Raw genomic sequence first — 72,089 nt, forward strand, 5'->3', positions numbered from 1 at the left:
CCAGTAGGCCATGCTGCTTCTCAAGATGAAATGGGGCATGGTGATGAAATGGATTCTGGTGAGGTTTCCAAACTTTAACTCAGTTCTTACCATTTTTCCTTATTGAAATCATTTTTGGGGGAGAATATTATCTACTGTGTTGGTGGGATATGGGGGAAGGTGGAGAGGGATGTTTTCTCCAGAAAAATAATCCAGAATTAAGATTAAAATTTGAAACATTGACCTGTTACTACCCAGTTCTAGTTTTGGACTGGAGACAACAATCTTTAGCAAACAATTTGTGCTTCATCTCTTCTGCAAGTGATGTTATTTGTCATTATATTCCCTTGCTTCTACATTTCCATATTTCTGCAGTGCAGTAGGCTTTAATTTACTTGTATAAAGTTTCAACACATTTTTATAAATGTTGACAGGCAATTCACTGTGACAATTAATGTAAATTCAACTTGATATGGCTGTTTGGGAAATTTTTTCGTAATTTCTAATTAATAGGCAACAGAGCCAAACAGAAGATGAAAAGATCCAGAGAATGTTCTAGTTTAATGCAGGTCTAGGTTTAGCTGGTAATGACAATTCAATACGAATAGCCTAGAGATTTTCTTGCTAATTAAATGTGTTTTTCTCTTCTAAAAGAAAGCAAAGTTTACTGACATGGTATATTGATAGAGTGGTTATTGAAACTTTTTCTGTGGCTTCTTTAGGACCCCAAAGCCACCCATGCTCAGATACCTGGCATCAGCTTGGAGAGAAATGCTACAAGATTTTTCCTAATTTGAAAACTTGGCCCGGATGCAAAGACCACTGTGCTGCTCAGGGCTCAAACCTTTTAAGATTGGAGACCACGGAGGAGATGGTAAGGACAATTTAGTTATATCAGGGGAAATGCAATGACCTTTGTGTCTGGGTGGCATATATATTATTAGCAGTGTCCATTATTTTGCACTGAGACATTTAAGTCTTCCTGTAACTATGTGTCTGGCTCAGAGGAAACTTCCATGGAATCACTGGAGGAAGTCCTAGACTAGGTTGGGTATGACCGGATCCCCTAGATCTGTTCCAGAATCGAAAGCCTTTCCAGGGATGATCAACATGGGAAATTTTGCATCAGGACAGTGTCTAGCTAGAAGAGATTTCCCATAAATTCTACTGCTCCCAGGGAGGTAGAGTATAGAGAAGACGGGGACAATGGCTTGCTCCATGCCAGACACATATAATTCTCCTCTTTTCCAGGAGGGCTCAGCACATGGCCATGGATCCAAGTACTAAGCGTAGGCTGATTACAAGCATAGGGTTCTAGCACATTTGTTTATTTCATAAGCCAACCCCTATTTAATAATGTTGGTATTTGTTAAGCGCTTACTATGTGCAGAGCATGGTTCTAAGCGCTGGGGTAGACACAGGGGAATCAGGTTGTCCCACGTGGGGCTCACAGTCTTAATCCCCATTTTACAGATGAGGTAACTGAGGCACAGAGAAGCTAAGTGACTTGCCCACAGTCACACAGCTGACAAGTGGCAGAGCTGGGATTCGAACCCATGACCTCTGACTCCAAAGCCCGTGCTCTTTCCACTGAGCCATGCTGCTTCTCCAGAGTCAGCTCCCCTCGGTCTTCCCGAAGATGATCCCACCAGTGCAAACCGTCATTTATCGCCATATTGTCAGTGAGATTCTGTGGCTTTTCATTGGCGGTTGAGCAGGAAATCCCTTGGTCTCCACTCGTTACCATTCACCACTCTTAGCTTCTCCTCCAATATTCCCATTTATCTCTACCTTGTAGCCCCATCTGCCATCTTGGAGTCATGTGTCCCAGAGGTAGGAGGGTGGGGAGGGACACTCAAAATACCAGGTATATTTGGGACTCTGCAACGGAGCAAAGGTTGGACGTGTCCTAAATTGGCAGCAGCTCCAGGAAAGGCCATAGGCTGTTCTCCAGAATGCACCATGGTACTCTGGCATTGCGGTATATGTGGGAAGAGGGCAGTGGTTGTGGGCTGCTGGGGCTGGCCTGTCAGTGGAGCTGAGCCCCAGGCCTAGTAGGGAGGTGGGGAAGAATTATGAGGGCCCAGAGATACTGGCGCATCATGAATGTGCTCCATAGCATCAGTGGTTCAGCCTGTAGGGGTGTGCCCTGAGTGAGAAGGGGCACGGGCATGGGAGGGGAGGTGTGGTGTTGGCTCCCCAGTGGAAGCAGCTTGGAGCTCCCTCTCTGCACTGGGGGCTCACCTCAGATGACAGAGGTGACAGAGAGGCCCAGATCTCCCTCTTGACTCCTCAGAGCTGATGAGCCGGCTCCGAGCTCCTGTGTGTTTTGGGGCAGAACTCAGACCTGGGTTAGAGCTGGGGAGAGAGAAGGAGTGAGACCGGTCACCATGGCTGCCCAGGGACAGATGTCCCACAGCATCAGAAGCTCCATCTGGGGCTCTGGGGTATCCAGGGAAGGGTGACTGACATCAGATGGGAAGCTGGGGGGGTAAGGATCAATGTCGGCTCCGATCCGTTGTGCAAGGAGCTCAGGGCCCACTTCTCTGCCACAGAGCCTGAGGAAGGAAAAGTAACAGAGTTTACTGTTACTAAAATTCGCTTCTTTGGCAATACTGATGAGGTGTCTGTGTGTGTGTGTTTGTGTTTGTGTATTTGTGTGTGAGTGACAACTTGTTCAGTCTCAGCGAAACGTTCTTGGTGTATCTGCCACAGAGACTGCAGAAGGACAGGAGCTTGGCTGTCGACATCCTGTTGGGTCGCTGATATCGGGGTACACAAGAGAGCAGACCCAGGGCAATTCGGTCACTCCCCCCCAACCCTGGTTGAACTTCAGTTTCTAACTGTCGTGCCTTCCTCTGGGCAGGAGTCTGTGAATCGAATGGCAGTGAGTCTGTGCAATCAGGATGAGAGGAAAAGTTGGATCGGCTTGTACTACGACATCTCTCTCGAGACATGGGTTTGGCTTCATGGCTCGGAGTTCTCCATTCACCAGTATGTCTCTTACCTCTTAAATATCCTCATGAGAAAAGCATTTTCTCCCAAACCAGGGTTTAGAACTCCCATTCCAGATTATCACACTGCATGTAATGACTGAACAGATTTTCAAGTGCATCATTATCATCAGTATTTTATCAATGAAGTGTATTTATTGAGCACTTAGTATGTACAGAGCACTGTACTAAGGCACTTGGGAGAGTACAGAGCGGGCAGACATGTTCCCAGCCTACAGTGAGCTTCAGTCTAGAGGGGAAGGAAGACATTAACAAGAATAAATAAATTACTGATATGTACATAAAAGCTGAGGGTTGAGAGAGAGGTGAAAAACAGAGCAAATCCAAGGGAAAGGGTGATGCAGAAGGAAGGGGAAGAGCAGATGAAGGCTTAGTTAGGGAAGGCCTTTTGGAGGAGATGTACCTTCAATAAGACTACGAAAGTGGGAGAGTAATTGTTGCATATTGGGGGGGGGCATTCCAGGCCAGTGACGGGACATGGGTGAGAGATTGGAGGGGCGATCCATGAGATCCAGGTACTTTAAGTAGGTTAAGCATCAGAGGGATGAAGTGAGTGGGTTGCGTTTTGGTGAACGTGAGGTAAGGTAGGAGCGGGCAAGATGACTCAGTGCTTTAAGGCTGATGGCTGGAGCTTCTGTTTGATGCAAAGGTGAATGGAAAGACACTGGAGGTTTTTGAGGAGTGGGGAATAAAATGGACTTGAATAGTTTTGTAGATGAATGACCTGGGCAGCAAAGTGAAGTATGAACTAGTGTGGGGAGGGACGGGATGCAGGGAGGTCAGCAAAGAGGCCGATACAGTAATCAGAGTATACAGGATAAATGCTTGGATTAACGTGGTAATAATCTGGATGGAAAGAAAGCTCGGATTTTAGCGATGTTGTGAAGGTTGAACCAACAGAATTTAGTGACAGATTGCATACGTGGGTTGAAAGAGAAAGATGAGTCGAGGTAACATCACAGTTATGGGCTTGTGGGACAGGAAGGATGGTAGTGCTTTCTGCAGAGCCAGGAAAATCAGAGGAAGAACAGCAAACATTATATGTCAAGCACTAAGACGAGGCATTTGGGAACATGTAATTCAAGGGAGAGACACAACCCTTGTCCCTCAAGTTTCCAATCAAAGTTCCCTTGAAATTGGGCAAACAGATGGAATATTCTGGTGTCTGGATACATCCCTCTTCCCTCAAGTCTCACTTGGTATTTTTCTTTCTCCATGAAATGTACAGACTGTTAAAATTATTAAAACAAATCCCATAGCCTTAACTAGGAAATAAAGTTCTTTTCTCTGTTGGGATCTGAACAGGTTCAAGTTTTCTTTGCTTACACCATGTCTAGATGTGAATCAAACAAATTCACTGGCATGTTGAGACAAACATCTACTCATTTTTTTCTGCAGGATGAAAAAGATTGCACATCCTGCACAAATTAGCCAGATCATTAATTTCCTGGAAATAGACTTAGTTTAAACACCATAGAAGGTTTGTAGGAAGGTTTGTAGTTGAACACACATCATTCTGCACTATTTAATTTCTCACAAGTCAACGATATATTTTGTTTAATTGAAGTATCATTCACAATCCGCATCCTTCACATCTTAATGGAATCTCCCAATATTTGTTCTGCACTCTGAAGCTTTCCTGTTGCATTTTTGGTTGTCTGACAAGTTGGTTCCTCCACCTTGAGCCTGGGATTCAGCAGGACCTTGGTTCTAATCTCAGCTCCACCACTTACCTGCTGTCGTTACCTTGAGCAAGTCATTTTTCTGTGCCTCAGTCACTTCATCTGTAAAATGGGGATTAAGACTGTGACCCATCTCCCTCGAGACTGTAAGCTTGTTGTGGGCAGGGACTGTGTCCGCCTGCTCATTGTTATATTGTGGTCTCCCAAGCGTTCAGTATACAGCACATGGTAAAAGCTCAATAAATATGAGTGAACGAATAAATGAATGATATGGACAGTTTCCCACTTGATTAACTGATATCTATCTTAGCTCTTAGTACAGTGACAGGCATATTAGTAAGTGCCTAAAAAGTACCCTAAAAAAGGATGATAAACCCATTACTGTTGAAATGGATGTCACAGAGAACACGTCTCTGCAAGCATCCTGTTGTCATGGTCAGAGACTGCATCTTGGAATATCCAGACCGTTGGTCAAATCCAGAGACAAAATTAGTTATATTTTTGTTGAATCTCTATTGTAATTTTCCTCATTTAAGTATCTGCTATCCATTTTTTTTCAGGTTCCCTGGATTCCAACTTCCATCCCAGAAAAATAATGAATGTGTGCCTCTCCAGAGAGAGAAATCTTTCTATGGAAAATGTGATGGCCGTGGATATTGTATATGTCAAAAATCGGTATAAATTGTCCAACATAACCTGTTTGCAAGGAAAGAGGAAGCAGTTGCAGAGGATTGTGAAGGAGCTATTCACTGATATATATTTTACAAAGCTGGGTTCATTTTCTATTTCTATGAATGGGAGACTGAAGATAGTTCACCATCCTGTTCAAAATGATCTACCTGCAAACAAGTGTTTAATTGTTAATGTTCTGACTATACAAGGTGGACAGAAGATGCACTTTACTGTCATAATGAAGCAATCTTTCCATTAATGTGGCATAAGAGTGAACAGTTGGAAGACAGAAGCTGAAGACCAAGCAGGCTGACGAGGACCAGTCAGAAATGAAGCTTTAATAAAATGATTACAAGATGGAGGAAAAAAAAAAAACACGGTTCCGGGCAATTTGGAAACACATGAGACAGGGCAGGAAAATTCACTCTTGCCTAATCGTGCAATCTCTGTTGGACAACTAGACCTCTGCATGACATACAGTTTTCTCAGCGACGTCTTCACCATCCATTTTCAAATTAAGTTGTCTTCCATTTCATTAACTCTGCCCATATCTGCTCAGAAGTCCCTTCTTAACAGTGAAAATCTGACAGACTGGAGGAGAAGCTCCCTCCAAGATCCATCCCTCCTTCCTTCCTTAATTTCAGCCTAAGTGGGGAGAGATTTAATAATAATAATAATAATGTTGGTATTTGTTAAGCGCTTACTATGTGCCGAGCACTGTTCTAAGTGCTGGGGTAGACATAGGGGAATCAGGTTGTCCCACGTGGGGCTCACAGTCTTAATCCCCATTTTACAGATGAGGGAACTGAGGCAAAGAGAAGTTAAGTGACTTGCCCACAGTCACACAGCCGACAAGTGGCAGAGCTGGGATTCGAACTCATGAGCCCTGACTCCAAAGCCCATGCTCTTTCCACTGAGCCACGCTGATTTACTTGTCTGTACAGCTGAGCAAAGTGTTAGCGTGGCTGTGAGTTTTACATAGAATATAGTATCAAGGAACTAGGCATTGCATCTCTGAGGTGCTTGTGTCGTGGGATGATTGGAACCTAGGATAAGATAGCAAATAGAACTAGAATGTATTTTCAGGTTTTATATATCGGCTTGGTGTCTTCATCAGAATCCCAACTCCTCAAACTCTCCAATATCTGCCCATCAACATCTGCATCTCTAGACTTTAAGTTCATCGCTAGACTGTAAACTCATTAAGGGAAAGGAATTAATTCATTCAATCGTATTTATTGAGCACTTACCGTGTGCAGAGCACTAGACTAAGCACTTGGAAAGGACAATTGGACAACAGATAGGGAAAATCCCTACTCAACAACGGTCTCGCAGTCTAGAAATGTGTCTGCTATTTCTGTTGCACTCCCAGGTGTTTAGTAGAGTGCTGGCTTAGGAAAAAGAGCAGGGGCTTGGGAGTTAGAGGACGTGGGTTCTAATCCTGCCTTCTCCTCTTGTCTGCTTTGTGACCTTGGGCAAGCCGCTTAACTTCTCTGTGTCTCAATTACCTCATCTGTAAAATGGAGATTCAGACTGTGAGCCCCAAGTGGGACAAGCCAATTACCTTCTATCTAGCCCAGTGCTTAGAACAGTGCTTGGCACATAGTAAGCACTTAATGAATACCATTATTATTAGTATTATTACGGTAAGTGAGCAAGCAGCATGGAATAATTAGCTAGATTGGAAGAATCTTTAAGGGCAGGGACTGTGCCTATCAACTCCACTGTACACTCTCAAGGGCTTAGGACAGTAAATAGCACTTATTGAGTAAATATCTTTGTTCCTTCTCCTTTGAAATTCTCAGCTTTCAAATAATACCCGAGGAGTGGACAGCATTATGCAAGTGATTACTCATGTTCACTTTTCCAATTTATTTGCCATCTCATTCTCCCTTCCCTGACCCCTAGTGATTTTTGTATTGGGTGGGAGGAAATTCAGATGGGAATTCAAATTTTCTCCATCTCTGCACCCCTCTCCTTTCCCAGTAATCCCTAGCCAAGATCCGCTGGGCCCTAATAATCAATCAATCAATCAGTTGCATTTACTGAGCACTTACTGTGTGCAGAGCACTGTACTATTTGCTTGGAAGAGTACAACACAACAATATAATGGACACATTCACCACCCACAATGAGGGGGGACACAGACATCAATATAAATAACTACATTTTGGATATGTATATTAGTACTGTGTGGATGGGGGTGGGTGAATATCAAGTGCTTAAAAAGTATAGATACAAGTACATAATAAGCATTTAAATCAATAAAAATAAATTTTATCATTATGAACTGAAATATCATTCTACTGAGCATCAAGGAAGGCTAGAAACTGAAGAGAAGCAGCCTGGCCTAGCAGATAAAATACAGGCCTGGGCGTCAGAAGGACCTGAGTTCTAATGTTGGCTCCACCTCTTGCCCAGTGTGTGACCTTGAGCAAGTCACTTCACTTCTCTGTGCCTTAGTTCCCTCATCTGAAAAATGAGGATTAAGACTCTGAGCCCTATGTGGGACAGGGACTATGTCTGACATGATTATCTTTTATCTACCACATCGCTTAGAACAGTGCCTGGCAAATAATAATAATAATAATAATAATGTTGGTATTTGTTAAGCGCTTACTATGTGCTGAGCACTGTTCTAAGCGCTGGGGTAGACACACAGGAATCAGGTTGTCCCACGTGGGGCTCACAGTCTTAATCCCCATTTTACAGACGAGGTAACTGAGGCACCGAGAAGTCAAGTGACTTGCCTAAAGTCACACACATAGTAAGTGCTTAACAAATGCCATTATCATTACCGTTTTACACCTAACATTTTGCCAACTTTTGTGGTGCTTAATTTCCACTTCGATGTCACCTCATGTTTTTGGCCTTTCTGAGGCATTGCGTTGGGAAAAATGAAAAAGCCCTTTCATGAGGCAGGGATGAGAATGTCACACTGATGGTTATTGCTATTCAGGTCTGAGAATTATTCCATTGTGTGTCCAAAGACCTCACCCATCTTCTCTAGTCTTCTCACAATGAAACTTGACGCAGGGAGAGCAGGGAGACACCTCAGTATTACTTTTATGGTATTGTGGGATTTGTTAAAAGCCTATTAAGTGTCAAGTGTTGTTGTAAGGATTTGGGTAGATTAAAATTTGTCAGATAGGACACAATCTCCATCCCACGTGTACCTCACAGTCAATTTCAGATACAATCCATACCTCTGTCCTGCTGACTGACCTCGGCCCTTTTAACCTTTGGTTTTTGAGCGTGGCTCATTCAAATACATGCTGTGCTAAAGTATACCACATATTATCTCCCAGTAACTACCACACTCATAGAAGTAGTGTCTTAACGGATATAGTCTTTGACTAAATTCTTCTCTCCCAGGGTTAAATGCTTCCAATTGCAACCTCAGCACCTCTACTCACTGAGCACTAGTGAACTCACAAGCATCCTGAGTACTTCTCTACCTATCTTACGATCCTCAGTATTAACCTCTAACTCAAGTGTATATCCCCTTTTTCCTCTTTCCTCTTTCCTCTTATCTTCCAATTATTTTGGCCTCTGTCTCCCTAACTAGACTGTAAGATCCTTGAGGTCAGGGATCATGTCTACTAACTCTATTGTACTCTCCCAAAGGAGAGTACAGGAAACTACACAAAGTTCACTTAAACACTAATAATTGGTGGAGACTCTGTGAAAAAGTGACTTAGACTGGAATCATCGGGAAGGGAACAATATCTGAAAAATAAAGGAGAATTACTGTTTCAAGAAGACGGCAAAAAGGAAATCTCAGGAATGTACAGGACAGAATCGAGAATTCCCGAGACCAGGTCCAGAATAGAGACAGGAGTCTTCTAGATTCCTGTCCTGGAAAGGGATTCTTTATGAGTTCCCAATTTATCCAAAAGGTAGTTAACTCTAATATGAGTATTAAAATGATCAATAAAAGTGTATATATAAATATTTATGCATATAATATGATTATGTTGTTTTTTATGGTATGTTAGTCCTCCACCTCACCTCATCCACTCACCATCTTGAACATCCACTTTATCTATCATCTCTAGTCACTGCACTATCCCCGAAATCCCTTTATCTGACCACTTGTCACGAGTCTATCACTGGTGAATTGCCACCCCCTTTAAATTCAGGCCCTCAACTTATGCGCCCTTCCCTGAGGATTGTCTCCCCCCTTTAAATTCAGGTGCCTAGTTCCAACAGTGAAACCCAACCACCACCGTATACAGCCGAAAACTTTATTCCATGCTTAGTATAATGCAAAAAGTGGGCTAAACACATACATGTGCTTACACACATGCACAGACACAGAACAGCAATCTATCCAAACAGTTTTCCCAAAGTTTTTCGTGAAAATGACCCCACGTTGGAGAAGTTCAAGGAGCCCGGCCACCAGCAGCTGGTCATCCTTAGGTCCTTTGTCCGTGATAGCAGTAGGTGTCTCAGTTGATGGCCTAGATGGTTTTGCCTCAGCCTACAGGACCACTTCCTTCCCCTTTTATTGGTTGTTTGGGGGTGGGGGGGGCGGAAGGGGGGCTGCTTAGGATTGCCTGCTGTCTTCATGGTTAAAAGTTGTCAAAATATAATTCCTGGTCAAATTACCATCCCAGAATGCAATGGTCCATAAATGAAACAAACACTGAGCATGTTACAGCCTGGAAAAAAGTCCTCACATTTCAAGTGGCTTCAGTGAAAGGAAGGTGAGATGAGCCCACAGCAAGCTGCCTTTTTAGAGATTGTTTGTGATCCCGTGAGCAACAACAAGGAAGAGATCTTATGAAGGCACTGATGGGCTCCACTTGAGGCAGGTGACTGTGGGTTTGGGGGGGGTGGATCATGGAGGGAGGCGGGGTTTTCTCTCCCTGTTCTACCCGGAAGTGGGCCTGGACCAATCAATAGCTGTCATGTAGGGCCACAGCTGCCATGTCTAAGGCAGATAAAAGGCGGTCACTTTGTATTGATGTGGGGCATCTGGAAGTGGTAGGTTGGGAAGCAGGAAGGAAGCATGCTGAGAGCAGAAGACAGCAGTACTTGGAGGCAAAAAGAAGAAACATGGCAGAACTGGCTCCTTTGACAGCAGACTGGTATTGGACCTTTGGTGGAGTGGAATGAGTGAGAGTGTGTGAATGTGTCACTCCTTTGCATGTTGGTAAAACTAAGTAAAGAACTTATCACATTAACCTTGATGATTGGAGGTTGGTTTGACTTCTACTATGTGTAACCAAGGCTCCCCTTATCCAGGAAGGTCCTGGTTGGTATGAACTGGATGGGGGCTCCAGATAGAAAGTTGTTCAGTTTATTTAGAACAGTCCAGGTTATGGATTGTAAGCCCTATGTAAGACAGGAATGGGGCCAATCTGATAACCTTGAATCTGCCCCAGTACTTAGTATAAAATAAGGGCAAAAAAATACTATGGAAACCATAACAAGGGGTTGGGAAATTTAGCCATCATTACCTAGGCTATATCAGCAATATAGCAATTATAGGATAACTTTCAAAGCAATATTCAATTTCCTTTGGTACTATCACTGGAATCAGGTTAGAGGAAGCTAAATATGCATGTATGGTGCAAATCAGATTCCACAGAAAGCTACTTATTTACATATGATATAAATCCTTCCCCTTCATTTATTTAGTGTCATTTATTGAGTGCTTATTGTTTGCAGACTACAGTGTGTCAGTAAATAGACACACTCCCTGCCCATGAAGAGCTTGCAGTCTACAGTGGGGGAATTAGACATTAATATGAATAAAGCAATTACAGATGTGGACATGAGTGCTATGGGTCTTGGAGTGGGGAAAAGCAAACAGAGCAAGTCAGGGTGATGGAGAAGGGAGTGGAAGAAGAGGAAAGGGAGGAGATGTGCCTTCAATAAAGCTTTGAAGAAGGGGAGAGAAATTGTCTGTTGGATTTGGGGAGGGAGAACATTTCACGACAGAGGCAGGATATGGATGGAGGTCAGAGGCGTGCTAGGCAAGATTGAGGCATAGTGAGATAGTATTAGAGGAGTAAAACGTGTGGGCTGGTTTGTAGTAGGAGAGTAGCAAGATGAAGTAGGAGGGGACAAGCTGATTGAGTGATTTAAAGCCAATGGTGAGGAGTTTTTGTTTGAAATGGAGGTGGATGGGCAACCACTGGAGTTTTCTGAGGAGTGGGGAAAAATGCCCTGAACAGTTTTAAAGAAAAAATGTTTTGGGCAGCAGAGTGAAGTATGGGCTAGAGCGGGGAGAGACAGGAGAGATCAGCATGGAGGCTGATGCAGTAATCTAAGTGGGATAGGATGAATGATTGTATTAACACGGTAACAGTTTCAATTGAGAGGAAAAGGCAGATTTTAGTGATGTGAAGGTAGAACTGTCCATCTTGTCATCTTTCATAGTGTTGTGGGGTGTGATGATTCTCAAAACTAACTCATAGAACTTGGTCTGAAGGAACTGCCCTGACTCTGTGCACCAAAAGGAAGATTAATTCTATTACCAAGAGGGAGGATGAAAAGGGCATTTTAATTGCAAACGCTGACCAGGGACTGTTAATGAAGCAAAGGCTTACAGGGTGGACTGACTGAGACAATATGCCCTTAAAGAGAGACTGTGAAAGATACAGAGTAACTCCTCAAACTGGGGTCATTATGGATGGGGCAGGGAAATGGGAGAGGTGACCTGGGTTTCAACAGGAGATGAGCAGAGGTGGGTACAGGGTTGATGTAAACATATCTAAGAGAAGGTATCAACCTGAGTTGCTTTTCTGTCAACTTAGAAGAGTGTTGTAGAAGGGAAAATGAAATCTGCTTCATTTTCATCCAAGAAAAACTGGATTGAAGGTTGTTCCTGGACATGGGGAGTTCATATTCTAGGGTGAAGTGATATCTATAGTCACAAATAACATTCAATAATAAAATGATCAATCTATAATTGCCATTCAGGTATCAAGGATTTGATTGTTAAGAGTATGTTTGTGAGAACATACCTGATCAAACAGAAACAGATCTAACAACTACTTCCACGGTGGGCCCATTTTAAGGTTTTTGTACGTGTATATGTTACCCACAGTGAATGACACTGTTTTTTTTTTCTTTTTTGATCTTGACACCATCTTCTTGAAATCTCTGCTTTGGTACAGACAGCACATTTCTGTTGTACTGTGCACCAGGCTAACCCAGATCCATCCTGTGACTCCCCAGTGTGCACAGTTATGCCGCATTAAGGGAAATCTCGCATCACTGTAACTTTCAGGAGTTTCTTCTTTCCTGCATCATCGTATCTTTGAAATGTTGCTTCTTTCCACTTGACATACCATTAACCAATCATAATTTAAGCTTGTGTTACTAAGAGCATGTAGACCAATAGTCATCTGCAGTCTTTTCTTCCCTCTGCTGCCAGTCCTCAGTCACAGAGAATCCCCCCTGACATTAGATAACCTGTGTAGTACATCTCTCCTCTTTCACCCACCTGATGCTTCTAGGTCATCTTCTCTCGTGAGCAAATTGTTAATTTCATTACACTGATTTTTGACAGATACAATATCCCAGGATATTGCATTTTTCAGCAAAAGCTTTCTTTCCTTGGAGAACCACACATACCTTATCTTTATTCAGAGATGAAGGCTGTAAATCAGAGGACCTGCAGAGATGATAGACAATAAAACCTCAAGCACTTCAAAAAAGATTTAGTATAGCAATATACAGATGAGAAAAAATGATCTCTCCAGTCCAGGATCCTGCAGCATGAGGGTAACATGTTGCATTGAGGAACACTGGAAAGCTTGTCTCTTGTGTTAATCGTATTAATGCTAAACTCAGGAAGACTTTAATTACTGGCTATGCAACGGGCCAATCTGATAGCTAATCAAATTATTATAATTGGAATTTATTTACATGAAATATCTTACACCTCCAATTTTATATGTATTATGGGACAGGAAAGATTCAAGTTCTTTAGGTGTGTCACAGTGTACCATGTCTACTTTTCTTCTGTATTTGCCATGGAGAAACCATGACCAGACACACGTAGCAATATAGGCAGTTAGAGTTTTTTATACATATACGAATGGAGTATGTTCAGACTAATTTGGCCACTTCGCATCAAGGCAGGGATTATAAACCGATTTCCTGGTGAGATTATGGACCTTTTTTCCCCCTAATGTAAACAAAATACCCATTTTCTGGATCATATGTGGAAGAGGTTTGATCAGAATCAATTTATCGATCAGTCAATGGTGTTTATTGAATGTTTAGGCTGTGCAGAGAACTGAATAAAAACTTGGGAGAATAAAATATAAAAGAGTTGATAGACATATTTCCTGTCCACAAGAAGCATACAGTCTAGGGGGGAAGAAAGATATTAATATAAATAAATTGCACATATATGTACACAAGTGCTGTGGGGCTGAGGGTGGGGTGAATATCAAGTGTACAGATCCAAGTGGGAAGCACCATGGTCTAGTGGAAAAATCATGAGCCTGGAAGTCAGAGGACCTGGGTTTCAATCCCACCTCTGCCAGTTGTTTATGTAACTTTGGGCAAATTATTGAACATCTCCATACCTCAATTTCCTCAATTGTAAAATGGGGAGTAAATGCATCAATCCTATTTAATCTGTGAGACTTTTGTGGGATATGAGACTCATGCGAGCCTCCTGTGTCTGTCCTAATTAACCTGCACTTACCTGCCCTGGGGCTTAGAACAGCATTTGATACATAGTAAGTGCTTAACAAGTACCTTAAAATAACGGGGGCATAGGTAATACCAGAAGGGAGAGGGAGTAGGAAAAAAAGGGCTTAATCAGGAAAGGCTACTTGGAGGAAAATGATTTTAATAATTGAAAGTGGAGTGAGTGGTGGTCCATAATATAGGAAGGCCAAGGCAGTTTCAGGCCAGAGGGAGGGCTTGGACAAGAGGTCTGCAGCAAGATATATGAGATCATGGTACAATGAGTAGGTTACTTTTGGAGGAGTGAATGAAGTGAATGGGCTGGGGAGGAGTAGGAAACAGTGAGGTAAGAGGTGGAGAGCTGTTTGATTCAGAGATGGATGGGCAATCACTGGGAAGTGGAGAGAGATTGAATTTTTTTTTTTTTAGAAAAATGACCTGGTAGCAGAGTAAGGACTGAAGAGAGAAGAGACTAGAAGCAAGGAAGTCAGTACAGAGGCTGATGCAGTAGTTAAGGTGGGATATGATAAATGCTTGGATCAGGAAAAGGAGGGTTTTTGCAATGTTGTTTAAGGTAGAAATGACAAAATTTGGTGAGATTGACTATATTGGTTGAGAGATGAATTTAGAATAATACCAAGGTTATGAGCTTGTACGGGAGAAGAGTAGTGTTTTCTATAGTGAGGGGAAAGACAAGGGGAGGACAGAATTTGGCTGGGAAGAAGAGGAGTTCTGTTGTGGACACCTTAGGTTTCAGATGTCTGCAGGAAATGCAAATACAGATGTCCTGAAGACAGGAGGAAATGTGAGATTTCCCTGAAGGAGAGAGGTCAGGGTGGGAGGGATAGATCTGGGAGTCATCCATGTAGAAGATTAGAATTGAAACCATGGGAGTGAATGAGTTCTCCAAGGGAGGGGGTATAGATGGAGAACAGAAGGGAACCTGGAACAGGGCCTTGAGGGACTCCTATAGTTAGAGGGTGGGAGGCAGTAGAGGAGTCTACAAAATAAACTGAGAGCGAGCAGTCAGAGAGATCAGAGGAAAACCAGGAGAGGACAGTGTCAGGGAAGCCAAGCTGGGAGAATATTTCCAACACTGGTCCACAGTGTTGAAGGCAGCGGAGAGGTCAAGGAGAGTTAAAATGGAATAGAGGCCGCTGGAATTAGCAAGAGGTAGGCCATTTGTGAACTGAGAGGACAGCTTCTGTGGAGCAAAGGGGGCAGAAGCCATATTGGCAGGGGAAGGTCACAAAGAAAACTGTAGGTGAGGAAGTGGAGGCCATGGGTGTAGACTACTCACTCAAGGAGTTTGGGGAGGAATGGGATGAGGGAGATACATGGAGGAGCTGAGGGATAGAAGAAGGTTTTTTTAGGCTAAGGGAGACCTGAGGATGTTTGCAAGTAGTAGGGAAGAAGTCACTGGAAGCTGAGTGATTGCAAATGGTGGTCAGGAAGGAGGCAAGTGTTTCGATAAGCTGAGAAGGGATGGGAAGAGGGGGTCAATTCTGAGAGGAGAAGGGAGATCTCTTGACACTGCTGGGAAAGTCAAAGAAGGGGCAGGAGGAGGGAGGGCCTCCAGAGGAGCAGGGGAGATTTTAAGTAGTTGATGCCTGATATTTTCAATTTTATCAATAAATGACCAGTTCATTAGGGACAAGAGATTAGGTGGGGAGCAGGGGGGTGGTCTGAGGAAAGTAGGCAAATCTATGAAACAGCTGACACTTTTATTAGGCTAAAGATTCCAACTGTTTGCCTAATTCTCAGGAAATTTGGACCGAAAACTCTTTGGAAGAGCTCGTTTCTTGTACCTATACAGTACGGGTCCAAGTATCTAGATCAGAGGTCTGCATACAGGAATTGCCTATGAATGATGATCGTGAAATGTGAAATCCTAGGTTAATCCTTTTGACTGCTCATACAGTGATAATCTGAGGGAGAAATCTGAAATCTTATTTTTGGGGAGAATGCTTCTAGAATTTAGGATGGACAAATTCAATAGTCTTACTTGTGAGACAACTCTGAACCATCTATCCAAGTCCACTTCCGACGATTGGTGTCAAAGGATAAGCCGATCCAACATATCCGTTTTTTTCCACATTTATTCATTATCACTTGATTCACAAAATCCTCCCCAGATAGAATCCAAACTGTCAGAAACTGAGTCTTAACCCTGGCTTGGGGAAAGGGGGAGGGGGAAAGGAAGGAGGAAAAGAGACAACTGCGTTTCCCAGTGTCTACTCTCCTTCGTTTCCAAATACCACTGGTCCAACATGTCAGCTGTCTAGCTACTTTCCTGCCAGCAGCCTCAGCAACCCAAATTTCATGAGCAATTCACTGGAGCCGAGTCAAGGTGTAACCTATTGGGATTGTGAAAAGATGCAGGATGGATTTAAAATCCAGATAGGTGAGGATTTTGCCCCAAGAGGAACTTCTTTCTCACACACACACATAAACACACACAGACACCCAATTGGGGTGCCTCGGAAGGAGCCATATATAATGTTCCTTCCTTGGAAGCCCCTAAGCCCAGTGGGAGACCTCTTTAGAGACACTTCATATTTTCCGCCTTGATGACCCCTGCGGGGCCTTTAGAATCTGAACACACCATTTCTAGCATGTGCTAGGTCCTCTAGCCATCACAGAGATATCCGTTCTTAGCCAGACCAATAAGTAGAGGGACAGTGAGCTGTTAAAAACAACAAAGAGAAGCAGCATGGTCTACTGGAAAGAACATGGGCCTGGGAATCAGAGGACCTGGGTTCTAATTCTGGCTTCCCAACTTGTCTGCTGTGTGACCCAGGGCAAATCACCTAACTTCATTGTGCCTTGGTTTCCTCATCCTTAAAATGGGGATGTGAAACTGTGAGTCCCATAGGGGACAAGGACTGTGTCTAAACTGTTTAGCTTATATCTTCCCAGACTCTAAGTACAGAGCATGACACATAGTATTTAACAAATACCATTAAAAAATTGTATTTTGTGAAAAATAGTTAAATATACAGCTGCCATCTGACACTAGGGACATTGTATTTCCGTGAAATGTAAAGAGACTCTTCCTTACCAGCTCCTTGTTCTCCAATACTGAAAAGTTAGAGCTTTGAGAGCCACAGTGGTTTTTGAGTCTGTCCAAGCTTTCATGTTAGGCATAAACCTGTAACATTTCTCTCCACGCTGATGCCAGGAATCTGGACATGGTTGACATTTGTGTTCTAAGGAAAGAACAGAAAGTGGTCCAATAATCTCCCTCATCCTCATAAAATATGAGTAATATTAGCTTTCTCTTAGAGTAGAAAACCATCAGTAAAATCAGCAGTAGTCAGTGTCACAGTATTCGGTTAATTTTTGCAAGTTCATTCTGGGTTTGCATTAGATTAAAATAAAATAAAATAAATTGTGGTATTTATCAAGCATTTACTATGTGCAAAGCACTGTTCTAAGCGCTGGGGGATACAAGATGATCAGGTTGTCCCACGTGGGCCTCACAGTTTTAATCCCCATTTGACAGATGAGGCAACTGAGGCACAGAGAAGTTAAGTGACTTGCCCAAGGTCACACAGCTGACTAGTGGCGGAGCGGGGATTAGAACCCGTGACCTCTGACTCCCAAGTCCACACTCTTTCCACTGAGCCACGCCTTCTCTTTCCTTTATGTCTTCTGTTTCACTCTGATGTCTAGATAGGAGAATTATGAAACATTTTGATGTTGATTTTATGGAAACTGTGAAGCAGCATGGCCAAGTTGAACGGGCAAAGACCTCAGACCCAGAGGACCTGGGTTCTAATTCCAGATCTATCACTTACCTGCTGTGAGACCTTGAGCAAGTCACTTGACTTCTCTGAGTCTCAGCTTCCCCGTATCCAGAATGAGGATTCAATACCTGTTCTCCCTCATGCTTGGGCTGTGAGCCCCTTGTGGGACCTGGCTAACTTGTATGTGCCCCAGTGCTTAGTACAGTGCTTGTCACATGATGTGGCATGATTTGACACATTCTAGACTGTAAACTCATCTTAGAAATGGAGTGTGTCTGTTTATTGTATTCTTTCCCAAGCAGCTAGTACAATACCCTGCACACAATAAATGCTCAAATATGATTGAATGAATGTGTTTAAGAAATATCTCTATTATCATTAGCATTATTATCTTTATATTATGGAAATCATTCACCATTCTTCAAAGAGAGATCTTGGTAATCCTACGAGCCTACAAGAAAATATGCACACCACAGAAATACAGGACAATAGACACTGATTCCAGGGAACTTCAACAGCATTCAACATCCTTGCCCCAGTGCAGACCAAACTTCATTTAGTAACCCAAGACTGATGTTTCCCAGCAAATAGAGTTGAGCTACCTAATGATTTCCAATTTCACATGTGAAATGTTTTTTCTAATTTCTAATATGATTCTAGTTCATTTTTCCTGAGGAAATACCCTTCTTCACTCTCCTCCAGTTCTTACTCAACACTCTGGGGGCTATCCCCCAACTGCTCCAATGGGAGAAATCAGCACAGAATTATATTATATTTGGAAATCAATCTCGGGAAGCCATGTCATTCCCATTTTCCCCAATCCAGTGAATACCACAGCTTAAGGGAATTGCATGCGTGTTAGTCTTTCCTTGTGACTCCAGTGTGATTACAAAGTCTTTGGAGGATGAAATATGTGATGTCTGGTGTTGTCAGTGGTTGTCGATTCAATTACCTTGGTGGGTGACTGATGAGTCCCAGAAGAATTTACTTTCTCTCCTGGTTCCTGGTTTGTGTCACTAGATCCTGGCTGGCTCTCGTCACACTGAACACTTGGTGACTCCTGAAACACTAAAGAGAAATCTAAGAAGTTCAGCTTCTGTCAAAGAATCCATCAGTCAATGGCATTTATGGAGGATCCACTGAGTAGTCTGTGTAAGAGGTTCTGGAAAGAGTACATCCCTAGCAAGTCATATACTCCCTGCCCTTAAGGAGCAGATTCAGAGGAGAATACAATCAATCAGCGGTATTTATTGAACACTTATTAAGGGCTTGGGAGAGTACAAGAGAATAGAGTTGTTAGATGTTTTCCCTACCCAAAAGGAATTCACAACCTAAAGGGACCATGCAGTCTACTGGAGACAAAAATTTTTGAGGAAAGGTAGGAAGAACTAGGATAAAGTAGGAAGACTTACAAGCACACCCAGATGAAAAACTTGAACTAAACCCAATATGATGTATAGATTTCATAGAGAGGAAATATAGAAACGAATAAAGGCATACCTATATGTGTAAGTGTTGAGGAGAGGGATTAAATTAATTTTTGGAGGGTCTTGGGGGATGGATGTTCAGTGGCTGGGATTGTAGTGTTGGAAATTAATTGGGGAAGGTCTCCTGGAGCTGGTGAAATTATCAAAGGGGAGCGCTGTGGTCTGGTGGATTTGAGTGGGGGTGCTGTTCCAACCTGGTGGTACAGTGTGGGTGAGGGCATGTTGGTGGAATAATGGAGAATGAGCAAGAGTCTGAAGGTGAACTTGAGTAATTGAAGAGTGCTCCTTTTCAGACTAAGTTCAAAATACTCACTTCTTCCATCATACAAAATAATAATAATAATAGTAAATTCTAGAGACACTCTTCAAATTAGTTCAGAGATGAAACTGACTCTTTCCACTGCCCAAACACTTACATTTTAAGGCCAACATAGCAATAAATACCAGCAAACCAAGACAGAGAATGCCCAGCACCAGTGCAACACATTGCCATGGAGAGGAAGGAGCAGGAGAATCTGATCTATACACAAAGATATTAATTTCACCCAATCTCCCTTTTCTTCATCATCATCATCAAGAACATTTAATGACTGTAGCAGACACAATCTCTGCCCTTAAAAAGCTTACAGTCAATGGGAAGACACATGCTCAATCAAATTATGCGTAGGGTAGTAGAATAATTAAGATATGAACATAAATGCTGCAGTCTTATGTAACTTAAAGGCTCAAACTGTGGGAATATTTGAGGAAGACAAGATAGGGAGATTAGAGATTAGAGACATCCATCTTTGAAAATAGGGGGATTAGTGGTTTATTTGACATAAAAGGAAGAGGAGGTCCTGGCGGTAGGGAAGGTGTGAAGAGATCATTCTGTGGATCGAGGAACAGTTGGAACGGTCTTAAAAGTTTCGGAAAGAGCCACACTGTTGTGGGTGGATTCTCCTTATTCTTTTTCCAGCCACTCCTCTTTATAATGCCATCCCCACATTCTTATATACATTTCGCTTTAGGTAATTTCTACCTCTCACGATAAAATAACCCTCGATACCCAGAAGGCAGAGGTAACAGACAACTGGGAAAGAATCTACACCAGAGGAGTTGAAAGGAGATCTTGTGCCTAAACTTGGTCTTGGTGTAGTGTCTTGCCTTCCCCGCTGCAGAGGAGGGGGGTATTTCACCTCCACATAGGTCACCTCCTGCTTGCTCCTTTCTGGGGGAGAGAGAAGTGTGGAGAAGAATTGTGGAGTTCAGAGCCCCGGTGTTGAGGTGGTGAAGCTGGGTGAGCTGGAGAAGCTTTTTGACTGGGCATGTTGAGGAAGAGTAGCATGGTCTAGTGGAAAGAACACAGGCCTGGGAGTCAGAGGAACTGGGATCTAATCCTGCCTCTGCCACTTACTTGCTGTGTGACCTTGGACAAGTTGCTTAACTTCTCTGTCCCTCAGTTCCTTCATCTTCAAAAGGGGGATTTTAAACCTGTCTCCCTCCCACTTAGACTTTGAGCCTCACAGATTCCATCTGGAGATCCCCTTGATTCTATTTATCATGATAATGTTGCCTTGTTTTGTTTCATTCTGTTTTGCTCTGCCATCTGTCTCCCCCGATTAGACTGTGAGCCTGTCATTGTGCAGGGATTGTCTCTATCTGTTGCCAAATTGCACATTCCAAGCGCTTAGTACAGTGCTCTGCACATATTAAGCGCTCAATAAATACTATTGAATGAATGAATCTGGGCCGGGTTTTGTGAACCATGTGATAACAAACAAAAATGGAACAGAAGGGAAATGTTGGATCGGCTTATCCTAGAACAGTGTTTGGCACAAAGAATGTGCTTAAATACCATCATTATTATTATTATCATTATTGATATTATTATTATTAAAGCATTCTTATTTTACTCTACAAGATCATTCTAAATCTCCAGGAAAATGAAGATGGAGAGATTGGCAGATCAGGAGGTTTGACATATGTCCTATGAGGAAAGACCAAGGGAATACATGGTATATAGGGTGTACATAAGTATACTCTCTTGATATACTACAATTAGAGATATAGACAGGATGAAAGCCCAGGATACACGTAGGGAAATATTGATGGTGTAATGGTGATCACCTCTTCCTTACTGTCACTGGCAGCACTGAATAAAGATTCAGGGGTTGAAAATAACATTCTAATGAAAAGGATTATGAGATACTGGAATGTATCGCCCGTGACTACTTGACAATCTTTTTTATAGAAGGGAGTGGACTACCAAAATACTTGGTGTTCCTTCCTAGCCTATATGTTTTCTGAAGATCAGAAGAAATTGCAACACATTTGGAAGAGCACTGTTGAGGTACAACAGGAAATTAGGAGAACCTGGTTTCAATTCATAGAATAGTTACCTTTGCTTTGGTATCTGCTCAAACACTTCTGAAGTTTCAGCTCAGTGTAAGTCACCTGCTGCTCACTCATTTCTGGAATGGAGTGATATGAAGATTACATAGGTTAGTCTAGCAGATTGCAGCAGTTAAAGGTTAGTGATTAGAATAATGAGGCTGATGGTGAAAAATTAGGGAAAATCTGATTTTCTAAGATGCAGTTTCCTTTCATCCAATATTAAGTTCGCTAGCAGATAACATGCTGGGAATGCAGAAGAATCAGAAAACAGTCAGGTAAATGGTTTCCATGAGATTGTCTCTTATCCACTCCATGTCTATCATTCTAAAGATGATTCAAGGACAGGGAGTAGGTGCTGTGATATGGTAAAATTAGGAATCACTCTGAGGGTGAGCTTTTCTCCAGCCATTTCCAGAACTCTAGAAAACATACTTCCATTAGAAAGTTGTTTAGAAATCAGGTCAGAAGAATGCTCTAAGATTTCTCCCAGTCAGTAATATTTTGAAGTATTTCATTCAGCAAAATTCCATTTAAGAATAAAGAAGGATGGGCACTGCAATTTCCCATTTCCCTCTTGGCGTATGGAACAATGTCTCCTTTTTAGCATCAGTCATGGAGGGAACAGTGTTATCTACTGAAGAGGGTATTGGATTGGGAGTCAGAAGATCCAGGTTCAAATCCCAGTCCTGTCACAGTAGCCTGCTGTGTGACTTTGGGTAAAGCATTTGAGTCGCTCTGTGCCTCAGTTTCCTCATCTGCAGAATGGGCATAAGATAGATTGTGAGCCCGACATGAGGCAAGGCCAGTGTCTTCTCTCCTCAACTTATACCTATCCCAGCATTAGCCCATAGTAAGCACTTAATGCAATCATAAATGACATCATAGAGAAGCAACATGACCTAATAGAAAGAGGACCTGGTTTCTAATCCCAGCTTCATCACTTGTTCGCTGTGTGAACTTGGGCAGTCAACATGTCAGTGCCTCAGTGACCTCATCACTAAAATGGGAATTAAGACTGAACCTTATGTGGGTCAGGGACTGTGTCCAAACCAATTAACTTGGGTCTATCCCAGCACTTAACACAGTGTCTGGCACATGGTATATGCTTAAAAATACCATTAAAAATGATAATGATGTTTGTCTTGAGTTTTAGTGGATTTTTCTAAGCAACATGCACCGCTATTTGCTCAAGTGGAACTTGAACACCTTTACAATTAGGAAATCTCAATGAAATATCCTTTGTGCAAGTGTTATTGACCAAGATTTGTGGTAGGTGTATCCTTGGAATTTATCCCTATGGCAACCACTCACACATGCGCATTAGTTTGAAACTTTGACAAAAATCAGTAGCGATCTTTCTCATTCTTTTCCCCAGTTACATACTAGTGTACTGCCATTTCTGCCTCAAAAACCTTGCATAAGCCCCACACACAGTAAGTGCTCCAGAAATACTATTGATTGATTGAATATAGGTTTGGTTTTAGGACATGGCATATATAAAAAAAAAATGAGAGAAATAACGCCCAGGGCTAAAGAAATGCTTTGAGATGGGAAATCTCCTATTATGCACAGGAAGATTTCCTGAATCAAATAACATTGAAAGGAGTCTTCTCCCAGGGAATCCTGAGGAAGCCCTGAGACTGCCAGAGCCAAGAGGAAAACAAATACCTGGTCTGAAGAGGATGGATCCTCAGTCTTTGGGAGAAGGGGCTGGGTGTGAGGTCCAGAGTCGGATGGCAAATGCTCAGGATTTGGAAACTGAAAACGAAGTTGAATCCACGGATCCTGGAAATAAACCACAGAGCACGCAGCGAGAGATGCAGCTTGATGACCTCGGCAGAGGGCCGTAAGGTGAATGTGACTAGTGAGTGAGGAAAAGAGCAATCAAATCAACAATGTTCTGAACACAACCACACAGGAAATTCACACACTTGTGCTATTATTGGCTTTAGGCGATCGATTGAACACAAATAAACTAGGGAGGCTTTCATCATCGTAGCTTTAAGTGACATTGAGAGATTCGACTGATGTATGTCAAAGATGAATCTGGTTAATCTGAATGATCAAGTCTACACAGAGTAAATAAATGTGTGCGTGTGTGTGACCTTTATCTCTCAAAAAATGCTAGCGATCAATGCGTAACCAACATCCCCTTCTGGACTGGTGTAGTGGATAGACCACAGGCCTGGGAGTCAGAAGGTTATGGCTTCTAATCCTGGCTCCACCACTTGTCTGTGATTTTAGGCAAGTCACTTCACTTCTCTGTGACTCAGTTTCTTCATCTGTAGAACGGGGCTTGAGATGGTGAGACAGGGACAGGGACTGTGTCCAACTACATTTGCTTATATCTGCCTCAGTGGTAGGTACAGAGCCCGATCCATAGTTAGAGTTTAACAAAGTACCATCATCATCAAATGGCCACAGTGCCTCTTTCTGATTTGATCATGAAAGCAGCATGACAGAGCAGAGGTCTGGCAATCAAAAGGACCTGGGTTTTAATCCAGTCTCGTTATATCCCGGCTAGACTACTGTGTCAGCCTTCTCTCTGACCTCCCTTCCTCCTCTCTCGCCCCGCTCCAGTCTATTCTTCACTCCACTGCCTGGCTCATCTTCCTTCAGAAATGATCTGGGCATGGCACTACCCTTCTTAAACAACTCCAGTGGTTGCCTATCAACCTCCGCTCCAAACAAAAACTCCTCACTCTAGGCTTCAAGGCTCTACATCACCTTGCCCCTTCCTACCTCTCCTTCCTTCTCTCTTTCTACCACCTACCCAGCACGCTCCGCTCCTCTGCTGCCCATCTCCTCACCGTCCTTCGGTCTCGCCTATCCCGCCGTCGACCCCTGGGCCACGTCCTCCTGCGGTCCTGGAACACTCTCCCTCCTCACCTCCGCCAAACTGATTCTCTTCCCCTCTTCAAAACCCTACTTAAAACTCACCTCCTCCAAGAGGCCTTCCCAGACTGAGCTCCTCTTCTCCCTCTTCTCCCTCTACCACCCCCCCTTCACCTCTCCGCAGCTAAACCCTCTTTTCCCCCTTTCCCTCTGCTCCTCCCCCTCTCCCTTCCCATCCCCTCAGCACTGTACTCGTCTGCTCAACTGTATATATTTCCATTACCCTATTTATTTTGTTAATGAATTGTACATCGCCTTGATTCTATTTAGTTGCCATTGTTTTTATGAGATGTTCTTCCCCTTGACTCTATTTATTGCCATTGTTCTTGTCTGTCCGTCTCCCCAGATAAGACTGTAAGCCCGTCAAACGGCAGGGACTGTCTCTATCTGTTGCCGACTTGTTCATTCCAAGCGCTTAGTACAGTGCTCTGCACATAGTAAGCGCTCAATAAATACTATTGAATGAATATTGAATGAATGAATAATCCCAGTTCTTCTATTTGTCTGCTGTGTGATCTTGGTCAAATCACCGAATTTCTCCAAACCTCAGTTCCGTCATCTGTCAAATGGGGATCAAGACTGCGAGCCTCAAGTGTGACAGGCACTTTGTCCAACCTGATTAACCTGTATCTACCCCCTTGCTTAGGCAGTGCTTGACACATAGTAAATGCTTAATAAATACCATCTTCATTATCATTGTTATCGTCTTGACTTGTAGAATCCTAATCTCTGCCATGGTTTTGCTCAAGGTGAGAAAGTCTTTGCCTAACAGCAGATGATTGCAAACCCACCACCTACCAGAATGACGCAGTGGTCTTATAATTGTACACTGCTCTGGCAGTCCCATTGCTCCAGACTGGCCTTCAGGAGGTATTTGCATCATCCTTGCCTACACAAGTCTGACCCTCACATCACGGTAGAAGGGGTGGGGTTGTGGAAGCTAGAATTTAGAAACGGCCCATTGGTGCTGTGTCAAAACACCAAAGATCTCTCACACAACAGACAGGTTGAGCAGGAATCCTGAAAAAACAGGTAGCTAATGAGGAGGATGTCCTCTCAGGGTTGCACCTGGAGAGTTTCCAGTCCTCTACCAGTCTCTGCTATGAGAGGGAGAGTCAGGCAGAGGCCTGCCCATTCCATTCCTAGCTTGGGCAGTGGCTAGTGAGTGAAAGGCCGTCTGCTACAAGTCAAAACTACCTGTGGTGGGCAACAGCAGCACAGGAGAGATTCGAGGGCTGAGACTCAAGTTCATGGCATGGAAGGAGGCAATGGTAAATCTAGTCCATATTTTTACCAAGAAAACTCTCTGGATCCCCTACCCAAACAATTGCAGACGGAGGTGGGGCGTTCTGGAAGAGATGTGTCCGTAGAGTCGCTATGGGTTGGAAACGACTCGTCCGCATAAGACAAGACAGGGGAATACAAATTGAATGAGGGCCTTGTTAGCAGAGGATGGAAGGGTTTATGTGGGAAAAATGTCACCAATGGAGCATGCAGGTAAAAGTAGGGGCTGGGGGCCCCATTCTTGGGGATGGGAGAGTGAGGCTATTGGGGAATGTCCCTGTATAGGGCCAGGACTCAGTTTCTTCCTGGCCCTTGAGAAATCCTGGTGTCAGTGCAACTCCCAAAGCCATGCCTAGTTGGGTGGGGGGAAAATGAATCTGACACTTGTTCTGCTACAGTGCTCAATAAACCATAGAATTTATTGAGTGTTTATGGTTTGTAGAACAATGTATTAAGCCATGGAGAGTAAAATTGAGTAGGGAGAGGTATGTGCCTTCAAAGGAGCTTACAATTTACTTCCTACTGTCTTGTAGTCCCATCCTTCTACATCCCACTAGTCCCGTCTAGGAACTATAATAATAATAATGTTGGTATTTATTAAGCGCTTACTATGTGCCGAGCACTGTTCTAAGTGCTGGGGTAGACACAGGGGAATCAGGTTGTCCCACGTGGGGCTCACAGTCTTAATCCCCATTTTACAGATGAGGGAACTGAGGCACAGAGAAGTTAAGTGACTTGCCCACAGTCACACAGCCGACAAGTGGCAGAGCTGGGATTCGAACTCATGAGCCCTGACTCCAAAGCCCGTGCTCTTTCCACTGAGCCACGCTGCTTCTCCAACTGAGAAGTTGGAGGAACTGAGAGGGAAGGAAACATATGTGAGGCTGGAGCAAGGATGATTGGATTTGTGAGACTCATTGTGGGCAGAAGGGATAGGAGAAACATTCCTGACTTAGTAGAAAGAGCCCGGGATTGGGAGTCAGAGGTCACAGGTTCTAATCCCAGCTCTGCCACTCGTCAGCTGTGTGACTTTGTGCAAGTTGCTTAACTTCTCTGTGATTCGTATTCCTCGCCTGTTGAATTGAGGGTAAATATATCTGCTCTCTCTGACTCTTAGTTTGACACTCATGTGCAATGGGGACTCTGTCAAATCTGATTATCTTGTGTCTTGGCATTTACTTTGCTTAAAAAATACAATAAATAATCTGAATTTATCATTTCATTTGGAAATTTCCATGAGTAAAGTAAACAAAAAACCTGATCAGGCATCAAAACAAATAATCTGCTTGGAGCATGTCTTTAATCACTCTATTTTACTGCTCTGTTTCTGAGTAATTTAAATGAATTCAGCACACAGCGGCAAACTTCAATGCACTTTCAAAGACCTTATGGATAACTTCTTTTAGGATTCCGTTTCAGGCTGGTGGGAGAGCGTAAACTCAGCTAAATTTGTTATCAGTGGTCTACTCTCAGTTCTCAGAGAGTGGTTGACACAAGGTAAGCACTTAACAAATATTACAATTATTATTGTAAATAAGCCCTGGGAGGGAATCTTAGTTATGCACTCTTGAAGGTGTAAAGCTGGGGAGGTTGCAAGGCAAACAATCAGAAATAAGAAATGACTTAATCACTCAACATTGACTACCTTTGATGTTTGTTTTTGGGAGTTTTTTCCCCTTGGAGGCTCGGAACACTGCTGAAAGTTTATTTCTGAGTCAATCATTGTTTGTTTCCTCATTTCTGAAGAGGAGAAATACAAAGAATAAACAGATTAGATTTTATTACTATTGTTCATTTACCATGCCTTGATTACTGTATCAGCTTCCTTGCCCGTCTCTCTGCCTGCTGTCTCTTCCCACTTCTGTCCATTCTTCACTGTTTCCCCAGTTGTTTTTCAACAAGAACATTCAGCCTGTTTCCCCACTCCTCAAAAACCTCCTCCTCCTCAAAAAGAAACTCCTTACCATCAACTTTAAAACACTCAATCACCTTAACCCTTCCTATCTCCCCTTGCTACTCCTCGACTAGAACCCAGCCCACACACTTCACTCCTCTAATGCCAACCTACTCACTGCACCTCAATCTTCTACATAAGGTTGGTATTTGTAAAGCGCTTACTATGTGCAGAGCACTGTTCTAAGCGCTGGGGTAGATACAGGGTCATCAGGATGTCCTATGTGAGGCTCACAGTCTTCATCCCCATTTTACAGATGAGGCACAGAGAAGTGAAGTGACTTGCCCATAGTCACACAGCTGACAAGTGGCCGAGCCAGGAAACAGACCCCTGACCTCTGACTCCCAAGGCCTTGCTCTTTCCACTGTGCCACGCTGCTTCTCTATATCTATATCTCACAACCAACCTCTCACCCATGTCCTGCCTTTGGCCTGAACCCTCTCCCTTTTATTATCCACCGGAAAATTATTCCACCTCCCTTCAAAGCCTTATTAAAAGCACATCTCCTCCAAAAGGTCTTCCCTGACTAAGTCCTCATTTTCTCTTTTCCCCCTCCTTTCTGGGTCACCATGACTTGCTCCATCTATTCACCCACGTGCAGCCACACAATACTTATATAGATATTTGTAATTTTTTTATTTATGTTACTGTCTGTCCCTTTAATATCTAGACTGTAAACTTGTTGTGGGCAGGGGAGGTTTCTGCTCTATTGATATCTTGTACTATCCCAAGAGCTTAGTAGTATGCTCTTCACCAAGTAAGCACTCAATTCATCCATTCATTCAAATGCATTTATTGAGCGCTTACTGTGTGCAGAGCACTGTACTAAGCACTTGGGAGAATAAAACAATGAACAGGCGCATTCTCCACCCATAACGAGCTTACACTCTAGAGGTGGGGAGACATTACTATAAATAAATAAGGTACAGATGTGTACATAAATGCTGCAGGGCTGGAAGAGAGGAAGAACAACGGGAGCAAGTCAGGGCGATGCAGAAGGGAGTGGGATAAGAGGAAAGCGGGGGTTAATAGGAGAAGGCCTCTTGGAGGGATTGCGCCTTCAATAAATATTATTGATTCACTGATTGATCATGAGGGCCCGACAGATGCAGATTATTCATTCATTCATTCATTCATTCAAACCTATTTATTGAGCGCTGACTTTGTGCAAAGCATTGTATTAAATGCTTGAGAAGTCTGATTCGGCAACAGCTAATGACAATCCCAACTGGACTCCAGGCTCACAGTCTAGAACAGGCATCTTTTCCCCATTTTTACTGATGTTGAAACTGAGGCACAGTGCAGTGAGGTGACTTCCTCAAGGTCATTCAGTTGCCAATTGGCAGATAACAGGATGAGAAGCATTCAATCTAATATGATTGCTGATTAGGATGGATCAATCAATTGCTCTCTAGACTTGAAGCTTGTGGCAAGCAGGGAACGTGTCTACCAAGGCTGCAACAGATAGAGACAATCCCTGCCCAATAACGGGGTCACGCTCACGATAATACAGTAGAGTCGGAAGACATGAACCTTGCAAAAGTACAATAAATAAAAGTCACTACACCATTTTCAAGTCTGTATTTACATGCATTGCCCTGTGCTCTTCTATCATTTTTCCTATTGAATAAATCATGCCGGTCAGTTCATGCAGATTTCTGGCGTACGCCATATCCATGCTCATTGCAGTTTCCAGGAAAAGCTTTCTTATTATGGAGAGCCACACGTGCCTTAGTATCATTTTCCAGAGGTGAAAGCTTCAACCCGGGGACCCTGAAAAGATGGTAAAAAGATAAAGTTAAAAATTTAAATGAAATTTAACCCATGACTAAAGAAAGTTGTTCTTAAGTCAATGTATTCAGTCTGAGCATCTTTCCAACCATGGAAAGAGGATACAGGGACAAATAGGGGGATACCTTCTTGGCTTGGCATCTATCTTAAAGATTAATATCCCTCAGCTTTCTTCGTAAATCCAAAATGATTCCCTGGAGTAGCTTAATGTGGAACTGTACTAAATGATATCTTAAATAATAATAATGTTGGTATTTGTTAAGCGCTTACTATGTGCAGAGCACTGTTCTAAGCGCTGGGGTAAACACAGGGGAATCAGGTTGTCCCACGTGGGGCTCACAGTCTTAATCCCCATTTTACAGATGAGGGAACTGAGGCACAGAGAAGTTAAGTGATTCACCCACAGTCACACAGCTGACAAGTGGCAGAGCTGGGATTCGAACTCATGAGCCCTGACTCCGAAGCCCGGGCTCTTTCCACTGCGCCACGCTGCTTCTCCGTCTGGACATCTTAGTCTGGACATTATGTGGTGGAAACAAATATTGTACATTCATCACTTGCTTTGTAAATCAATCAGTGCTATTTACAAAGCAAGTAATGAATGTACAATATTTTTGTTTACTGTGTGAAGAGAAGTGTACTAAGCACTTGGGAGAGTACAATACAACAGCATTGGTAGATATGTTTCCTTTCCACAAGGAGCTTACAGTTTAGAGGAGCAGGTAGACATGAATACAAATAAATGAATTACTGATATGCACATAAGTGCTGTAGGCCTGAGGGAGAGGTGAAATATCAAGGGCTTAAAGGGTACAAATATAAGTGCATAAGTGATGAAAAAGGAGAGGGAAGGGGGTGGAAGGGCTTAATTGGGGAAGGTCTCTTGGGGGATATGTGATTTTAATAAAGCTTTGAAGGTGGGGAAAGAATGGTAGTCTTTTGGATATGAAGAGGAAGAGTGTTCCATCCAGATCACAGGGAGATGAGAACAAGAGGTCAGTGATGAGATGGATGATATGGAGGCACAGTGAGCAATTATAAAGAAGCTTTTATTTTCACTGGGTTTTGTGCTGGGCCCACAGTAAGCTGGCTTTCTAGTGGCTGTCGCCGATCTGGCAAGCAACAAGAAAAAGAAAAAGATTGGCCAAGGCAGTGATGGGCTCTTCTGGGGGCTGGTGATTGCTGGCCTGTGGGGATGGAGCATGGAGGGAGGTGGGGATTTCTTCCCTTGTTCTACCAGCAACTGGCCTGATCCCATCAGTGACTGCCCTGTAGGGCCCAGCTGATGCCTAAAAGCCGATAAAAGGTGCTCATTTGGAATCACATTGGGGCATCTGGAGGTAGTATTCAGAAGGAGCAGAAATTTGGAGAGAAGCAAGCATGCTGAGAGCAATGTTAGGAAGCATTGATTCAATGGGCTTCTTTGACCACAGACTGATATTGCACCCTTGGTGGAGTGGAATAAGTGAGTGTTTCAATGTGTCACTCCCTTGCATGTTGGTAAAACTAAGTAAAGCAACTTCCCATAGTAACCTTGGTGATCAGAGGTGGGGTTTGACTTCTACTATGTCACCACGGCTCCCCTGGTCCAGGAAGGTCCTGGTTGGTACAAACTGGGGGCTCATGACTGTTTTGTACTCAGACCTTCACATTTTGCTGGGTCCAGTGCTTGCCGTGTGATGTTTTGGAATTTAAATCCCGATTATCTCAATTTTTGATCAAGTAAACTTTGCCTACTGTCAAGTTCTTTGATCTCTAAAGTCATTTAGAGTGACAAAAGTAGGAAAAGGCAGATGCGAAAAGGCTGCGATTCACACTTGATGAACTACTGGTTTAGACAACCAAGAATGCACTGAATAAGCTTTGCGGTTGTAGTTCTGGTATTGGAAGAAAGTAGAAGGATGTGAAGCTTGGAGATTGTGGCCAGTCATCTAAATTATCATAAGTCAGAGATGTTGATTTATAGAATAATTTGGAACATTGTGTGAAATTCTTTTGATAACAATCCTGGATTATTTTTTTTTTGGTAGGGATAAAAATGGCTGCTATTGCATATAGATTCCTGCCATTTCCCTTTGCAAAATATATACATCTATATCTAGTCAATGTTGGCATAAGGGCCTTCATTTTACTGATTAGATTGGGCTTTACATTTGGATTTATTTATCGTACTCTCCCAAACACTTGATCGAGTGCTCTGCAGAGAGAAAGTACTCACTAAGTGAGCATGTTATTAGACTGAGAGCCCGTTATTGGGCAGGGATTATCTATCTTTTCCCAAATTGTACATTCCAAGTGCTTAGTAAAGTGCTCTGCTTTAGTGCTCAGTAAATACTATTGAATGAATGAATATGATAAATTGATTCTAAGGAGAGCTGAAAGGGATATAAGGGAGGCAGACCAGAACATTAGATGGGGGGAGGGGGGGTTGTCAAGGAAAGAGAGGGAAGTGAGAAGTACAAATGTTAGAGTGAAATGTGCCTACATCAGGGCAAACATCTGTTCTGCTCTTCTCGACGGACAATGTTGAAGGAAGATAGTGATGCTTTTCATAATCTTAACCACATGCCAGCTTGTGGATCTATAGAGAAACCTCCAATAATACCCTGGTTTCCAAGACCAAAATCTTCAAACTCTTTGTTCAGTTTTCTGAAGATTTTGTTTGCAAGCTCCTTGGGGGCTAGGAACGTGTTGTCTACTTCTAATGTACATACCCAAATACCTAGAATAGTGTTCTCCGTGAAGAAACTGCTCTGTGATGTTACTGCTCTAGTTACTGCTGCTGATAAAATTTCAAACTCTGCTTTGGTCCTTACCGAAGGATGTCCTGTGATGATGATGATAATGATGGCATTTGTTAAACACTTACTATTGGCCAAGCACTATTCTAAGCACTGGGGTAGATACAGGGTAATCAGGTTGTCCCACGTGGGGCTCACAGTCTTCATCCTCATTTTTGCAGATGAGGTAATAGGCACAGAGAAGTTAAGCGGCTTGCCCGCAGTGACACAGCAGACAAGTGGTGGAGGTGGCATTAGAACCCATGTCCTCTGACTCCCTCTTTCTCCTAAGTCATGCCGCCATGATGATTTGGGATAGAATTCTGAAATCCTCATTAGGGAGAGAATGATTTTCTGATTTAGGGAATTTAACTAAGAGATATACTTGTGATTAAAGAACTCAGATAAATCCAGCAGCTCTGAAGAGAATTGTTATAGGATAATCTGATCCAACATTTTGGGTTATTCTGATGACACTGATGTACTGACATTAATTCTACATATTCCTGCCCAGAGAGAGACCAATCACGATCTGAGATATAACCCAGGTGTGGGGAGGTGATTGAGTTCTGCAGTATCTGCTTTCCTGGTTTTCCTAACAACACTGACTCAAAATGATGTCAGCAGCCAATCCCCATTTCTTCAACTTTCTCTGTATTAGGAATGCTGTGAACCTTCGACTAAGCCGAAACACAGGACCTTGCCTTGTGGATCTGGCCAAAGTCTTGGGCTGTATTTAAAAAAATAAAATGAAATTCATTCATTCAATAATATTTATTGAGCACTTGCTATTTGCAGAGCACTGTACTAAGCACTTGGAATGTACAAATTGGTAACAGAGACAGTCCCTGCCCTTTGACAGGCTTGCAGTCTAATCATCTAACTTGCACGGAGAGTTTACATTAAGAAATTCACATTCAGAATGGTATTTACATTAAGAAATTCACATTCAGAACTGTATAGCATGCGAGACATCAATACAGCTGAGTTTTCTAGTCAAAGCAACTCTCATCACTTTCGAAGTCAACACTCGATGCAAGTGCGACATAAAAGGCCAGTTCAAGACCTCCAGTTCCAACCACACTGTGTGCACGTTCAAAAGCACTATATTTCTGTTGTTTGTGGTTTGCAGTGTCTGGTGCTTTATTTATTTATTTTTTTTGTCCTCTTGCCTCTTTCTCATGCTTTCAGTGAGCTATATTGGTTGGTCACGGTTTTCGGCTGTTATGCACATTGCTTGAGAATTTGTTTTACTGTAGCCTTATAGTTTTCTTCTTTCTTTGCTTTCGCTTTCCCGGCTTCAGTTAGTTACTTGTGTGTGTTGGGTGCCGGGGAGTCCTTCCCGACTCATCGCAACCCCATGGACGTATCCTCTCCGGAACGTCCTTTCTTCTGCTGTAGTCCTTTTAGTACATATATCCTGGAGTTTTCTCGGTCAAAAAATAGGGTTTACCTTTGCCTTTTTCCATATGGTAAAAAATTTGAGCCTCTGCTGTTGTCTTTGATCAACACTGTGATCACTGGATCATCCACCTTAAATTCTTTCCCATGGGGCTGCTGCACGGCATGGGTGAATCAACTTTAGCCGATGTTTCAGCTTAGACCTTTTCACTGTCGGTAACCCTAGCAAGAGAGTCTCTCGCAATAAATTAGCTCCAAGCTTCATCAGTGTACGCAAACTCTCCTAACACACTGATTTGTAGGAGAGCTTAATTAGCTACGTAGCAGCTATTTGGACATTGAACTGAGGGCCATTCTCTTCCCTTGACCCATCAGGTGATGCTGTATTGAGGTGAGAATAGCCTTAATAACTGGGAGGTTAGCTCTGCTCCGAAACTTGACTGTTCATGATCCTGCCTTAATAATAATAATAATGTTGGTGTTTGTTAAGCACTTACTATGTGCTAAGCACTGTTCTAAGTGCTGGGGTAGATACAGGGTCATCAGGTTGTCCCACATGAGGCTCACAGTTAATCCCCATTTTACAAAGGAGGTCACTGAGGCACAGAGAAGTTAAGTGACTTGCCCACATTCACACAGCTGACAAGTGGCAGAGGGGAATTTGAACTCATGACCTCTGACTCCCAAGCCCGGGCTCTTTCCACTGAACCATGCTGCTTCTTCTTGCCTTGCATGTGAAGCTAGGTATGGCCTGTCAGTGACACTAATGGAGCTGTTCAAAGAATCCGATGTGATCCTATCTATGTCTCACAGGACTTATGTATATAGTTCCTTAATTTATCCATTTATTTATTTATGTACAATAACATCTGCAGCATGGCTCAATGGAAAGAGCCCGGACTTGGGAGTCAGAGGCCATGGGTTCTAATGCTGGCTCTGCCGCTTGTCTGCTGTGTGACCTTGGGCAAGTCGATTCACTTCTCTGGGCCTCAGTGACCTCATCTGTAAAAATGGGGATTGAAAAATGCGAGCCCACGTGGGACAATCTACCCTGTAATGTAATGTAATGTTGGTATTTGTTAAGCGCTTACTATGTGCCGAGCACTGTTCTAAGCACTGGGGTAGATACTGGAGAAGCAGCGTGGCTCAGTGGAAAGAGCACGGGCTTTGGAGTCAGGGCTCATGAGTTCGAATCCCAGCTCTGCCACTTGTCGGCTGTGTGACTGTGGGCAAGTCACTTAACTTCTCTGTGCCTCAGTTCCCTCATCTGTAAAATGGGGATTAAGACTGTGAGCTCCACGTGGGACAACCTGATTCCCCTATGTCTACCCCAGCGCTTAGAAGAGTGCTCGGCACATAGTAAGCGCTTAACAAATACCAACATTATTATTACAGGGTAATGAGGTTGTCCCACATGAGTCTCATAGTTAATCCCCATTTTACAGATGAGGGAACTGAAGCACAGAGAAGTGAAGTGACTTGCCCGCAGTCACACGGCTGACAAGTGGCAGAGCCGGGATTCAAACTCATGACCTCTGACTCCCAAGCCCGTGCTCTTTCCACTGAGCCACGCTGCCTCAGTGCTTAGAACAGCGCTCAGCACATAGTAAGCACTTAACAAATACCATTATTATTAACGTCTGTCCCCCCACCCCCAAAACTGTGAGCTCACTGTGGGCAGAGGATAGGTCTGTTTATATTTATTGCACTCTCCAAGGTGCTTATTCGGTACTTTACATCCAGTAAGCACTCAGTAAATACAAATGAATGAATGACTGTCCGTAGGGGGTTCCAGGTCATTTCAGTTTGGTCAGGAGCAGGGTGGCAGAATGGTCTTGTGGAAAAAGCATGAGCCTGAGAGTCAAGAGTCCTGGATTCTAGTCCTGGCCTTACCACCTGCCTGCTGTGTGACCTGGAGCAAATCACTTGACCTCTCTGTAAAATGGGGATGAAATATCTCTTCTAATTCTAGTTAAGATTTTGAGCCTCTATGGGGAACAGGGATACTGTCTGTTCTGATTATATTGTTTCTGTCCCAGAACTAAGTACAGTGCTTGACACAGAGTAAGTGCTAAATTCCACTACTACTCTATTGTATTAGGAGAGATCCAGCCTCCAACCTCCATCTTCCATATCTTGGTATATTGAAATCGAGAGGCAAATGGACATTTGGGGATTTGAGGAGCACAGGCTTGAGAGTCCAATAGCGCCTCTTCCACTCGTCCGCTGTGTAACCTCAGGCAAGTCACTTCACTTTTCTGTGCCTCGGTTACCACATCTGTAAAATGGGGATTGAGACTGTGAGCCCCACGTGGGACAACCTGATCACCTTGTATCTATCCCAGCCCTTAGAATAGTGCTTGGCCCATAGTAAGCCTTCAACAAATACCCTCATTAGTATTAACTATTCTTCCACCTCCTTAAATTGTGAGCCGCTTTTGCAACAGGGACAGTATCTGCCCTGATTGTCTTGTATCTCCCTTCCACCCCAGTGCTTAGTACAGTACATTGAACCCCATAAGCACTTAGCAGATACAAGAATCATTATTATTGTGTAAGCCAAGGACTGATCTTGAGAATGTGACATGTACGTATAATGAAAGTTAGACCATTCAGAGAGGTCATATTCTAACAAAACTATATTAAAAGTACCAGGACTAGCTGAGGGATCCAGTGGATGTCTGGTCCTCACCACGGAGTCTGCTAATGAAGCTAAAGTAGCGGGTCAAAAGGGAGAGATTCAGGGCACAATACTGGGGACACAAGGAAGTGAACTGTACATCAATGGGCAAGAAGTGGAATGTGGGTAAGAGGCATAATGCAAAATGATAGATTGACTATTGAAAGATATCAGTGGTGGTTGTTCTAACCGCATTCTTCAGTGATGCTGGAGTGGATGAATAAAATTTATTTTAACTGAACCAGGCTGACGTATTCCTTTTGCATTTTTAGAGTCACTGTACCAGTCGGACAATGCCACCCAAAGAAATATTGATGATGATCCCTATTCAAATTCTCACATTCTAGGGTGGGAGATAAATACAGACAAAGTTATAGGTGACTTAGTAAATATTATCTATCAGCCAACCACGACTGTCCCCATCTATAAAGACATTCTGGAATCATGTCTCTTCTGGGACGAGATTTTCATGTTACTGGCAAAGTGGATTTTGCCATTCTTTGATTTATTTTTCTTCTTCTGGGGTCTTCTCCCTATCTACTACTTCAGTATTCCTGCTCCAAATATGGGACAGCCTGATTACCTTGTCTCTATCCCAGGGCTTAGTAGAGTGCCTGGCACATTGTAAGTGCTTAACAAATACTGTAATTATTATAATTGGTAGTAGTAGTAAAATTCACCCTTACATCTCTGATTTTATACTGCAACCCAGCCCACAAGCGTCATTCCTCTATCATCAACTTACTCACTCTATCTCGATCTCATCCCACCTTCTACCTTGGACCAGCAATTCCCTTCCCCTTCATAGTCAACAGATGATCACTCTTTCCATCTGCAAAGCCTTACTAATAGTATATCTCCAAGAGATCTTCCATAACTAAGCCCTCATTTCTTTTTCTCCACCTCCCTTCTGTTCCACCCTTGCAGAGATTTGCACCCTTTACACACTTGGCCCTCAGTCCCCCAGCATTCGAGAACATATTTGGAATTTCTTTTCTTATATTAATGTCCGTCTCCCTGTTTATGCATTCAATAGTATTTACTGAGCATTTACTATGTGCAAAGCACTGTACTACATGCTTGGAATGTACAATTCAGCAACAGATAGAGACAATCCCTGCCCAATAATGAGCCCACAGTCTAAATGGGTGAGAAAGACAGCAAAGCAAAACAGAACCAAACAAAACAAGACTGTAAACTCCTTGTGGGCTGGGAAGATATCTACCAAATCTGTTATATTGTACTTTCCTAAATACTTAGCATGGCACAGTGGATAGAGCACAGACCTGGGAGTCAGTAAATCATGGGTTCTAATACCAGCTCTGCCACATGTCTGCTGTGACCTTAGTCAAGTCACTTCACTTATCTGTGCCTCAGTTACCTCACCTGGAAAATGGGGAGACTGTGAGCCCCATGTAGGGCAGGAATTTGCTTGTATCCACCCCAGTGCTTAGTACAGGGCCTGGCACATAGACCTTAAGAAATGACATTATTATCATTATTAGAGTGCTCTGCACAAAGTAAATGTTGAATACATTTGATTGATTTACCAACATTCCCTCAGTCCCTGTAGTATGTTAAGGTAGCTCATTACTCTATTAATGGATTTGTTCGACATAGGCCCTGTCTGTTTCTGAGACTACCTCTTCCAACGGGATTCTGATCTCTGTGGAGCTTTGATTCAAAGAGATCTGCCGCCTTCCCAATTTGCCAAGCTCATAAGGCTGAAAACTGTTTAAAAGGCCAAAAGTGTCCTGGGCCACTTGGCTTTTTCTGAGTGACTTGTTTGATAAGGTTGTATTCAGTCCCGGATTAGAAACAAGATAATCAGGTCAGATATGAGGCTCACAGTCTAAAATGGAGGCCGCACAGGTATTTAGGCTCTATTTAGAGCTGATATAAATTAGACACCAAAAAGTCAAGTGACTTGCCTAAGATCACAAGGGAGGCAAGTGCAGAGACAGGATTGGACTCCAGGTCTCTTGAGTTCAGGGCCATACTCTTTCCCTTACGCCACCCTGCTTCAGAAGCAGGAGACGAAGAAGTTCAGATGCCTCACTAAACCTGAGATAGTTTTTCAGTCCATCAGCGTTTTCTCTGGGGGAGCTGCTATCTCTGAACCAAATCAAAAATAAATTGTGTAAACAAATGGATTTCCCACTGTGGCATTATCATCCACTTGATCATTTGAACAGTTGATTCAAAACCTCTCCTCCTGTGCCTTAATCCCTCGCAGTGAAAAAGATTTATTCAAGAGGTAATTGTGGTTTGGCAGTAATTATAAGAATGATTGTGGCAGACTTCAAACATTTGCAAAAAAAATAAAAGGAGTGCATTAATGAAATTTCATGACAGGTTACAATTTTAGGGGTAATTTTTCCACTCTGAAACTAATGGGGAAATTCTAGGCAGCCTAAAGTGAGTTGGAACCCAAAGAACTGCCTTTTCAATCTACAGTTTCCAGTTAGAGTTTATCACATAAATTAGATCATGCAAGTCTGCTAAATGTTTTTGTGCCCTATTAGATATCAGATATTATTTATTAGACACAGTATTATTAGATTTTTATTGATATACTTGATTAGATATTATTTACATATCCCATTTATATGGATGACCTTGGACAAGTTACTCCATTTCTATGTGCCTCAGTTACTCCATCTGTGTAATAGGAATTAAACCCTACTCCTTCCTACTTAGATTGTAAACCCCACATGGGATTGGGACTGTGTTCAACCTGATTAAATTGTATCTACCCCAGTGTTTAAAACAGAGCTTGGCACATTGTCTGTCAGTCATATTTACTGGGCACTTACTGTATGCAGAGGAGAGTACAGTATAACATTATAACAGATAGATTCCCTGTCCACAACAAGCTTTCAGTCTAGAGGGGGAGACAGACATTAATAGAAATAAATTCCAGATACGCACATTAATTACGCCAGGTGAGTGCTCAACAAATGTACTACTGCCAAAAACAATAATAGTGATAATGTTAAGATTTTGGCTGATTCTTTTCAGAGAAGCTAAAATATATGTGAAATTTCTGGCCAGCTGGGATTCGGCATCTGGGCCTGAATGGCAAACCCTTCAGCTTTTCTTTCAGACCCAGGGAAAAAGAGAGTAAGAAGGGAGCACCTAGTCAGAGTCACACAAATTCCTTCAGAGGGAAAGTTTTTCTCTGAGTCCTGATGAGAGCTGCAGTTCAGGGCTGCCGTGAACCCTGACCGTTCAAGCAGGTTTTAGCCGCATCCATCACCGTGGCTGTTTGAAACAGAGACTTCAGGGAGGGTCTGTGCCTTTCCATTGTCTCTTCAAAGTGACCATTTCATTGCCAGTTTTAATTTTCTTATGGTTTCCTCTTCCTCGATTCCAAAACTGTTGATGAGTCCCTTTGCAATTTCAGGGAGATGGATGTGGGAGATGTGGGAAATCATTTTTGATTCCATTTAGGCAAGTTAAGGACACCCAGTAACTCTCAAAGTGTAGAGCCAAAATGCTAATCCTAAACTCGTGTGGGATATTCAGCAAGCTTCTCTGTTCAACCTGCATCATGGGAACTTATATTTTAAAAAGTAACCTTAGCATAATAAAGCTTCGCACTCTCACATCAGAGGATCTATGGTATTTATTGATTATTTATGTGCTGAGCACTGTACTAAGCACTTGGGAGAGTACAATACAACAGAATTAGCAGACATGGTCCCTGTTCATAATGAGTTTACAGTCTAAATTCAGTCTACACATTCATATCTGATATTTCCCAGGGCATAGAAAGTTTAGAGTACTCTGCAAACAGTAAGTGCTCAATAAATAACACTGATTGATTGATTGGTTGACCTTCTCCCTTTTCCTCTATCTCCACACAATGAGATTATGGGAAATTGAGAGGCAGTGTGGCCTAGTGGAAAAGTCTTGGGCCTGGAACTCAGAGGACCTGGATTCTAATCCTGGCTCTGCAATTTGCTTGCTGTAAGTCACTTCACTTCTTCTTGGTGAAGTCAGTTCCCTCAGCTGTAAAATGGGGATTCAATACTTGTTCTCCTCCCTACTTAGTCTGTGAGTCCCGTGGAACAGGGATGCTGTCCAAACTGATTATCTTGTATTTACCCCTGAGCTTAGATTGGTACTTGACACACTGAAAGTGCTTAACGAATGCCATAATTATTAATGCTACCAGTGCAAGAAATAGTTCTCTTGAGTTTTCTGTTGAATTGAAATGACCCCATCTACTGTAATTCAGCACAAAAATCCAATTCAAACTCAACTATGTTCCTTGTCAGTGCTGTCTTTCCTCACTGCTCCAGTCCAGTGGCCTTATCTTTGTCCCAAGACGTTTGTCGGTGTTCTGATCAGGGCATTTTCAGTTTTCCCCCAACCATAGTTTCTGGGGCTGAAGTTTGCACATCAAGCTCAACCTGAGGCTGAGCTGTTAATTCTGCTGCTGCTCCATCAGTGGAAAAGTTTTCTGAGCAGTGGGTGGATGAATTAACCGCAACATTGACACCATTAGAGGCGATGGTCAGAGTTGAAATGTCAGCATTCAAAACATGACAGTGGCCCACAAGTGGCATTTCTATAAATACATATGCATGATCCACTGGACTCCAGACATCACTGATGGAATATCACAGCCATGAAATGAAATCTGCTTGGTACAGAATAAGGAGGAAAGGAGCTTTGGGAGTCCATCATTAAGGAGAACAAAGCTTCATGGGAGGGTAGGAGAAGTGGATGGGAGACGGATTCAGGAGACAGTGTTTCTTAGACAAATTATTTCATTATCAATTAAATTTTAAGCTCCTTTTATGCAGGGACTGGATCATCTAACTCTATAGTACTTGATGCCCAATACAGTTCTTTGCCCCTGTAAGCAGATAATAAATACCAAAGCTTCAGATCAAGTAACAAAATGCAGGACTATGGCACAAAAACTGAAACCTCTCTCTTAATACTCTTCCTCTCTCTCTTACTGCCTCTGTCTCTATTTCTATCTCATTCTCTTTCTTTCTCACTCTTTCTTTCACAAATGAACACAGTGGAGGAAAGAACTCACCCACATTCCTTACTGAAACCAGTTTACATGCCAAAAGAAATTTGGTGGCTGTTCCTTTTGCTTTCCATTTGAATCTGATGCTTGGGGCTCTCTGCCTACCGAATTCTGAACTCTCTCCTCTCTCTCCTACTGCACCCCTCTGAAGAGATGAGTGATCGGTAGTGGTCGACACAGTTTTGTGCAAGCGTGTCTTTTCACTGGTTGTAAAACATTCTCAAGGGGCTCTAGAGTAAAATTAAAGCAGTTTATAAACTTCCAATACTTTTTGAAATAGCATTTGCTCAGCTCTCACTTTGAGTCAAGCACTGTTCTAAGCACTGAGGCCAATATAAATCAATTAGGTGGGACACAGGCAGTCTGAGGAGGGAAAACAGATTTTCCATCCCCATTTATAGAGGAGGAAGCTGAACCACTGAAAATTTAAGTGATTTGTCCCAAGACACGCTGCAGGCAATTGGAGGAGTCAGGATTAGAACCCAAGTCCTCTGACTCGTGAGCACATGCTGTTTCCACTAGGCCACATGCTTTCTTGAAAAAAAAAGCAACAAACTTCAATTTGAAACTCACTGCAGGGAAAAACAGTTACATCAATAAAGAGAAATTTAAAATTTGGCTCAGGATGTCCTTCAGAGCCAGGTTGATGACATTATTTTCTTGGACAAATGAGTCATTTGGGAATGAACAACTTCTTGCTTGTTTTCCCTTTTTCTCTTAGTGACTGTCCAAAGTAGATGCTGTGGAGAAGGAGGGGGGGGGGGTTTCACCATCTATACTGAAGGAACTGGAATTCTGGAGGCCCTAAACTGAGTATATACTGAGCATGTTTTTCCCTGGCCACAGAAGCCTTGGCTAATAGGGTAAGTTCTGTGTTAGGCTGAGCAGGTTACCAGGATAGTATAAGTTCCTGAATATCGGGATATTTTTCCAAAGCTGCCTGACCAAACTATAATATCCTGAACTGTTCAGACTAACTACGGGCAACAGGTATGTTGGAAACAGAACCAAGTCATGTGATGTTTTAAAGCGATCAGTTTCTCACTGAGCTATTTATCACGTTAGAGTAGGAAAAGGTTGAATATGCAATGTGTGATGGAAATCGTAGCCTCCAGAATGTCATTTACATGATTTCACCTCCTTTCCAGTGCCTGTGTCCCTGTGACCAATAACACTGATGAAGTGCTCGCTAACAGCAAGAAGCAAGAAAGCAGGATTGTCAAGGAGTAACATGTCTTAGTGGAAAGAGCATAGTTATAGGAGTCAGAGAACCTGGAGTGGAATCCCGGCTCTGCTGATTCCACTCACCTTCTCTGTGCCTTAATTCTCCTCTAAGTAGAAAACTATTTAGACTGAGAGCCCCATATCCAACCTATTTAACTTATTTCTATCCCAGTGCTGAGAAAGGTGTTTGACTCAGTAAGGGCTCAACCAATACCTAAAAAAAAAAGGAAGCAACTACTTGGTTGTATGTCTCTGTGGGTAGTACATCATCATATAAGGAATCCAAGAACTTTGAAATAGGGCTTGGTTATATAGGTGTGGTTTAAAAAATTCAGGCTTTCAGTAAGAACTTCCTGTATAACTTGTCTGTGAGAGAGTTCACTCACTGTTCTTTCATCTATTGTTCCAGCTCATAAGACACACGTTAGGCTTTTTTTACCTCTCCTCTCTTTTCCTCTCTTCTCCTCTTTTCTCCCTTCTCCTCCATCTCCCCTTTTCTGCCCCTTCTTTCCTTTCCCCTTCCTTTGCTTATCTTCACATCTCCTCTCTCTTGCTTTTTTCCTTCTCCTCCTCACCCCACATTTCCTCTTTCCCCTCTGTCTTACCTCCCATCTACTAAACTCCACTCATCTCCTCTTCTCCCTATATTCAGCTTGATTTGGGGACAGAACTGTGTCCTGAAGTACCTGTGAGGTAATCCTCCACAAACACCATGTGAAACTCAACCTCTATCCAGTGATCTCCAGATACAGGTATGGTCTCGACGTGCAGGGGAATGTAGGATTGCTGGCAAGATGATCATCCTATGCTCTTTAATTTAGTAAATGGGAGGGGAGTGGTGACATTTGGATGTAAAATACTAATTTGCTCTGGAAAATGTTTTATCACAGAAAGAAATGTGTGTGTAAATAAAGTATGTTTTACAAAATAGTAACTGACATAGGAAAGTTGAATCTTTCTTTTCCTTAGACTAGTAGATGAGATGGGAAATCTAGAAAGAGATTAGACATTTGTTAGAACATTTAAAACCAATGCATTCTTTCTTTTTGGCCTCCATAGAAACAAATATTACTTTTACTAGGTAAAGTGACATCCAATCCATCAAGGAAGTTAAACCCTCCACTCGTAGAAAATGGGGAAATCAGCAAGCTCTTTGTCACAGCAGTGTTACTTGATGAAGGGATGTCAGCACCGAGTGACAGCATCAACAGGAAATGGTGCCTTCTCATAGTCGCTAGCTAACTGGCATCCATCAAGACAGTGGATATAGCAAACCAAACAGTCGATAGATGTTTTAATGGAGGCAAAGAGACGGCAACAGGACTGGATGGATGAAAACATTCAGAGATTTAAAAATGAGTTGCAAGAAAAAAAACAAAAAGAAATACATCTGTTACTGTCAAACCCCAACCTCTGCAGGCAACATTTACCTCCCACCACCACCCTCACCTGCCTTTCACAGAATGTCCATACAGCAATTCAGGTTTTATTATGAATAGTAGTGAGGACATGGTGCCTAGAGACAGTCGGCTCTTCTCCCAACTTAGTTGGAATAATATTTCTCCTGGACCAACCATCCTTGTCCAGGAGCATTAATATTTAGCTAGTTTCCGAGATTGACCACCATGATCCCAAAGCAGACAGCCAGAAAATGGCCCATCATGGAATTCCAGTTGGTAGCCTGACCTTCATTGGGCTTCCCTTTGTATCTCACTCCAGCTGATTCATTTCAAGATTTCCCAAGCTGTCAATTCCATTTCTTCCCAGTCAAGGACTTCTCAGGATGGCCTCTTCTTAGTTCACAAGCTAAGCCTCATGCCATTCCTGCTTACAGTCTCAGCAGGAAGGTCTGACAGGACCTCAGGTCTTCATGATCAGAATGAAGCAGATGGCCGCAGAAACCTGTGAGAGGACAGACAGATCCAGCTAAGAAACCTGCACGAGCAGTGATGAGATGCCAGAGATGGAGAGATTCAGGGATATGTTGAACAGTACCAAATGAAGGACTTTTATTCAACACTACAAAGCTCTGTAGACCCAGTTGCATCAGTCCCACCTTGTTGAAGAGTGTGGCCAGCTCCTTGTGGGCAGGGAATGTCACTGTTTATTGTTGAATTGCACTTTTTCAAGTGCTTAGTATGGTATTCTGAAAGCTCTAAGTGCTCAATAAATAAGATTGAATGAATGACTGAACCATCCTCATCGTGGACAAAGGGGGACATCTCACTGATGGGAAGAACACTTTGATGAACTCCTAACCATGTCTTCTACCATTGAAGAGAAGGACCTTGGAACCATCAGTCAGAATATCACAACATGACCTGAGCCCCAGTCCCTGAGCAAGGACTGTTGGTCGCACACTGGACTTTTCAGCCACACGTATACAGATACGACAAGGTCTATATCACAGGTCAGGTTATGAAAAATTGAGAAGCAGCTGGATCTGCTCGCATTTCTGCAGAAATCAAAAAGCAAGGAAAGACCAAATCCTCATCTACTAATCTGCTGTGCAACTTTGGCAAGCCACTTAACTTATCTTTGCTTCAGTCTCCACCTCTGTCAAATGGGAGTCTCCTGGTGGTACAGGAACTGTTTCTCATATGATCATTTGTATCTACCTGTGAACCTAGTCTAGTTCTTGGAAAATACGATTATTATTTTATCATTATATTTCTTATCATATAAATGAGTTTTTCTTCTATATATGAATCCCTGAGGAAAAGTCACAGCTTTCAGAAAAAGCTGTAACATATTCAAGAAGAAAGAAGAGAGACTAGTGGAAAAATGTGCCATCTCATAAGGGGGTATGTACTTAAATGTTAATTATGCATTAACAGATTGATATGGAGAATATTCCTGCTTTCCGTTGCCTTCAAGATTCTAACCAGAGTTAATTTCTGATTAAGTTCCTGAAGAATGTAATCAATTATGTGCTCTATAGCTGAATCATAATATGGCTTCAGACCAAATCAGTAAGTGATATTTGAGTGCATATTGGTTGCAGAGCACTTGGACGAAGCCGTTGATGTGAGAGGGCAGAAATAGTCTTGGCAGCACGGATGAATCAGGAAAAAGTGAGGGAACAAGCTAAAGAGCTTTACACTGTGTTTTAGAAGCGTGTGGCTTAGTGGAAAGAGTATGGACTTGGAAGTCAGTGGCCTTGGGTTCTAATCCTGCCTCGGCCACTTGTCAGCTGTGTGATTTCGGGCCAGTCACTTAACCTCTCTGTGCCTCACCTCATCTGTAAAATGAGGATTGAGACTGTGAGCCCCGCGTGGGACAACCTTATTACCTTGTATCTACCACAGCATTTAGAACAATGCTTGGCACATAGTAAGCACTTAACAAATGCCATCATCATTATTTTGTATTGGTCTTACAAGAGCCTTGGAAACCAGTAACAGACCATGTTTCTGGAAATCGCTGAGCAAATTTGCCAGAGTTCTTGAGAAATTTGCTAAAATACTTAGGGTACTCTGTTCATGTCAGAGTTAATATGAGTCATTAACCCATCACAAGGTTTGGTCCTCTTCAGTATATTCTATGCTGCCATGCTGGATAATGCAACGAGAAATCTGCAAGGTAGTAACAGAATGCGTTTCTGATACATGGGAAAACTTCAAGTTCAACAGGTCTTTGCCACCATCAGAGGTCTGTGAAATGGCTATTTAATAGCTCTTGTGAGTGTATCAGAGAAGTAGTGTGGCTTAGTGGAAAAAGCACAGGCTTGGGAGTCAGAGGATGTGGGATCTAATTCCGGCTACACCACCTGTCTGCTCTGTGACCTTGGGCAAGTCACAACTTCTCTGTGCCTCACTTCCTTCAATTGTAAAATGGGGATTGACTGTGAGCCCCATGTGGGACAACCTGATTGCCTTGTATCTACCCCAGAACTTAGAACAGTATTTGGCACATGACAAATGCTTAGGAAATACCTTCATAATCATCATTACTGTTTTCGAGACATTCACAAAATGATATACATGGAATCACAGATGGCTTTGTAAATATAGTGTTGGAACTCAGTAAATCTGGGAAAAAAACACCCAAAAAACAAAACAACAAACCAAACAACAAAAAGCATAATATGTACCTCTGTACATCCAGAAGATTATACATGGAATTAAAGTTTATATCAACAACACAGAACTTGAAGCAGTCACCAAATTCTCCTACTTAGGCAGCAGGCTATCCACTTTATTCATTCATTCAATAGTATTTATTGAGCGCTTACTATGTGCAGAGCACTGTACTAAGCGCTTGGAATGTACAAATCGGTAACAGACAGAGACAGTCCCTGCCCTTTATGTGCTGATAAAAAGAACAAAAAAGATCAGGGTGCAATTTGGGCAATTGCAAACAGAGAGAACTGACAGTGGGGTACAAAGCTCCATGCCAGGTGGGGAGTCTCCTCAGTTGATGTAGTGTTCAACTTTCTTTATCACTGTGAGACCTGGACCTGCTATAGCAAACCTCTGGAGACCCTAGAATAGATCTATCAGAGGCGCATACTAGCGATCCTCATCATCAAATGGCAGGGCAAGATTATCAGCGGCTGCATCCAAAAATGAAGTCAGAACAACACCATCAAAGATGGTCAGAGCAACACAACTTCATAAGGTGACACTTGTGAGGAGAATGGAGAGGACAAGATCCCCAACCAGCTGCTCTATGAAGAGCTGGAAGAGGGAATGTGGAACCCAGGAAAGCAGCACAAATGCTTCAAAGACGTGGTGAAGCTCAATCTCCTAGAATTGACATACCAGTAGATTCTTGGGGGTCAGGTGCTGAAGGGGAACAAGACTGGAGAGAGGCAATCAGGTGAGGTGTTATCTCCGAGAGCAAATATTTTGTGAAAACCGGGATGTACAGAGGCAGAGTTGAAAACAAAGACAAGAACAGAGTGGGACAAATCCACTACCACAACAAGAATTGTGTAAATCAAAGGACAAGAAGGTAAGAATTCTAGGATAGTGCTTGTCTCTGTGGGTGGAATGCAAACATACTCTCTGATCATGGTTTTCCAGATGCAAATACAGTATTGTCTCTAACTACAACACATAACATTTTACCTATATCATTAATGAAGAGGATATATGAGAGTTTTGGAAATCCAATGCAAACAACTATAGAAAAATATCATATGAACATATATTTAAATCACTCGATCATCATAGACAAGACTGAGGCAGAATGAGTTTTATTCATTCATTCATTCATTCAAGAGTATTTATTGAGCGCTTACTATGTGCAGAGCACTGTACTAAGCACTTGGAATGTACAAATTGGTAACAGATAGAGACCGTCCCTGCCCTTTGATGGGCTAACAGTCTAATCGGGGGAGACAGACAAGAACACTAGCAATAAATAGAATCAAGGTGATTTACATCTCATTAAAACAATAACAAATAAATAGAATCAAGGTGATGTACATCTCATTAACAAAATAAATGGGGTAATGAAGATATATACAGTTGAGCGGACGAGTACAGTGCTGAGGGGATGGGAAGGGAGAGGGGGAGGAGCAGAGGGAAAGGGGAGAGAAGAGGGTTTAGCTGCAAAGAGGTGAGGGGGGGTGGGTAAAGGGAGCAGAGGAAAAAGGGGAGCTCAGTCTGGGAAGGTCTCTTGGAGGAGGTGAGCTTTAAGTAGGGTTTTGAAGAGGGGAAGAGAATTAGTTTGGCAGAAGTGAGGAGGGAGGGCATTCCAGGACCATGGGAGGACGTGGCCCAGGGGTCGATGGGATAGGTGAGAACGGGTAATGGTGAGGAGTGGTTAAAGATAGAAGTTAAGGAGGGGAGGAGGGCAGGGGCGATGGTTTTTATAAGGTGAGTGGGAATGGGGTCCGAGGCACAGGTGGAGGGGGTGGCACTTGCGAAGAGGGAGGAGATCTCCTCTGAGGATACTGCAGCGAAGGATGGGAAAGTAGGGGAGAGGGCTGAGGGGGAGGAGGCAGGAGGAGGAGGTGTGACTTTGGGGAGCTCAGACCTGATTGTTTTAATTTTTGTGATGAAGTAGGTGGCCAGATCATTGGGGGTGAAGGATGGGGGAGGGAGAGGAACAGGGGGCCTAAGGAGAGAGTTAAAGATCTGGAACAATTGGCGGAGTTGATGGACATGGGTGTCGATGAGGGTGGAAAAGAAGTTTTGCCTGGTGGAGGAAAGGGCAGAGTTAAGGCAGGAAAGGATAAAATTGAAATGTATGAGGTCAGCTTGGTGCTTGGACTTTCGCCAGCAGTGTTTGGCAGCTCGAGAATAGGAGCCTACAAGGCGGACAGAGGCGGTGACCCAGGGCTGTGGGTTAGTGGAGTGAGAGCGGGGGAGGGAAAGGGGGGGTGAGAGTTGAGATGAGTAGAAAGGGTGGAGTTGAGAGCGGTGACCTGATCAGCGAGAGTGGGAAGAGAGGACGGAGGCAAGGTGGGGAGAGATGTTTTTGGAAAGATGGATGGGATCAAGAGAGTGGAGGTTTCTGTGGGAGAGTAGCAAAGATTTGCAGGGGGACGGAGTGTGAGAGATGAGGCAGGTGAGAAGGTTATGGTCTGAGAGAGATATTTCAGAGTTGGTGAGGGAGGAGGTAGTGCTTCGATAGGAGATGACAAGATTGAGGGTGTGACCAAGTTGGTGAGTGGGCAGTGCTCAGTGTATAATACTGATGGATTTACTGATCTATTATTGACAAGTGATTGGAGAGGAGGACTGAACTAGATAATTGGGTGAAGCCCATCTTTCTTGGAAGTTACAAAGGTAATTGCTTAATCATCTTCTGGGATTCAGAGAAGGGAGTCAGGAAGAATTCTTGAATCCATTGATGAGTGGTATTTGTTGACCACTTTCTGTGTCCCAAGCTCTGTACTAAGGCCTTGGGAGATTATATGATAGAGTCGTTAAACGTGTTCCCAAGTCAAAAGGACCTTACAGACTAGGAGAAAAATATGAAGTATTTATGTGGAAATGTATGAATGTTTGGAAGATCAAAGTATCCTCACTTACTTCACGACCAATGAGGGATTTTGTAAAGGCGGACGTAATGCTGTGCATATTTCCAGCTCCTAAATGTCAAAATTAAGTCAACACATTTGTCATGAGTGAAAAGATCTGTGCTTTCAGTCTTTCACAGGTCAGAATAACCAGAGGAGGAGATGTGCCTTCAATAAGGCTTTGAAGGGAGGGAGAGTAATTGTCTGTAAGATTTAAGAAGGGAGGGCATTCCAGGCCAGGTCAGGGGCTGGCTGTGAGGTACAGAGGACTGAAGCAGAGTGAGAGGTTTAGCATTAGAGGAGCAAAGTGTGTGGGCTGAGTTGTAGTAGGAGAGTAGCAAGGTGAGGTAGGAGGGGGCAAAGTGACTGACTGCTTTAAAGAGAATGGTGAGGAGTTTTTGTTTGATGTGGAGGTTCACTGTACCTTGTTCCAACGTTTCCTGCTGTTGACCCCCGGCCCACGTCCTACCTCTTGCCTGGAATGCCCTCCCTCCTCGCATTCGCCAAACTAGTTCACTTCCCCCTTCAAAGCCTTAGTGAGAGCTCACCTCATCTAGGAGGCCTTCCCAGACTGAACCCCCTTCTCCCTCTGCTCCACCCCTCCTCATCGCACTTCCTCCCTTTGCTCTACCCCCTTCCCCATCCCCCCAGCACTTGTGTATATTTGTACATTTTCTATTTTTCTATTTAATGATGTGCATGTAGCTATAATTCTACTTATTTTGATGCTAATGATGGCTGTCTACTTATTTTGTTTTGTCGTTTCCCTTTCTAGAGTGTGAACCCGTTGTTAGGTAGGGATTGTCTCTGTTGCCGAATTGTACTTTCCAAGCACTTAGTACAGTGCTCTGCACACAGTAAGCACTCCATAAATACAATTGAATGAATGAATAGATGGGCAAACACTGAGGTTTCTTAAGGAGTGGGGAAACACGTCCTTAACATTTTTGTGGAAAAGTGATCTGGACAGTAGAGTGAAGTTTGGACTAGAGTGGGGAGAGGCAGGATGCTGGGAATTCAGCAAGGAGACTGATGCAGTAATCAAGGCAGGATAGGATAAGTGCTTGGATTAATGTAGCCATTTGGATGGAGAGGAAACTGTGGATTTCAGTGATATAGTAAAGGTTTGAACTGACAAGGATTGAATAATGGATTAAATATGTGGGTTGAATGAGAGGATTCAAGGACAAGGCCACGGCTAGGGGCTTGTGTGACAGGAAGGATGGCGTTACTGTCTACACTGATGGGAAAGTGAGGGGAAGGACAAGGTTTGGTTAGGAAGAAAGGAGTTCTGTTTTAGGGATTTCAGTAGGACTTAGGTATATAATTACACTTCATCACTCTGATTTCTCTGAAACATTTTAGTTTCCATTTTCTCTGAAAGATTGCAAGATCCTTGAGTAGAGGAATCGTGCCTCCCAATTCTAGTGTACTCTCCAAAAAGAGTTAATCAACTGCTTTGTCCAAAGTAGACATTCTGCAAATATTGATTTTTCTTCTTTCTTTATTCTCCCTTCCTCCCCTTTCTTTTGATCTATTTATCCTCCTTCTTTCTGTACTTTTTCTCTTCATAAGAATGGAGTTGTCAGCTGAAGGTAAAGGTGGTAATCCTGCCCTTATCATTCCTGAAGTTCACCTCTGCAAAATGCAGAGCATAACATTGATTTGCTGATTTAAGGAGCACATTGTGACATCACTGGGGTTTCCCAGCCCTAAATTCGGGCCAGGAGAGTCCTCAGAGTCACTTTAGGAGCCTCTGAACCCTGGTGGGCATCTGTTGGATTCTAAAAGACATCATTACCATCATCACCACCACAGTCATCCTCCTCATCGGCCACATTATCATCTTCAGTAGGTTTTTCAGATTGCACCAATCCCCAAATGGACTCTAAGAGGACTTCTAGGAATAACAGCCTCAGCCACTCACTTGGACAGTAATAGCCAGTTAAGCAGTGGTGAATCCCAAGGAGGGATAATTAAAGTCTCCTCTCATTTACGAATGTCCACAGAGTGTTGAAAGTACCAGGATGAGCTGACTGATGTGATGGATGTCTGGTCCTGAACACAGAGTCTGTTAATGAAGTTAAAGTAGCCATTCAAAAGGGAAAGAATCAGGGCACAGTGTTGGGGATACAAGGAAGTGAACCATACATCAATGTGCAAGACGTGGAATGTGGGCTTAGAACATAGTGTGAAGATTTATAGATTGAGTATTAGTAGATATTGGGGTTGCTGTTCTTACAGTTTAAAAAGTTTACTAAGTTTAGATTACCAAGCTGTTTATTTTTGCGTTGATAGTCACTGTACCCACCGGATAATGCAATCCAAAGAAATATTGAAAGTAGTCCCTGTGCATATACTCACATTCTAGAATGGGAGATAAATGTAGATCAAATTAAAAGTGACTAAATTAACTTTATCAGCAGACCTGACTCTTGCTATCTACAAAGACACTCTGAAGTCATGTCTCTTTTGGAGAGGTTTTTGATGTTATCGGCAAGATGGATTTTTTGCCATTCTCTGATTTGTTTTTCATTTTCCAGGGTCACCTCTCCCAAAGTTAGTACAGTAAAGTAGGTACTTCATAAAGACTCTTGATTGCTTGACTGATTGTTCTACCTATAATTATGCTTAAGATTTGAAGATGATGCTGCAGAGAGGATGGTGTTTATCCACGGGTAAATAAGGCTGCAAAAACAGATGTGTATATATACATGCAGGGTAAGGTTGCAAAATGGCTCTTTTTTGCATGTGTTCCCACAATTCCTGGTATCATTTTTGTTTCTACATCTTGGTATCACCCTCTTTGTGAAGTCTCTGCTCTATGAAGTTTACCTGAGTACTTCATGCCAAGCAAATCTGGCTTTGATTCCCAGATGTTCACTACTATGCCGCATTACTGAAAATGTTGCTTCACTATTTTTAAAATGTTTTCATCTGTCCATCTGATATAAAGTTACTCCATCAGAAATTAAACACATATTGTCAGAAATACTGCTTCAAGCAGTGTGGCAATCTGCTTCCTTTTCTCTCTTCCTCATTCAGATCTCCCATTTCAAGGAGTTAAAAATGTCCCCGACATTATAAAAATCCCTGCAGTTGCACTCTTCCTTCTCCATCCTCTGTTCCATCCTCTGCTCTTTTCTTGTGGGTGGATTTTAGGTGGTCCATTTACACTGATTTTTTACAAATATAATATCCAAAGCCATTACATTTTCCAGCCAGAGCTTTTTTTTCTCTGGAGAGGCACACATTCATGATTTTTCTGGGATGGAAGGTGGAAACCAGGGAACCTGCAGAAATGGGCAAGAGATAGTTAAACCTGAAAGAGCAAAATAATGATCTCACAAAGATATAGCTAACGTTGATCCTGGGTCAGGCTATATATATATATATTCATTCAATAGAATTTATTGAGCGCTTACGATGTGCAGAGCACTGTACTAAGCGCTTGGAATGTACAAATAGGTAACAGAGACAGCCCCTCCCCTTTGAGGGGCTTATAGTCTTATATATATATACTCCAAGATTCTGTCTCTGACTCTGGCAACAGGATGACCGGAGAGAAAAGTTCTTCGTGACCTCCATATAAACAGTTTTAGATTGATCATATCAGTCCATGTTTCTCCACTTCTCAAGAACATCCAGTGGCTGCCCATTCAGCTCCACATCCATCTGAATCTCCTTACCTTTGGCTTTAAAGCACTCCATCACCTTAACCCCTTCTACCTCACCTCACTGCGTGACTACTAGAAGGCAGCCCACACATTTTGCTCCTCTAATGCCAACATACTCTATCTCCCTCTCATCTATTTTGCCACTAGACTCTTACCCACAACCTGCCTCTGGCCTGGAACACCCTCCATCTTAAAGTCTGACTGACAAACCCTCTCTTTACCTTCAAAATCCTTCAAGAAGTCTTCCCTGAATAGGCCCTCATTTCCTCTTCTCCCAAGAAGAGGGTCTGTGTCACCTATTCCCTTGGATTTTGCACCCTTCATTCATTCATTCATTCATTCATTCATTCATTCATTCATTCATTCATTCATTCAATCGTATTTATTAAGCAATTACTGTGTGCAGAGAGCTATAGTAAACGTTTGGGAAAGTACAATGAAACAACAGTTATTCATCCCTCCCTCATTCTCACAGCATTGATGTACATATTTATAGTTTATTTATTCATAGAAAATCCATCTCTCCGTCTAGACTCTAAGCTCGTTATGGGCAGGTGATGTCCCTACTAAATCCATTATACTCTCCCAAGAACATAGTGCAGTGAACTGCTTAAGTAAGTAAATATGATTTAACTTATGATTAAACAGTAAATATGATTGAATCGATTAGTTTATCAACATGTATAAATTAAAAGCGCTTATTGCTATCAGCCACCACTGTAGTTTTCTGACAAATTGGTAGTTCTTGGGAAAATCCTCAAGTTCTAGGACAGAGTTTTCCCTCTCAGAAATACTTGTCTCTGTTCCAGTGTCTACCTCTTCCATTCCAATTCACAGTCCTGCCCTGCTCACTGAGATGAAGTCCCTAATGAGAGTTTCCTTCGGTCTTGAAGTGGTCGATTCTCATTATTTTTCTAGCTTCTGTTCCCTCTCTGATGACTCAATCTGAATTATTTTTCAAAGCACCACATTCTCCTCTATCTTTAACAAAAGATTTCTTCCATCTCTCCCAAAATAGTTGTATTTCTTGAGCACTCTAATAAGCACTTGGGAGAGTACAGTATAACAATAAACAAGCACGTTCCTTGCCCAAGCGTAATTACCACGGACATCCAGAAACACAAGGGGAAAATCAAATTGGACAGTACCAGAAATCTGGGAGCTGGAAAGTAGAAGGAACCTGGTGTAATGAAAAAAGTCCAGGCTTGGGAGTCAAGGGACCTGGATTCTAATCCTAGCTCCACCACTTTCTTACTCTGTGACCTTGGGCAAGTTACCTAATTTTTCTGGGTCTCAGTTTCCTGGTGTAAAATGCAACTAAAATACCACTCTTCCCCCCCGTCTAAAGACTGTTAACACCATAAGGGATAGGGACTATTTCCAACCTGATTATCTTATATCTATCCCAATGAATGGAAGAAAGTAAATGCTTAATAAATAATAATAATGGCATTTGTTAAGCCCTTACTATGTGTGAAACACTATAATAAGCACTGTAATGGATAAATATACCATTATTTTGATTATTCATCAAACCTTTATTTTTGGTAGTATCTTGTGGTCCTTGCTGTTCAGGAATGTGGCATTTCAGTTCTGCACAGGTCATCTTTCTTGCTCCTTTCTGAGAATGAGATACATAGAAAGTGTTTTAGCATTGGGAACGCTGGAGATGACATGGAAAAGCTATGAGAAGTGGTGAAGTTATTTCTTTGGGTAAATTTGAACTGAGCCATTGGGTTACTTTGGTCTGTCTTCTCCCAGTGTGATGCCTCCCACAATTATAGTTTTGGTTTACCTTCCAAACTCCGAAAGAGGTTTGCTATATGAACTTGGGCTTGTTCCGGGCGGGGTTTGCCATTCTTAGCACAGGGCTTGATACAGAGAAAGTAGTAAAATAAATATTACACATGAACTGAAATGAACTCTTAACTTCACAAACGTCTTGTAAGTTATATTGCCTGAGGAGTCTCATCCCATAGCCATCTCTTATGCATTTATCTGAAGAGTGCGTAGGTTCTATTGTTCACTCAATTATTCTGATTCTATTATTTGTATTTTGTATATATCATTCATTCATTCATTCAATAGTATTTATTGAGCGCTTACTATTTGCAGAGCACTGTACTAATCACTTGGAATGTACAATTTGGCAACAGATAGAGACAATCCCTGCCCATTGACGGGTTTACAGTCTAATCGAGGGAGACAGACAGAAGAGACAGGGGATATATTTCCCTTGTATGGTTGTGATTTCCTTGGGAGCAAGGAATGTGTCTTGTTCATTAATTGAAGTTTTCCCAGAGGTTAATGAAGAGCATGACATTCTGTATACACTACTTTTTTTTTTTTGATGGTTTTTGGTAATTGTTTACTGTGTGATAGGCACCGTACTCTGACCTGTGGTAGATACAAGTTGTCAGGCTGGACATAGTTCCTTCGGTCTTAATCTCCATTTTACAAATGAGGTAGCTGAGGCACAGAGAAGTTAAGTGACTTTCCCAAGGTCACACAGCAGACAAGTGGGGGAGCCAAGATTAGGAACCATGTCCTTCTGATTTCGGGACCTATGCTCTATCCATTAGGACATGTTGCTTCTAACTACTGCTATTACTGCAATTACTATTACTACTTAAACAGCTTCTTGGAAACCAGTGATTGAATGGCTTAAGTCTGCAGGTTTACCTAATCAAAACAGAAATGTACATGAGAATTAAGCTTATGTTAATTTTGAAGTCCATCACTTTTCTCTACATATATATGGAGCTATATTGTTTTACATTGTCAATAGATGTAAAATACTTCACTGTCTCATATCCTTTGCAATTAGGCTCTGCTTTCTCATCCCTGAATCTTGCATGTCCTTGGTGGAAATGGGGAAGACCTGCCTTGCCAGGCTTCGATAAAGTAAAATAGAATAAATTCCTCAATATACTAAGCCTTTTTAGGATGCTCTTTTCAAAAATCCTGTTTCAGCCTGGAAGATGAGGGTGGATTATTCACTTAATTTGTTCTCGGTAGCCTACTTCAGCTCCTTGCATTTTAGTGGAAACTGTGTGCTCAAGCATTCTTTCTTCACTAATGAAATGCTCTAGTCTGTTTCAAAACCTTGGTAAAACATTGGCAAATGATAGACACAATGGAGTGTTGAGAAATAGTTTCCCGGGGGTAAGGCTAAATAAACGTATACAGTTTTGCATGTTGTAAAGCTTGAGAACATTGTTAGGATACAAAATACAAATCAGAGGCACAAATATATGAATTCTGTAAGAGTTGTGAGCCAGACCTTCCCCATTTCCACTGAGGATGGAAAGATTCAGCAATTGGAAAGGACAATTCTAGCACCCATTATAGAATATAAAACTGTGGATGTGCTCTGGTTTTAGTTATGTATGGGAGAAAGCAGTGGGAAACTTAACCCTTTTAAAATCCCTCTTGGGCTTTGTTCAATTGAACAATCACAAGAAAATGCAAGCACTCTGGAATGCTAGCTTTGAGACAGAAGAACCTGGCTTCATCACACAGCATCAGTTACCTTTGCTTTTAGGTTTGTCCGGGTATTTTCTCTTCTGCTTTTTGGAACGTGGCTGAAATTTCATCTCAGAATAAATCACCTTCTGCTCATTCATTTCTGGAAGGGGATGATATCAAGAAAACATAGGTTAAAGTTTCTCATACTCCTTCTAATGGGGATTAGTAAGTACCAAAATTGAATGATGGGTGGTCAGGGACAGGGAAATACCAATCTGTTTAAAGCTGTTGTGTTTCTTCACGCTCAGTATGCTGTTCAGGAGCGATAAAACAGAGAAATCAGAAAATGGATAGGGGAATGGCATTCCCATGTGTTTGTCTATTTTTCACTCAGTCAACTAGTGGTACAAGTTAAACATCGTATTAGCAACTAGGAAACCTCAATGAATTATTGCTTGTAAGTGCAGAATTGATCCAAAATTATGGCTAATGAAACTTCAGCATGTCCTAATGGATAGAGCATGGGCTTGGGATTCCGAGGAACTGGGTTCTAATCCTGTTTCTGCTACTGTGTGATCGGGCAGGTCATTTAACTTATCTGTGTCTCGGTTTCCTCATCCTTTTGGGGATAAAATGCCTGTTATTCTTCCCCCTTAGTCCATGAGGCCTATGTCAGATCGAACTCCATCTAACTTAATTTTCTTTCATCTAGCCCAACTTTTAGAACAGTGTTTGGTTCATAGTAAGCACTTAAACACTGCAATTATTAATTATAATTATGTCCACTGCATCTAGTCACACTTCTTGTTTGCCAAAAATTTAAAACTCTCCTCTATTTTTTATACAATCAGGTACCAGAGTGTTGTTGACTGTATCTCAAAAACTGACAAATATTTAGTTGAAGTTCTTATTTCTCCTTATAATTCAGGTGCTGCATATTCACTATACCTGTTAATCCTAGGTTGCGCTTAGAGACTAAAAATCCAGCAATCAATCAATTAGTATTTATTGAACACATTCTCTATAATCAAATCAATAAGCATTTGGAAGAGTATGATAAGCTTTAGGAAGAGTACAACTTTTTTCACTCCGCTGCCCCATCTCATCTTCCTGCAGAAACGCTCTGGGCATGTCACTCCCCTTCTTAAATACCTCCACTGGTTGCCTATCAACCTCTGCACGAAACAAAAACTTCTCACGGCTTCAAGGCTCTCCATCACCTTGCCCTTTCCTACCTCTCATCCCTCCTCTCTTTCTACTGCCCAGCCCACACGCTCTGCTCCTCTGCCACCCACCTACTCACTGTCCCCTGTTCTCGCCTATCCCACCATCGACCCCTGGGCCACCTCCTCCCGCGATCCTGGAATGCCCTCCCTCCTCACCTCTGCCAAACTAATTCTCTTCCCCTCTTCAAAACCCTACTTAAAGCTCACCTCCTCCAAGAGGCCTTTCCAGACTGAGCTCCCCTTTTCCCTCTGCTCCCTCTGCTCCCCCTTTACCCCCCTCTTCACTTCTCCTCAGCTAAGCCCTCTTTTCGCCCCTTTCCTTCTGCTCCTCGCCCATCCCTTCCCCTCCCCTCGGCACTGTACTCATCCGCTCAACTGTATATATTTTCATTACCCTATTTATTTTGTTAATGAGATGTATATCACCTTGATTCTTTTTATTTGCTATTGTTTTAATGAGACGTTCATCCCCTTGATTCTATTTATTGCTGTTGTTTTTGTCTGTCTGTCTCCCCCGATTAGACTGTAAGCCCGGCAAAGGGCAGATACTGTCTCTATCTGTTGCCGATTTGTACATTCCAAGCGCTTAGTACGGTGCTCTGCACATAGTAAGCACTCCATAAATACTATTGAATGAATGAATAAAATGGAGAAAAACACAGGCTTTATCAGCCCAACATTTGAGAAGCAAGAATCCCTGAGCCAAATTAGTTATAATTTAGCTATTAATCAAATTTATTGAACCATTACTGTTTGGAAAACACCGTACCAAGCTCTTGGTAGAGCATTTTATAACGATATAGCAGACACATTCCCTGCCCACAAAGAGCTTACAGTATAGAAAGAAGGGGAGAGATACTCGAGGACGCCATAAAAAGAAAAAGACAAATACCTGCTCTAAGTAGGATGGTCCTTTTGTCTTTATCAGAATATCTGGCCGGTGTTTCATTTCTTAGACTGTGGTGAAGTTTAATGTCTCCACTGACTCTATGCATAAATCCCAAATGCAGACAGAAAGAAATGCAGCTTGATGACTGCGAAAAGTGAACAAGGAATAAAGTAATAAATTCAGCAGTGTCCAAACACAACCACACAGAAAATTCACAGACCGTTGCTATTATCGACTTTATGCAATCTATTGAACATACCAAAGAAAGGGAGACCTTTATAGTCATGTTATGTCACACTGAGACGTAGAATGTATTTGCGTCAAAGATCACTCAGGTTAATTTTTTTTAAGAACACACTATTTTTAGTGAGCTCTGTGCACTTCAACTGAAAAAATAGCGTGATCAACACTGGCCTCAACCTCACCCTATCTATTGTACTCATCTCATTTGTTCCCGAATCCCTTCTCCATTCTCATACCACGAACCCACAGCCGTGGATCACCCCCACACTGTGCTTCTTTCACTCCCGTGCAATAGCAGCAGAACGCTTCTGGTGTAAATCCAAATATCAGGCTGACTTTTCAGGCCTGATCTAACTCTGCACGGAAACATTATTTCTCCCCCTTTATTGACTGCCATGCCCATTGCCATCGCCGGTTGCTTCGGTCATTTAACTCCCTCTTCAATCCCCATGCTGTTCCCTGGTCTCCCACAGCTTTTGGCTCTAATGACCAGGCCATGTATTTTCCTGAGTAAATTGAAGCCATCAGGTGGGATGTCTCTAAAATCTCCCCTGCTCCTCTTTAATTACCTCCCTCCTGCTGCCCTTCTTCAACTCTCCCATTTTTCCCCAGCAGTATCACGAGACCTCCCATATCCTCTCTAAATCCACCCCGTCACCTGAACATCTAACCCTATCCTTTCACACTTTTTGAAATACTTCCGCCCACTCCCAGATGGCCACTTCAACTGCTCACTCTCCAGTGGCTTCTTTTCCACTGCTTTCAAACGTGCTTATATCTCCGTTATCTATAAAAACATCCTCCCTTGACCCCACGATTCCCTCCAGTGTCCTTCTCCCTCTTACCATTCTTCCCCAAACTCCTTGAGTGAGCTGTCTCCACCCGCAGTCTCCACTTCGGCTCATTCAATCCTCTCCTTGACCCCCTCCAATCTGGCTACCATCCCCTTCACTTCACAAAAACTCTTCTGTCAGAGGTCACCGGTGATTTCTTTCTTACCAAATCCAAAAGGCTTCTACTCCATTTTAATTCTCCTGGAATCCTCAGCTGCCTGTGACACTGTGGACCATCCCCTTCTCCTGGAAATGTTATTCAATCTTGACTTCTCTGTCACTGTCCTCTCCTGGCTCTCCTCCTATCTCTCTGGCCACTCATTCTAAGTCTCTTTCCCAGTCTCCTCCTCTGCCTCCATGCCCAGTGTATATTCCTTCATTCCCTGTAATATATTGAGGTCGCTCAATACTCTGTTAATGGGTTTGTTCTACATAGCTCCTGTCTGTTTTGGAGCCTACCTCTTACTACAGGAATCTGATCTCTGTGAGGCTTTAATTCAAAGAGAACTGAGAATTATAATGATAATAATAATAATAATAATGGTATTTGTTTAAGCACTTACTATGTGCCAAGCACTGTTTTAAGCGTTAGGGTTGATACAGGGTAATCAGGTTGTCCCCCATTGGGCTCACAGTCTTAATCCTCATTTTACAGATGTAGTCACCGAGGCCCAGAGAAATTTAGTGACTTGCCCAAAGTCACACAGCTGACAAGTGATGGCGCCGGGATTAGAACCCAAGACTTCTGACTCCTGAGCCCGGGCTCTTTCCACTAAGCCACACATAGTGTACTGGATAGAGCATGGGAGACAGAAGATCATGGGTTCTAATCCTGATTCTGCCACTTTACCTGCTGTGTGACCTTGAGCAAATCATTTCACTTCTTTGGGCCTCAGTTCCCTCATCTGTAAAGTGGGGCTTGAGACTGTGAGCCCCACGTGGGACAGGGGACTGTGTCCAACCCGATTGGCTTGTGTCTACCCCATGCTTAGTACAGTGCCTGGCACATAGAAAGCATTTAACAAATGCCATCATCTTTATTATTAATGAAAGAGCATGGCTTAGTGGAAAGAGCAAGGGCTTAGGGGTCAGAGGTCAGGAGTTCTAATACCAGCTCTGCCACTTGTCAGCTGTGTGACTTTGGTCAAGTCACTTCACTTCTCTGTGCCTCAATTACCTCATCTGTAAAATGGGGATTAAGACTGCAAGTCCCACATGGGTCAACCTGACAACCTTGTATCTACCCACTGTTTAGAACAGTGCTTGGGACATAGTAAGTGCTGAAGAAATACCATTATTATTATTATGTTATTATTATTATAATAATAATGATGGTGGTATTTGTTATTTGTTATTAACTACCCCCATCCCAATTTGCCAGACTGTTGCATCTGTTGCATTTACCCTTCCAAATAATTCACAGCTATTTCATATGGAGACTGTGTCTTCCTAGTCTTCAAACATTTTATTGTGTCTTCCTGGCTTGAGTGTCTCCCTTTCAGTTTATCTTATATTAGCTCCTTGGTCATCCTGTTCTCATTCATTCTTCTCTCATTTCCTACTCAGTAACACTCTTTTCATCTGAAAGTCACCTCAATGCCGGTGAACTTGTGATGTCAAGTGTGGTTCGGGCAATGATTGCTAGTGAAACTGATCTAAAACTAAATCTTTCTACTGTAGTAGGTCCTGATCTCACAGGTCTATAAAAGGATGTTCATCCTGATAGTCTCAGAGACCTTCATCTTAGTATGGAGCTAATCACATTTTGTTTGATAATCTTCCAAGGGTCCTGCTGGTCTTTTTGTCCCCTTATCTGTCCATGAATCCTCGAGACTGCATTCATGCCATTTATTTATTGATCACCCTTTTACAGTTTTTTTCTAATTTCATCACACCCTAGAGCAGGTATTGATGTATTCTGATGTCATCCATTCTCCTCATAATTCCTGCATGAACTGCAATCATTTTGATGATGGTGTTTTGATTGATTCCAGAGCTTCATGTTTATTATGGGATTCATGTTATTTGGTATTAAAGGTGCCTAACTTGGAGCAAGCTGTGGTCTTTGTTTTCTCCATGCCATAACTCAGCGAACTCACTGGAGCAAATGAGTTCCCCTAGAGTGGGTGCAGGTGGGGAATGGAAGGGGACCCAGAACTGAGCCTTAGGGCTCAGTTAGGGGTTGGAGGCAGAGGAGGATGCCATGAAAGAGTCTGAGAATGAATGGCCAGAGAGATAGGAAAGGGATAAGGAGGGGACAGTGTCATTCGAGGCAAGTTTGGTTAATGTTTCCAGGGGAAGAAGGTGGTCAGTGGTGTTGAAGGCAGATGGGAAGTCAAGGAGGATGAGGATGGTCGAGAGGCTGTTGATCTGGCAAGAAAGAGGTCGCTGGTGACCTTTGAGAGAGCAGTTTCTGTGGAAAGAAGGTGACAGAAGCTACATTGGAGCAGTCAAAGAGAGAATCAGAAGAAAAAAATGTGGAGACAACTTGCTCAAAGAGAATGGTAAAAGTGGAGAATGGGGCAATAACTGGAGGGATAACATGAGATGCCTAGTCTTAATCTCCATTTACAGATGAGGTAGCTGAGATACAGAGAAATTAAAGGATTAAAGTATTTACGCAAGGTCTCACAGCAGACCGGGGTGGAGCGGGGATTGAAACCCAGGTCCTCTGACTCCCAGGCCCTGTGCTGTTTTCAATAGACCAAGTTGCTTCTCTTAGCCTACTCTCCTTCTCTTCTGTTTCTCTGCTCCTGCCTCTTTTCCCTGCAAATAAGCCAATCCTAACCCCCCGGGGTGCCTGCCTCTCAGAGATTAGCTAAGGAATGTTCTATTCCTGGGTCATGAATGGAAGGCTGTAATCCATCTGCATGGACAAATCAGAACTTTTTAACAGTTTCCATTCTGCTCTAGCATTTCCTTCCCCAGAGGTCCTCCCTGAGACAATTGTCTGCTCAAAATGTAGTGCGAACTCATTTATGGCCACACACGTGATGGCTCAGGAATTCTGGTTCTCGTTACCTCTGACTTTCATTTGCATATGAACATGATTTCTTGCTAAGAAATTTCACCAAAAAGATGGTGTGTAAAGAATGCATTTGCCTAGTTGATGCGAATACTTGAATGTGCCCCAGCACCTCTATTTATCCACCGGACCTTTGACATTCTCATCTCCTAACCACTTCCCTGAGAAATAGAGGCAGGGGTTATCATAATAATGATTGTGGTATTTATTAGCACTTACTATGTGCCAAGCACTGTACTGAGCGCTAGGGTAGATACAAGGTAACAGGTCCCAGATGGCGCTCATAGTCTAAGTAAGAGGGAGAACTGGTATTGAATCCCCATTTTGCAGGTGAGGTAACTGAGGTACAGAGAGTTAGGTGACTCATCTAAGGTCATCAGAGAAGTGGCAGAGTCGGGATTAGAACCCAGGGTCCTTCTGATTGACAGGCCTGTGCTCTCTCCACTAGACAGTGGGATTTGTCCATGTTTATTATGTGCCAAGAACTGTATGAAGTGTTGGATTAGAAAGAAGGTAATCAGGTCAGACGTGGAGCTCTCTCTCTAACATGAAGAAGAAAAGGTATTTAATCCTTATTTTACTACTGAGGAAAATTAGGCAGGGCCATGCTCTTCCACTAGGCCACCTTACTTCAGAAGGAACAACTGCGTAAATATAAATGTCCTACCTTCCCTTGGGGATATTTATCAGCCCGTCAGATTTCCCTCTGGGGGGGGCTGCCATCTCTGACCTAATTCAAATAGAAATTGCCAAAAGAAATGGATTTCCCACTGGCATTATCAACCCCTTAATCATGTGAACAGTTGATTGAAAACCTCTTCTGTTGTGCATTATCTCTCAAAATGAAAAGTTTTATTGAAGAGGGAACTGGTTTGACAGTAATTATGATTAGTCTGATTCTGGCAGGCTTCAAACACTTGCAAAAACAAGCGTAACAATTTAATTTCATGATGAATTAGACTTTTCATTGTAATCTTTTCAAAATGAAGTTTCTGGGCAACCTAAAATGAGTTGGTATCAGAAAAGCTGCCTTTTCACTCTACAGTTCCCTGCTTGAGTTCATTAATACATTAATTAGATCATTTAAGTCTTCTAAATGTTTTTTGGACTGTATAATTTAGATATTATTGGATATTAGATACATTAGACTATCATATTATATTGTTATATTCTATATACTAGATATTAGATATTAGATATCCTGGCACTGTAAATTTAGATATTATTGGATATTAGATACATTAGACTATCATATTATATTGTTATATTCTATATACTAGATATTTAGATATTAGATATCCTGGCACTGTCCTATGTCTGATATATGAGAAGCAGCATGGCTTAGTGGGAAAGAGCACGGATTTGGAAGTCAGAGGTCATGGGTTCTAATCCCAACTCCGCCACTTGTCAGCTGTGTGACTTTGGCAAGTCACTTAACTTTCCCTCAGTTACCTCAATCTGGAAAATGGGGATTAAGACTGTGAGCCCCACGTAGGACAGCCTCATTACCTTGTATCAACCCCAGCACTTAGAAAAGTGCTTTGCACATAGTAAGTGCTTTAATAAATTCCATAATTATTATTATATGATTGTGGTAAGTCACTTGACTTCTCTGGGCCTCTGTTTTCCATCTGTAAAATGGGGATTAAACCCTACTCCCTCCTACTTAGACTGTGAGCCCCAGGTGGGACTGGAACCTGGTCCAACCTGATGAACTAGTGTCTAACTCAGTGCTTAGAACAGAGCTTGGCACATGGTAAGTGCGCAGCCAACATAATAACAAAAACAATAGTCACGATAAGGGCTAATCATATTCATATTTTGGGGGATTATAGTTCAGGGAAGTTAAAACATGTGCCAAATTGCTGGACAACCTGGATTTGAAATCTAGGCCTGAACAGTTGAGGATCCAGAGTCTTTGTGTTTGCATTCAGACCCAGGGAAAGGAGGGTAGCAAGGGAGCGGCTAGTCAGAGTGACTCTAAAACCTAAGGAGAGAAGATTTTTTCCTTTGAACCCTGATGAGAAGTGTAGCGCAGAGTTGCCGTGAGCGCTGAACTGTGGTTTCCGTCCAAGCAGGTCAGAGACGCTGCCGTCCCTACTGTTATTTTAAACAGAAACCTCGGGGATGGTCTGTGCCTTTCCCCTGTCTCTGCAACCTGATCATTTCATTGACAGGTTCAATTTCAATGTTCAATCTTTCCTCTTCGATTCCAAAGCTGTTAATTTGCCCTTTGGTGATTTCAGGGAGACGGGTTTGGGAGATGTGGGAAATCATTTTTGATTCCATTTAGGCAACTTGTGGACACCAATAGCTCTCAAAATATGGAGCAAAATTGCCGATCCTAAACTTCTGTGGGATATTCAGCAAGCTTCTCTGCTCCATCTGCATGGTGGGATCTTGTATTTTAAAAAGTGACCATGGCTTAATAAAGTTTCACACTCTCATATCAATCAATCAGTGATGTTTATTATTTGTGGAACACTGTATTAAGCATTTGGGAGAGTACAGTTCAACAGAATTAACAGACATGTTCCCTGCCCATAACAAGTTACAGTCTAGAGTCAGTCTACAGTCCATTCATATCCTATATTTCCCAGGGCACAGAGAGCTTAGTACAGTGCTCTGCACACAATTAGTGCTTAATAATTAACAGTAATTGATTGACTCCCTCCCCTTTCCTCTATCTCCATCAAGTGAGATTATGGAGACCAGCGAAGCAGTGTTATCTTGTGGAAAATACATGGGCCTGGAAATGGAAGGACTTGGACTGTAATTCTGGCCCTGTCTTTTACTTGCTGTGGACCTTGGGTAAGTCACTTCAGTGATGTCATTTGTCAAGCACTGTTCTAAACACTGGCAGATATAAGATAATCAGAATGGACATAATCCCCGAACCACATGGGGCTCACAGTCTTAATCCCCATTTTACAGATGAGGTAACTGAGGCACAGAGAAATGTAGTGACTTGTCCCAAGGTCACATAGCAGACAAGTGGTGGAGGTGGGATTAGGACCAGGTCTTTCTGAATCCAGCCGAATTATACATTCCAAGCGCTTATTACAGTGCTCTGCACAGAGTAAGCACTCAATAAATACTATCGAGTGAATGAAGTCCACTAGGCAGTGCTGCTTCCTAGTCCGTGCTGCTTCACTCTCCTTGTGTTAGTTCCCTCATCTGTAAAATAGGGATTTAATACCCATTCTCCTCCCTACTTAGTCTGTGAGCCCCATGTGGAAGAGGACCTCTGCCCAACCTGATTAACTTGTATTTGTCCAGCACTTAGAACAGTACTTGACACATAGAAAATGCTTAACAAATACCATAATCATTAATATTACCAGTAAAAGAAATATCTCTTTTTGGTTTTCTGTTGCAATCCTGATGCTGATGTTGCATTTAAATGACTGCCCTCTACTGTGATCCTGCAAAAAACCCAATTCAGACTCAATTATTTCCATTGTCAGCTGCATCTTTTCTCACTGCTCCAGTCCAATGGTCCTAACTTTGTCCCAGGACATTTGTCGATGTTCTGCTCTGAGTGTTTTCAGTTTTCCCCAACCAAAGGTTCTGGGGCTGAAGTCTGCAGAAAAAGCTCACTCGGTGCAGGGGGCTGAGTTGATGTTGCTGGTGCTGCTCTGCCAGTGGAAAAGTTTTCTAAGCAGTGGGTGGATGCACTGGCCACAACATTGACACCATTAGAGGCGGTGGTCAGAGGTACACGGAAATATCAGCCTTCAAACCACTACAGTGACCCCCGAGTGACATTTCTATAAATACATCTGCCTGATCCACATTACTGTTGAAATACCCCAGCCACAGAATGAAATCCCCTTATTACAGAGTAAGGAAGAAGGAGCTTTGATCATAATAATCATAACGATAATGGGATTTGTTAAGCACTTACTATGTGCTAAGCACTGTTCTAAGCACTGGGTGGATAAAAGATAATCGGGTCGTCCCATTGGGGCTCACAGTCTTAATCCCATTTTCCAGATGAGGGAACTGAGGCCCGGAGAAGTGAACTGACTTGCCCTAGGTCACACAGCTGACGTGTAAAGCAGTGTGGCTTCAGTGGAAAGAGCCCGGGCTTGGGAGTCAGAAGTCATGGGTCCAAATCCCGGCTCTGCCACTTGTCAGCTGGGTGACTGTGGGCAAGTCACTTCACTTTCTGGGCCTCAGTTACCTTATCTGTCAAATGGGGATTAACTGTGAGCCTTACGTGGGACAACCTGATTACCCTGTATCTACCCCAGCGCTTAGAACAGTGCTCTGCACATTGTAAGCGCTTGACAAATACCAACATTATTATAAGTGGCCGAGCCGGGATTAGAACCCACGACCTCTGTCTCCCAAGCCCGGGATCTTGCCACTAAGTCACACTGCTTCTCTAAGCATGCAACATTAGGGAGAATAAGGCTCTATGGAGGGTAAGAGAAGAGGATGGGAGGGGATTCAGGGGACAGTGGTTCTTAAATTCTTTAATTAACCATTAGAATGTAAGATCCTTCAATGCAGGGACGGGTCTTCTAACTTTATGTACTTCATGCTTAGAACAGTGTTGGGCTTAAATAGGCAGATAATACATGCCATTGTTTTAGATCAGGAAACTAAATTCAGGACTACCTCACCAAAACTAAAACCTGTGTCTTAATACTCTTGTGCTCTCTCTTACTCCTCTGCCTCTCTTTCTCTCTTTTCCTCTTTCTTTCATAAATGGACACAGTGGAGGAGAGAACTCACCTAACGTTCCTTCCTGAAACCAGTCCACAGTTAAGGACTTCTGCTGTGGCGCCAAAAAAAATTTGTAGCTGTTCCTTTTGCTTTCTGTTTGAATCTGATGTTTGGGACTCTCTGTCTACTGAATTTGGTACCTTCTCATCTCTCTCTCGTATCGAGTGATCTGAATGCAAGACATCATCTCAGGGGTGATAAAACATCCTCAAGAGGGTCAGGAGTAAAATTAAAGCAGGTTATAAACTTCCAATAATTTTTAAATGGTAATTGTTAAGCGCTTACTATGTGTCCAACACTGTTGTAAGCCCTGGGGCAAATACAAATCAATCAGGTGGGACACAGTCCCTGTCCCACTTGGGGATTCCAGTCCAAGGAGGAGGGAAAACAGATATTCCATCATTTCACAGATGAGAAAACAGGAGGCCTGAAGAAATTACATGATTTGTTTAAGGTCACACAGGAAATGCAAGAGCCAAGTTTTAGAAGCCAGGTCCTCTGACTCCCATGCTGATGCATGTTTCCACTAGGCCACAATGGCTTGATTGAAAAAAATAACATTTAATTAGAAACTCACTGTAGAGGAAACAATTATATCAATGAAACAGATATTAAAGTTTGGTTCAGGATGTCCTTCAGGTTGACAGCATTATTTTGTTTGACAACTGAGAAATTTGAGAATGAACTTTTTCTGGCTTATTTTCCCTTTTCTCGGTGGACTGTCCAAAGCAGAAGTTATGGAGGAAAGAGGAGGGGGATTCGCCATGTATATTGCAGGAACTGAAATTTCTGTAGTCCCTAAACAGATTATGGCACTGAGGCGACAGATTGTTCCATGCGAGGCTCACAGTCTTCATCCCCATTTTACAGATAAGGTAACTGAGGCACAGAGAAGTTAAGTGACTTGCCCACAGTCACACAGCTGACAAGTGGCGGAGCCGGGATTCAAAACCATGACCTCTGACTCCCAAGCCCGGGCTCTTTCCATTGAGCCACGCTGCTTCGGGTCCTGCCTGGCCATAGCAGCTTTCACCAGTATGGTAGGATCTGCTTTATGTAAGTTGAGCAGGTTTGCCAGGACAGTACGGGTCCCCAAGTAATAAAATATTTTTCCAAAGTTGTCCGACCAACCTATAAAATCCTTAACTGTCTGGGCTAAACCAGGGCAACTGGTTTGTTGATTCAGAATAAAGTTTTATAAAGTTGAAAATGAATCAATTTCTCATTGACCTATTAATCACATCAAAGTAGGGAAGGTTGAGTCCCCATGAGTGATGAAAATCATTACCTCTAGAATGTCTCCTCCATTAATTCAACCCTCCACACCCGTGTGGACTGTGTCCTTACTTTCCAGTACCTGTGAACAATAAAAAAATAATAATAATTGGCTTTTGTGAAACACTTCTTATGTGCCAGACACTGTAGTAAGTGCTGGTGTGGATATAAACAGCGTGGCTCAGTGGAAAGAGCATGGGCTTAGGAGTCAGAGGTCAAGGGTTCTAATCCCTGCTCCGCCACCTGTCAGCTGTGTGACTTCGGGCAAGTCACTTGACTTCTCGGTGCCTCAGTTACCCTCATCTGTAAAATGGGATTAAGACTGTAAGCCTCACGTGGACAACCTGATACCCTGTAAATCTACCCCAGCCTTAGAACAGTGCTCGGGCACATACTAAGCACTTAGCAAATACCAACATTATATTATTATTATTATTATAAGTAAATAAATAAAGTGATGAAGTGATTGCTATAAGAAGCAAGGAAGTAGGAATGGAAGTTACCTTGGGCAAGTCACTGACCTTCTCTGAGCTTCAGTTACCTCACCTGGACCAATGGGGATTAAGTCTGTGAGCCCCATGTGGGACAGGAACTGTGTCCAACCTAATTAACTTGTTTCTACCCTGATTCTGCCGAACAGTCTTAGACAAATAGTAAGCGCTTAAACCATCCCATAAAAAGGGAAGCATCTACTTGGTTGTATGTCTGTGTGGGCAGAAACTTGATCGTATAAGGAACTCAAGAACTTTGAAAATTAGGCTTGGTTATAGGGTGTGGCGAAAAAGCCTCAGCCTTTCAGTAAGAACTTCCTGTATAACTTGTTTGTGAGAGACTTCACACACTGTTCTCTCATCTGTTGTACCAGCTCATGGGACATATACATTAATCTTTTTTCACCTCTATTCTCTTTTCCTCTCTTCTCTTCTATTCTACTTCCATCTCCCCTCTTCTACCTCTTCTTTCCTTTCTCCTTCAATTCCTTATCTTTCACCTGTCCTCTCTCTTTCTCTTGCGTTCCCTCTTCTCCTCCTTCACCCCACATTTCCTCTCTGTCCTCTTCAATGATAACATTTCTTCTGTCTTCTTCTCGCCATAATTCATCTTCATTTGGGGACAGAACTGTGTCCTGAAAGTTGAGGTAATCCTCTTCTAACGACATGCAAACCCAGCCTCTACCCCGGGAATCTCCAGATGGAAATTCAGGTATGGTCTCTAGGTGCTGCAGAAAGTAGAATTGTTGACAGAATAATCTGCCTAGGCTTCTTAATTTAGTAAATGGGAGGTGAGTGGTGAAGTTTGGATCTCAATACCAATTGCTCCAGAAAATATGTGAAATGATCACAGAGAAGTATTTGTGGGTCAACATAAAAAAGTAGGTTTGACAAAATAGTAACTGTTATAATGAAATTTGAATCTTTCATTTCAATTAACATAATAGATGAGATGGCATATCTAAAAAGAGATTAGTCATTGTTTGCAGCATTTCAAATGAATGTGATTTTGTTCCTTTTTTTTTTTTTTTGGTCTCTGCAGAAAGCAAATATTACTTTTACCTGATGAAGTGACATTCAAACCATCAGGGAAGATAACCACTCCTAGAAAATGGGGGAATCAGCAAGCTCTTTGTCACAGCATGCTTCTTGATGAAGGGATGTCAGCACTGAGTGACAACACCAACGGGAAATGGTGCCTTTTGGGAATCACTGCCTAAGTGGTATCCATCAAGGACAGTGGATATAGCAAATCAATCAGCCGATCAATGTATTTATCAAGCCAAAAAGGCAGTAAAATGACTGGATTGATATAAATATTCAGAGATTTAAAAATGACTTGCAGCAAAACAAGAAATATATCTCTTACTGCCAACCCCCCACCCCTGCCCGCAACTTTTCCCTCCCATTGACCCCCTCACCTGCCTTTCCTGAAATGCCCAACCAGCAATTCAGGTTTTATTATGAATACTTGTGATGGAATCGTGGCTGAGACAGTTGGCCTCTTCTACCCACCTTAGTTGAAATAATATTCCTCCTGGAACAACCGCCTTGGTCCTTGAGCATTAATATTTCTCTAGTTCCCCATATTGACCATGCTGATCCCTGAGCATATAACTGGGGCGTGCCACTCCCTGGATCTCCAATTGCTAGCCTAACTTTGCTTGATGTTTCCTTTGTATGTCTCCTCAGCTGATTCCTTTCAAGGTTTCCCCAGCTGTCAGTTCTCTCTTTTTTTCCAGTCAAGGACTTTTCAAAATGGCTTTTCTTAGTTTACAAGCTAAGCATCATGCCAATCCATCTTACAATCTCAGCACGGGAGGTCAGGTAGGAACCCAGCATCCATAACAGCAACAGTACCTCTCAGGTCCTAATGATCTAAATGAAACAGGCCGCAGAAACCCATGAAAGGACGTGTGTCAAGCCAAGGAATGCGAACAACAAGTGGTAGGATGTCGAAGCTTGAGAGATTCAGGTATATATTGAACAGCACCAAGCTAAGGACTTTTATTCAGCACTACAAAACTATATAGACCCAGTCATAGCCACCCTGAATTTCTGAAGAATGTGGAAGAACTTATCCTCATCATGGACTCCTCACTGATGGGAAGATACTTCAATAAGTTCCTCACCATGCATTCCTCCATGGAAAGAGAAGACCCTTGGAAACCACTAAAGGTGTGAAGTTATGTGGGCTGGCCTATAGCAGAGATCGTGAGGTGAGCTAGGAGGGCCAAATTGATCAATGCAGAGGTAGTCTCTTCAGAGACTAGACATTTCATTGGTCTGGTCTCTCTCCTGATCTCCTTGCTACTGGTGTGCTGCTGAGCACAGGAGGATTAGATGAGATGGCGTGCATGGTTCAGTATGGACATCCAGTCTATGCACCAGAACTGTACTAAGTCCCTTGGAAAATGCAATGAATCAGCAGACATTCATCCAATCGTGTTACTGAGGGCTTACTATGTGTGGGGCACTGGATTAAATGATTAGTAGAATACAATGCAACAATAAACAGACACCATTTCCTGCCCAAAGAGAGCTTACAGTCTAGAGGTGGGAAACATGATCTCTGCCTT

General features: G+C 42.6%; 1 non-coding gene across 1 annotated transcript; it reads left to right on the forward strand.

Moving 5' to 3' along the window:
• The first annotated feature begins 25,562 nt into the window (after positions 1–25,562).
• Positions 25,563–25,700, forward strand: LOC114818079. Its single transcript, XR_003765900.1, has one exon. It is a non-coding gene; the product is annotated as a small nucleolar RNA SNORA7 (small nucleolar RNA).
• Positions 25,701–72,089: the final 46,389 nt, after the last annotated feature.

The sequence above is a fragment of the Ornithorhynchus anatinus genome, chromosome 17 (assembly GCF_004115215.2).
Source record: "Ornithorhynchus anatinus isolate Pmale09 chromosome 17, mOrnAna1.pri.v4, whole genome shotgun sequence".
Classification (NCBI taxonomy): Eukaryota; Metazoa; Chordata; class Mammalia; order Monotremata; family Ornithorhynchidae; genus Ornithorhynchus; species Ornithorhynchus anatinus.